Raw genomic sequence first — 72,089 nt, forward strand, 5'->3', positions numbered from 1 at the left:
TAACTTTGTCTCCTATCAAGTTTCTTATGAAATGAAGTCTAACATCAATGTGCTTCGACCTCTCATGAATACCTGATTTTACACAGAAAAATAGCACTCTGACTATCACTTTTAATAGGAACATGCTGCTGGATCAGTCCCATTTCAATCAGCATCCCCCTATCCACTGGCCTCCTTGACTGCTTCTGTAATTGCCATACTCTGCTTCGGTAGTGACAAAGTTACAATAGCCTGCAGATTAGCTTCCAGGAAACCAAGTTATTCCAAATAGAAAAACAAAACCAGTCATGGACTTCCTATTGTCAATGTTTCCAGCATAATCAGCATCTACACATCCCATGATGGGATTTTCCAGAATTTTTCCCCTACTGTAACTATCCATGGACGAGTACCCTTCACATACCTAAGGATCCATTTAACAGCTTCCCAATGAGGTTTTTCCCGGATTACCATAAACCTACTAACTGCACTAACAGCAAAAGCTAAGTCTGGTCTGGTGCACACCATCAAATACATCAGACTTCCTATGGCATTGGCAATGGTATACTAGCCATTTCTTCCTTATCTTCTTCAGTTTCTGGACACTGGTTACACTAAGCTTAAAATGTTGACCTAAAGGTGTTTTAACAGGCTTAGAGTCAATCATATTAAACTTCTTGATCAGTTTTTCAGCATATCTTTCTGTGACAGTATGAGGCTTCCAGTTTTCCTATTTCTCTCAATGTTCATACCCAAAATCTTCCTAGCTTGTCCTAATCTTTCATACAAAATGTTTACTCATTTCTCCCTTAAATTTATCAATTTCTGAGACATCCTTACAAGCTAGCAACATATCATCCACATACAGTGACAGATATATATAGCTTCTCCGTATAACATTTGAAATAAAAACAACCATCAAACTGCTTCGGATAAACCCAGCATTTAACATGAAAATCAATTTCCTATACCACTGCCTAGGGACTGCTTCAAGCCATACAAGATTTTTTTAACAAGCATACCTGATTTTTATTTCCCCTTTCAAAGCATTCAGGTTGTTCCATCAAATTTTCTCCTCTAAATCACCATTCAAGAAGGCGTTTTTGATGTCCAGCTGTTCTAATTCTAAGCCAAACTGAGCTACAAGACACACAGTATCCTAATGGTTGTATGTCTCACCACAGGTGAGAAGATCTCATTGAATCCACCCCTTCAACTTGTGTAAACCCTTTGGCCACTAACCTCGCTTTAAACCTAGGAGCTTCTACACCCTGGTATGCCTTCCTTCCTTTAAAAACCCATTTACATTTTACCACCCTGCGGCCCTTAGGTTTGTTAATTAAAATCCAGTTTGGTTTTTAATTAAGGAATCAAATTCTTCTTGCATAGCTAGCTTCCACTGCCTAGATTCCCTACAACTCATGGCTTCCTTAATAGTTCTAGGTTCCTCATCAGTGTCTTCAGCAATTTGAAGGGCAAAAGCAACTATATCAGCATGTGAGTACCTCCAGGCAACCTGATTTCTCTTCTCTCTCTTCCCTAGCTAGTTGGTAGTTTTGCAAATCAGTTTCAACTCTATCATTTTCATCACTGTCCTCTATGGTAGGTTCATCTTCAACAGGCTGATCATCAGTATTGTGGTCTGGTTCAGTACTGTCCAGGTTTGGGTTTTCTTCACCTAACTCTAGGTTTAGGGATTCTGCCCTTACTGGTTTTTCACTTTCACTCAAACCATTCTGATTTAGGCCAATCACTTCATCCTCCTTGAACCTAACATCTCTACTGATTGCACCTTTGTCCTACAACATCCCAACACCTATAGCCTTTTATACCATCAGGATATCCTAAGAAAACACGTCTGATTGCCCTTGGTTTTAGCTTATCAGTTTTTCATATGCACAAAGTACATCCAAACACCCTAAGGTTTCTATAATCAGCAAGATACCCTGACCATTTTTCCATAGGTTTTCTAAACTAAGGCTGAGGATGGACTCCTATTAATCAGATGAGCTGCTGTGTGAGCACTTCTGCCCAGAACCTAGTAGGTAATCTAGAATCAGATAGCATGCTCCTAACTTTCTCAAGAATGGTCCTATTCATCTTTCTGCTAAACCATTTTGCTGAGGTGTGTTCTACTGTTCTATGTCTTAGAATTCCACTCTCCCTACACAGATTATCAAACTCTGCATTAATGAACTCCAGCCCATTATTTGTTCTTAGTTTCCTGATTTTCTTCCCAGATTGGTTCTCAATCATGATCTTCCAATCCTTAAATTTCCTAAAGGCTTCATCTTTGGTTTTTAGAAAATAGATCCAGACTCTCCTAGAAAATCATCTATAATGCTAATGAAGTATCTATATCCTCCCAAATGGATGTTTGGTTGGCCCCCACATCAGAGTGAATATATCAAGGTACCCTTAGAACAGCGGCTTCCCACACTGAACCTGATTCTACTCATCTTCCCATAACCAATGATCACAAATTCAGTTTCTCAATCCTATCCCCCCTAAAGCATTCTGCTTACTTAACTCAATTAAGCCTCTCTCACTAATGTGTCCTAACCTTTTATGCCAAATAGAGGTTTGATTAGGTTTCTGAGATGTTACTGCTGCTGTTCCAGTAACAGTGGATCCATTCAAAACATATAACCATTCCTTTTCTCTCCTTTCATAACCACCAGGGACCCTTTTGTAACTTTCATGACTCCACCTTGAGCTTTGTAACTAAAACCATTAAGTCCACTACCTAAGGAAATCAGGTTCCTTTTTAACCAGGTATGTACCTAACTTCTGAAAGAATTCTAGAACCCATCATGAAGACTTAATCTCACATCCCCAATGCCTAATACACTACATACTGCATTATTTCCCATTAGAACCTTGCCAGATCCTAACTTTCGAAAGTTCATAAGAGAACTCCTATTTGGAGTCATGTGAAAAGTGCAACCAGAGTCCAAAATCCACTCAGATTCTTTCCCTATCAGAAGCTCACAAGGACATCAGAGCTTTCATAACCATCTGAGGCTAGATCAACACTGCCACTAGCCTCTTTCCTCCATGATCTCTTCTTCCTATCTGGACAATCCCTTTTGAAGTGTCCCTCTTTATGACAGTGGAACACTCCTGACAAACTTGGATTTTGACTGGGACTGTTTCTAAAATGACCTTTCTTAGACCCCTTTTTCTCAGACCTACCCCTGACATTCAACCTTCCCCATCTAACTTACCCTCCTTCCTAAACTCAGTATCCTTAGTAGTAATAGCTACCACAACCTCATTTAGCTTTAGAGTTTGTCTACCATACTTCAGAGTATCAACAAAATTTGAAAAACTTTTGGAAGAGAATTCAGAAGAATTACAGCTTGATCCTCATCTTCAATGGTAACACTGAGGCCTTCTAAGTCTTGAACCAGTTTTCTAAAATCATTTAGTTTGCCACCTAAGACCTTGTTTTCATCCAGTTTAAAGCTAAAAAATTTTTGTTTTAGAACAACCTATTTGGTGAGACTTAGATAGGTATAGGGAGTCTAATTTTTCCCAAATCTGTGCTGGTGTATTCTTTCTTACCCTCTCTTAAACTTTATCTCCTAGCCCTAGAATTAAGAACTGTAAGCCTTATCTAGAAGTTCTTTCTTTCTTTTTCAGTCAAGCTCTCTGGTAAACTCTCCTACCCCTCAGGAGCAGATAACCCATCCTTGACTAAGACAGCTCTCATTTTCATCTTCCACAACCCATAATCGTTCTCCTGTAAACTTCTCCATTCATACTTAGACATTTCTAAGTTTCTAGCCTTCCCACTTAGAAACTAAAAGCCCCAAATTTTAGAGATCAACCGAAAACCCTAAGTAGTAGACAGAACTGTAGAAAACCCTAGATTACTACAGATTAAAAATTGGATCTCACAACCTAGAATTAATGAACCTAGGTACTCCACAACAAAGCTCTGATACCATATGTTGTAAATCAGACCCAATATAAAGTGAATCATGCAATAGTCCAGATTAGGAATTCAAAACATAACAAGCATAAAAGTGAAGATAAAAGCAGTAAAAGAAAATAGACAAGAGAGACACCAATTTATAGTGGTTCGGTAATCTGAAAGATTACCTACATCCACTCTTCAAAGGCAACCAGAAAAGTATTTTACTATGAGTTTGAGAAACCTTACAGAAGAATCGGCTCACCCTTTTTACACCAAGGCATCAACCCGATACAAACCCTCTGATTACACACCCGTATACCCAGATGCTCTCACCACTCATACATTCCACACAAAGCAGAAAATCAGTACAGATTTATACAAAACAGAAGGGCTATAACAGAAAGGACAGCTTACACCTACCATCACCGTTGATTCCATGGACGGGTATTGGATTTCCAGCACAGCACCTCTAACCATTTCTCTCTCTGTTAATCAAGAGAGAAAAGGGAGAAATGAGTTGCGCACACAAAACCTAATTCGATTTAGGTTTCTGGAACAAAGGGAAAAGACAGAACTGCCCCTCTTGTCTTAACAAATTACTTTGACCAGCCAACTCCAGTTTTGACTCCTACGTGTCATTTAAAAATGCCACATCACTACAGGTTGAAAATGGTGGAACCTGCCGGGAATATTTCGAGTGTCTTGGGTGTTGTTCTCCAAGTTGGCAAGTGGGTGGCTGCTCCGCTTTGGCGTCAATTTAAGTACTTGTACAACTACAATACCAACTTTGACAATCTCCAAGAAGAAGTTAATAGGCTGAAGGATGCGAAAGACAGAGTGGAGCGTAAGGTTGATGCTGCTGAAAGAAATGTGGAAGAGATTGAAGGAAATGTGAAGAAATGGCAGAATAATGTGGAGAAGACCGTTGTTCAAGCAGAGAGGTTGATTCAAGATAAATCAAACAACCCCCGATGTTTGAAGGGATTGTGCCCCAACTTGAAAACCTGCTACAAACATAGCAAGAAGGCATTCAAATTAAAGCGGGATGATATTGGTCCACTCCTACAGCAAGAAGAGAGGTTCGAAGGAGTTTCCTATCCAAGTATTCAACAATCCAACTACGAGAAGAACTTTGACAAGCTCCGAGATGATGTTTTGAAGATGAAGAATGCAAGACTCAAAGTGCAGCATAAGGTTGAGGAGGCTAAAATCAACGGGGAAGAGACTGAAGAGGATGTGAAGAAGTGGCTCGAGGATGTTGATTCTATCATCGTTAAAGCAGAGGAGATGATTGAAAACCAAAGTTCAATTGGCACTGACCGCAAGACCCGCTACCAAAATAGCAAGGCAGCATCCGAATTAATGGTGGAAGATATTGGTCCACTCCTGCAGCAAGAAGAAAGATTCCATAAAGTTTCCTATTCAAGTATTCAACAATCCGACTATGAGAAGAACTTTGACAAGCTCGGATATGATGTTTTTAAGCTGATGAATGCGAGACGCAAAGTGCAGCGTAAGGTTGAGGAGGCTAAAAACAACGTGGAAGAGATTGAAGAGGATGTGAAGAAGTGGCTAGAGGATGTTGACTCTATCATCGTTAAAGCAGAGGAGTTGATTGAAAACCAGAGTTCCGTTAGCACTGACTGGGAGAGCCGCTACCGAAATAGCAAGGCAGCATCCAAATTAATGGTGGATAATATTGGTCCGCTCTTGCAGCAAGGGGAAAGATTCGATAAAGTTTCCCATCCTACTATTCACAAGGAGATATGGCTTAGATATAATGAAGATTATTTGGCATTCAAATCAAGAAACTCCACTGTGAAAAATGTATTGGATGCTTTAAATGATGAGGAAATCCTCATGATGGGTGTTTATGGGATGGGTGGTCTTGGCAAGACCACTCTTGTGCAGGAAATTGGTAGGAAAGCCGAGAAGGATAAACTCTTTGATGAAATTGTTTTTGTTGAGGTGATGTTTAAATTAACTTTATTAGGATACTCAATTAGAGTGATAATTATTAGTATTTAATTTATATCATTAAATTTTATTTGAGTGAAATTAATTAGACTTTAGGCGTCTATATATAAAAGATGTATGTTTCCTTCATAATTAAAGAGAAAAAAGCATTCAATAGAATATAATTTCTTCCTTTTAACTCAGTTTATATGTTTAAGGCTTGCTATTACCTTACTTTTTGTATATGAATACCTTAAAACAAATCAGATATCAGTTTAGATTTTTTTTTTCTTTGTTAAGTGTATTTTCTTTATAATGTTGTTCTTGACTTGGTCATAATATTTTTCTTGTCTTGCAGGTAACAGAAACTCTGGATGTAAAAAGGATTCAAACAGAAATTGCAGATAAATTAGGAGTAAAATTCAATAACGAGAGTGAAAGAACAAGTAAGTTATATGAGAGATTGAGGAACGACAAGAAGATCCTTTTAATTTTAGACAATGTTTGGGAAGATCTTGATTTGAGGACTGTCGGAATTCCTTTGGGAGTCAATCATGATGGATGTAAGCTACTGCTAACAACAAGAAACCTAGATGTGTTGGACAAGATGGGTTCGAAAAGTAATTTTGGGATGAATGTATTAAATGAGGAAGAAGCTTGGAACCTATTCCAGAAGATGGCAGGTAATTTAAGTTATAAAATTCTCACTTTTCATCATATATTATATTTTATTGATTAATTATAACATGAAACTATTGAAACTTCAAGTCTAATTTCACTTCCGTACTTGATAGAAAGTAGTGTTGATTCAAGGGAAACACAAACAAAGGCAATTGCCTCGTGCATTAAGATCACATTAATAGCATATTCATTCAGTTTCATTATTTTGTCAAAAATTCTCTTGAAAGAGCTGTTATTTATTTTATAATTATATATTCTTACTCTATTCTTAACATCAAATTTCTATGTTTGATCTCCTTGTGTAAATTGTTCTCCTAGAAAGGAAAAAAGTTAAATGTGCTATGCAAATTTGGATATAAAAGTTTAATTATCATTATTTTTTTATTACGTAAAGGCCTAATTTTTTTGTCTTGGGCCTAAACTATCACCAAGCCAACTCGGAGCACATGTGCAATGTAATATAAATTACTGGACATGAATACACATAGCTTTCTAAATTTCTGTTTTATCTTTCGTTATACATTTTGTTTCCCCTGTGTTGAGCAGTATGCATTCTCAGTTAAAGCTCTGCTTCAGTTAGTTTTATTATACTGTTTATCATTAAAAGGAACAGTTATTGGACTTTCTTGTATAAATTCAACAATCATTTTATATTTTCTTTGTTTTCTGTAACACCCCTGCTATTGTTCTTTTCTATTAAAACCGTACATCTTCAAGCCTTAATCCTCTTGACAAGTCAAATGTATTTATACGTTTTTAGAGATGAAGAGTGGAAAGAAATATAATTATGAGCAATATTGTTTGAAATTAAGTGGAGTTTTTTTTTAAGATATTTAAAAAAAAATTTGATGGTTTTATTTAGAAAAGAACCAGTAAGATAATAGCTAAAGAGAAAACAACTCTTGTTAAAAATTCAAAACTTGTGAATGGAAAATGCAATTAGTTTAATCCTAACCTTATTGTGCAGGTAATGTTATTCAAACACGTGAATTGAATTCCTTACCAAATGATGTTTGCAAGGAATGTGGAGGTTTGCCCATTGTCATTGCTACTGTTGCAAGAGCATTAAGGAACAAGAGAAATCAATTTGAATGGGAAGATGCCTTGCGAGAATTAAGAGCACCTTCACCGACAAAGTTCATAGGATATTTGGAAAAGGAATACCAGAAGATTGCCTTGAGTTACAAATATTTGAGAGATGAACTCAAGAAAACCTTTCCAATTTCCAGTCTAATGAAAAATAGTACTTCTATTTCAGATTTGTTCAAACATATTGTGAGTTTGGATATACTTAAAGGAGATAACCTCACAATGGAACAAGCACGAAAGCGACTAGATAAAGTGGTCAGGGAACTCAAATACTCTTGTTTGTTACTTCATGGTTTTACAGATAGACAATTTTCTATGCATGATGTTATTCGTGCATTTGCTATAACAATTGCATTTACAGACCACCATGTATTTACAGAGAGAAATGACATTGAAAGGGTATGGAAGGATAAAAATAAACTTAGGAAATGCACAGGAATCTCCTTACCTGGTAGTAGTATTAGTCAGTTTTGGCGCAAAGATTGGGATTGTCCAGATCTTGAATTCTTCTATAGTACATGGGGCTATACTTTCGAAATCCCAGAAGAGTTCTTCACAGTGATGCCGAAGCTCAAAGTTTTAAATTTATTTAATATGCAGCAATCGTCATTGCCATCATCACTCGATCTTCTTACAAACCTTCAAACACTCTGTTTAGATGGAAGCCATATTGAAAGTGTTGCTATTATTGGAAAGCTAGAGAATCTAAAAGTCCTTAGCTTGCAACAGTTAGCTATTGAGGAATTGCCTATAGAAATAGGTCAGTTGACTCAACTAAAGTTGTTTAAGTTAAGCCATTGTCAGAGTTTGAAAATTATTGCGCCAAATGTGATATCAAAATTATTGCAATTGGAAGAATTCTATGTAAGGGGATGCCCTAGTCAGTGGAAGGTTGAAGTACTTGAGGAATTGAAGCTCTTGTCTCAACTGGCCTGTTTAGATATAAATATTGTCGATAGCAAGATGTTGCCTAAAGATTTCTTTTCCAAAGAGCTTAAAAGGTACATAATATCAGTAGGATATTGGCCACTCGGCCCACCCCCATATGTTGAAAATAATGAAGATCAGGGTTTGAGGATATTAAGATTGCAACTTAATTCTACCATCTCATTAGAAGAATTACCAAGAATCAAGAATGTTGAAATCTTATGCTTAGTCAAATTTTCAAATGCTGAGAGCAGTTTTAATGAGTTTATCACTCTCACGCCATTTTTTAACGAAAAGGTTCGATGTACTATAACCTCTTGTACTTGTCTATTATATATATTCTTATTTTCTTCTCTTATGTTTTTTCTCATTTGTTAACATATTGTTGTGGTATTGATTTGTTTGTTCTTCTCTTTTTGCCTTTTATTTTGGTGATTTACATTTTCAGTTAAATTTCACTAGTAAATACTTCTCTTAATTTTTGTTGAATTGATTTAATTAATTCATGCTTGATTCCATGATGAAAATTATTAGAGACTAAAAAAACACATTTTAAATATTCAAGGCATGTCATCTATAAATTCATAAGAATCAATTATTTCTTTTTTAAATTTATCTCATATGAGTTCGTAAATATTGAAACAACAATTGACTTTGATTGCAGGTTATTTTCACCAATTTGATGGCCTTGGAATTGAAGAATATTAGTTCTGGAAAGATTTGGGACAACCAATTTCCAAAACTTTATTCTTCCTCCTATCAAAATTTAACACGCTTTATCTTGAGGAGTTGTCAAAAAATAAAATATGTGTTTCCATCTTCCATTGCCTCTTCCATTGCCAAAAGCCTTCGGAATCTACAACACCTTGAGATAGAGTATTGTAAGGTTTTAGAGGAGATTGTTGCGGAAGAAGAAAGACCAAAAGCTGTTGTTAATTTTGCCTTTCTGCAGGTTACCTATTTGAGGCTTCATTGTTTACCAAAACTTACAGCTTTCTATCCTGGGATACATACTTGTGAATTGCCGATGTTAAAAACATTGATGATCAAGGATTGTGAAAAATTCACTTCAAAATATCTAAGATTCCAAGAAAAATCATTTCATATTTCAGAGCCAAAATCCCTCTACTTGGAGCATAAGGTACGAATCTCTTGTTTACTTCTTTATTTAAAAAGAAAAAAACCTTTGTTTTATATATATTACATAAATTAGAACTTAATAATGTGACTTTTAACATCTTTTTGTTTTTAACAATAATTTAGTAAAAAGAAATATAAATTAATGGTTAGTTGGATTTGGACAATTTTGTTACTGGAGTCTTGTCAATTAAACTCATTAAAGTACTATGTTAAAATCATCCAATATAATTCTATAAATTATCAAAAGTTTACTAGAAATTATCAGTATGATTTTATTTTCGGATATTATCAATTGGAGGACAACCTTTTGTTATTAATATTTTAAGTTTGTATTGGAGAAGGTACAGATATTATCAACTGATAGTGACTTCCCCAAAACCAAAGTCATTCAACTCACAATTTGCAGCTGCCAAATCCCTCCTCTCACAACATGGCTGGCCTTGCAAGTGGTGCGCGGCTGGCCAAGGCCCCTGCTTAATTTACTTTTTTTTTTTTTAAATTATTATTATTTTATATAAATTTACTTTTCAACTAAAAATATTTTAAAGTTGTATAGAATTATACCTTATAAAATGTTAAATCTAATAATCTCTAATAACATTTTATCCCTTTTTAAAACTATTTGGAACTTATCTTCTTTTTTTTTATAGTTTCTTAATACATTATCCCTCAATTGATAACGGCCGCTTTATTTTTACTAAAAAAGTGTCTAACAAGTAATCCTTCTTATGATTGGAAACCAGATCACAAATTCAAAAGTATTTAATATCAGTTTAAAAAGGACAAAATTACGTTAGTTAACATTAAATTTAAGAGAGAAAATTATAAGACATAAACACCCATATAATAATAGGGAGAATGACAAAAATGGACTCCTTTTTTCTATACATGTCATGAAAAGACAAGTTTGTTTAGATCATGTTTAGTTTTCATAGGATAGTAGTGTCTTTTATGAAATTAATTTGACCAGTAAATTAAAGAATCATATGCAATTACCCTTTGTCCTTCTCAAAGTTAATTTAAACCAATTTCAATGGTTCTATGTTTAAAATATAAAGAAAAACTTGGAAAGTGTAACTGAAGCAGTAATGAAGGAACCAGAATAGTGGAAGGTGATTGAGTATGGATGGAACAAAATGGGCTCAGGCCCAATTCACAAACCCAAAATCTAAAAGAATCCAACAAACATAAGAGAAGAAGCAAATCTTTAAAATGATATAATGTCAAGGAGATTCACATAAACCATGGGGTGACGTGACTGTGACATTGTCAAATTAATTAACTTTTTAAGATTTTCCTTCAAAAAGAGATTTAACACTTTTTCATATTCTTCTCTCTCACCAATCATCTAATTCGTTACTTTTGAAGATCCATGAATCTTTAGTTATAATGAAATTGGGTACTGTTTACTAGCCATAGATTTTTACATTATTCGAATAATGATTAAAAAGCTAATTAGATTTTTGTTTCAATGGATTTGTAGATCAACTCTAATTTAGAGGATTTGTCTTTAACAAATAAGTCGAGACAGATTAAATGGCAGAGTTGATTTAAAAATCTTCATATTAGAAATGATGAGTCAGCAAATATTCCATTTGGGCTCCTTCAGAGATTAGAAAATCTGAAAGTGCTTCAACTAGATCGGTGTAGATACGAAGAAATGTTCTCATATGGAAAGGATGAGAAATATGCAGATCACTCTAGGACCATCCTTAGCTTTTTTCCGGCATCTTCAAGTTCTGAATGTAATAAAGTGCAGAAAGCTAATGAAGTTAATGAGACCTTCAACAGCTAGAAGCTTGGTGCAATTGAGAGAATTGAGAGTAGAGGGATGTGAAATGGTGATAGAAATAGTAGAAAATGAGGGAGATGCAACAACGAGTACTGAATTTGTTTTTGAAAATTTGAAGAAGTTGTTATTTAGAATGTTAGAAACTCTCGTATGTTTTTGCTTCGGAAATTACTCTTTCAATTTCCCATCTTTGGAAAAGTTAACTATAAGAGAATGCGCCAATATGAAGACTTTCTCTAAGGAAATCTTAAGCACACCAAAGTTACACAAAGTTAATTATGAGAGTTTCAATGAGACTAACAAGAATTGGGGGAAAATAAAGGAAGTAGAGAATGAGGGGAATGATCTTAATAAAACAATACAAGGAGAATACAAGAAACAGGTATGTTTAAAAGTAATTAGTTTAAATATTTACTTATTTTTGCATTTTTTTATATATTTTAATAATATTATATTTTAGCTACAAGACTGCAAGTAATAGTAGGATGAAACGAGTTTTGTTAGTTTATCCATATAAGTGCATAACACTAAGAAGACAATTTTAAGTATTGACCTTAGTTGAATAAACGATTGTAGGTTCAGGGATGACATTATTATATTAGTATTTGTTTACTTTGGGCCTAGGCCTTTCAGAAATTATTAAAATTTACAAAAGGACACATTTTTCTAAAATATCATAAACAATAATTATTATTTTTAATTACTTTATATTGAAACAACTATTAACTTTTACTGTAGGAGATTTCCCTTGAATTGAAGTTATGGACATTCAAAGATATCAATTCTACAGAGATTTCCTACAACCAACATCCAACTTCCTTCTATCAAAGTTTGACACACTTGTTCTTGTGGAATTGTGGAAACATAAAATATGCATTTCCATCTTCCATAGCCAAAAGCCTCCACCAACTCCAACAACTAATGATTAGGGATTGTAAAGTTTTAGAGGAGATTGTTGCAAAAGAGGAGGGAGCAAATGCAGTTGTCAATTTTGTCTTTCCGAATATAACCTTATTGAAGCTTCAAAATCTACCAAAACTTGCAACTTTCTATCTTAGAATACATACTTCTAAATGGCCAATGTTAAAAGAATTGGTGGTGAGAGACTGTGAGAATTTTACTTCAAAACATATGAGCTTCCAAGAAGATGGTGAGGAGGGTGAACTTCATATTTCCGAGCCAAAATCTCTCTTCTTGGACGATAAGGTATGCATCTTTTATTTCATTCTTTATTGAAAAAGAAAATTAACTTACTTCATATATATTACATTTATTTCAAAAACTTTAATTATAGAATTCTTAACATCTCCATTTTTCCTTGGAAAAAAAATTTAGAAAAATTAATGGTTATTTAATTTGAACAATTTTGCTTTAGGACCTTATCATTTAAACTCATTTACGTACTAGATTTAAAATAAATAAATCATCCAATATAATTCTAGAAATCAACAGTGAAATTTTATTTTTACTAGAAATTTGTTTATCAAGTGATTCATTTTATTATTGAAGAAATTATTTACAAAAAGTTTGCAACTTGAAAGCCTCCTAAACAGGATCATAAATTCAAAATTATTTTAAAATGATTTGGTGGTGGCCAAGAGTAATAAATAAATTAAATTTTGAATCAAATTATATTAGGGTAACTATCAATAAATTATGTACCGATTTCTTTTCAATTATCACATCTATTTGATAATGTTATAGGCCTCATTTTTTAATTAATTGCATTAGAAGCTTTAATAAATGAATAAGTAAATGTCCAAAGTCCAACTTATAGTCAAAAAGGATAAAATTGACATTTCATACCAAAAGGAAAGATTAAACAAGAATATCACTAAAATAGAAGATAAAATTAGAAAATATAAAGAAAAAACTATTTACAAAATCTGAAATTATATTTTTAAAGTTGTAACCATTAAATACTAAATTTGAAAATTCAAATAATAGAAATTTGGAAAAAAAAAAAAAAAAATTTTTTAAGAAATTCATATTAATTTAATTTCTATAACTGTTTAAAAAAATAAAATAACATTATAAATTATTCTTAAAATAATTAAGACAATGTAAAAAAAAAAATAATTGAAAATGGTTGTAGTGGTGCCTACAACCATTAGATCGCAGTTTGCAATATGGGGTTGAAGTCATAGCCATCAATCATGTCTACAATCTAAGGTTGCGCCACAGCCATGCGATTTGTGGCTAGGATTTGCATCTGTAGCCGTTTCTATTAGATTGTAGCTTAAATTCAAATAATTTAATAGACAATAGGAGGAGATGTATATTGTAGTTTTCCAAGTTAGTGGTGGATGAGTAGTTTTTTGGTTTCAAGGGGTGTAATTGGTAAAATCACATAAATGAAACATTCCCTCACAAATTTGATTCATGGTAGCCCTTTGAAGAATAATCTAAATTCGTTTAAATAAAAATAAAATTCATTTGAAAAGCATGTTTCTATTTTCTATTTTCCAAAATAATGTAAATAGAAACAAGAAAGTATGTTTAATCTGTAGTTTACAAAAATAGTTTTTGAATGCGATTTTTAATATTGATTTGAAATTTGGAATATTAATAAAATACAATTTACTAGTTTTAAAATAGATTGTAGTTGATTTGTCAAAATTTGATTGGGTTTGGGCTATGACTTTTGAGCCAATAATTAAACTTTTGTTTTAAGTACATAATTATAAAGCTAATTGGATTTTGTTTTTGATGAATCTTATAGATCAATCAGGATTTGAAGGTATTTAATTTAAAGAATGGTGGGAAAGAGATTATATGGCAGAGTCAATCTAAAGCTCTTAAAATCTCACATGATGACTCAACAAATATTCTATTTGGACTCCTTCAAAGATTTGAAAATCTGAAAAAGCTTGAACTATGTTGGTGTGGTCAATACAAAGAGCTATTTTTTCCAAATCTTCCAAATCTTGAAGTTCTATGTGTACGTGGATGTAGAAACTTGATGAAGTTAATAACACCTTCAACAGCTAAAAACTTGATGCAATTGAGAGCAATGAGCGTAGAGAATTGTGAAATGTTGATTGAAATAGTTAAAAATGAGGGAGAAGGAGATGCAACAGCTGGTATTGAAATTATTTTTGATAATTTGAAGGAGTTGTCACTTCTAAATTTAAAAACTCTTACATGCTTTTGCTCCGGGAATTACTCTTTCAATTTCCCATCTTTGGAAGAGTTAACTATAGGAGATAGTCCCAACATGAAGTCTTTCTCTCAAGGAATTTTAAGTATACCAAAGTTATACAAAGTTAATTATAAGGAATATGATATGTATGAATGTGGTTGGGAGACACTAAGGGAAGTAGAGATTGAAGGGAATGAGGTTAATAGAACCATTCAACAAGTACATAAAAAAGAGGTACATGTATTCGGTTAATTAGTTTAAATATTTATTTTATAATAATATTATGTTTTTAGCGTTAATTATAATAAACTGTTTTTTTTTAAAGTTAGTTTGTGTATAAGTATTGTAATGCAAATTTTGCGTTAGAATAAGATTCACATATTTCCTTGCAGCATTGGAAGCTTTAATCTAGTGTTATGCAAAACTAGGCTTATCCTAGCGTAAGGCTCATAAAAAGGTCAATTTGTTCTAGTTGCTGGGCTAATTCCATGTGTCATGTTCTTATTTTTAACTATCATATTTTACAAATCAACATTAATTAGAGGTATCAATTTCAACCCTCAGGTTAACTTTTTTTATTCTGATTCAAGGGTTATAGGTGGCCCGATAAAGTAATTGGACTAATTACATGGTAATTGTAAGGAGAAAAAAAATAAAGGTTAAATGAACATCTTTTTCTTGCTTAATTTTNTTTTAATATTGATTTGAAATTTTAAATATTAATAAAATATAATTTACTAGTTTTAAAATAGATTTTAGTTGATTTGTCAAAATTTGATTGGGTTTGGCCTATGACTTTTGAACCAATAACTAAACTTTTGTTTTATGTATATAATTAAAAAGCTAATTGGATTTTGTTTTATGATGGATTTGTAGATCAACCATGATTTGGAGGTATTTAATATAACAAATGACTGGAAAGAGATTATATGGAATAGTCAATCTAAAGCTCTTGAGATCGAATATGATGACTCAATAGATTTTCCACTTGGACTTCTTCAAAGATTTGAAAATTTGAAAAAGCTTCAACTATATCATTGTGATCAATTCCAAGAGCTATTCTTTCCAAATCTTCCAAATCTTGAAGTTCTAGATTTACTGAGTTGTAGCAAATTGACGAGTCTAGTGCCATCTTCAGCTTCTTTCCAGAATCTTGAAGTTATGACAGTTCACGATTGCAATGGGTTTATGATGAAGTTAATAACACCTTCAACAGCTAAAAATTTGGTGCACTTGAGAGAAATGAGCATAAAGCATTGTTACCTGTTGATTGAAATAGTAGAAAATGAGGGAGAAGGAGATACAACAATGAGTACTGAAATTGTTTTTGATAATTTGAAAAAGTTGTCACTTGTATGTTTAGACAGTCTCACATGCTTTTGCTCTGGGAATTACTCTTTCAATTTCCCATCTTTGGAAGAGTTAAATATAAAGTTTTGCCCCAATATAAAGACTTTCTCTCAAGGAATCTCAAACACACCAAAGTTACACAAAGTCATTTATGTGAGTTCGAGTGACACTATAACGAGGGAGGAAACAGAAGTAGAGAATCGGGGGAATGGCCTTAATACAAATATACAACAAGCACACAAAAAAGAGGTATATGTATTCAATTAATTAGTTTAAATATTTATTTTATAATAATATTATGTTTTTAGCGTTAATTATAATAAACTCTTTTTTTAAAGTTAGTTTGTGTATAAGTACTATAATGCAAATTTTGCATTAGAATAAGATACACATATTTCCTTCCAGCATTGGAAGCTTTAATCTAGTGTTATGCAAAACTAGGCTTATCCTAGCATAAGGCTCATCAAAAAGTCAATTTGTTCCAGTGGCTGGGCTAATTCCGCGTGTCATGTTCTTGTTTTAACTATCATATTTTACAAATCAACATTAATTAGAGGTATCAATTTTAGTCCTCAGGTTAACTTTTTTATTCTGATTCAAGGGTTATAGGTGGCCCGATAAAGTAATTGGACTAATTACATGGTAATTGTAAAGGAAAAAAAAAGGTTAAATGAATATCTTTTTTCTTGCTTAATTTTATATATATAATTATTATATGTTTTTAAGGGAAATATTAATTTTAATTTGATTGATATGATTTTGATTTTTCTTTAGGTTGACTCCAATTTGAAGGAATTGACATTAAGTGGAAGCGACATCATGTCGATTCGGAAAGGAGAATTTCAAGAGAGCTTTGGCAAAGTAAAAACTCTTCGATTGATTAATGATGCATATGCAAACATTCCAATTCAAATCCTTCCCAAATTGAACAGTCTTGAAAATCTCATACTGAAAATGAGTTCATATGAAGAAATATTCTTATTTGAAGAGGATAAGGAACATATTGAAACACTCACAAAATTAAAAAATTTAGAATTGTTTGGACTTTTAGATTTAAAGTGCATTTGGAAACAAGACTCCCGACTGAACTCAATTCTTCAAAATCTTGATAGTCTGGAGGTGAAATATTGTCACAAATTGACTACTATGTTGCCATCTTTAGCATCTTTTGAAAATTTGAGGATTTTGAAGGTAAGCTATTGCAATGAGATGCAAAATTTAATGTCATCCTCAACAGCCAAAAGTCTGGTGCGACTAGAATACTTATCAATAGAAAGCTGTGAAATGATGATAGAAATATTAGCAAATGAAGGAGATATAGAGAAAGGTGAAATTGTTTTTGAGAAATTGAAGCAGGTGCAGTTGAAGAATTTAGAAAGTCTCACATGCTTCTATTGCTCCAGGGATTACACCTTAAAATTCCCAAATTTGGAAATATTATATGTGAGTGAATGCTCCAAGATGAAGACCTTTTCTGGAGGAGGCTTAAGCATGCCAAGGTTAAAGATCTTGAACACTCAAGATTGTTCGTTTTATGACATTGATTCAATCATAGAACAATTACAAAATGGTAAGTATTCATTTACTTAACAATATATTTTTTCCGTAGACTTCTTCGTTTTTCTTCATTGAATTAATACTAGTCAATGTTCAATAATCTTTATTATTGATCTTGTCTTTAATAAAAATCCTCTAAGCGAATAAATTATAGACTATCAAGTATATATAGAGAAGCTACAATATTACAATTTATGTTTCTTTAAAGTTAATTTATACATGTTTTTGAAGTATATATATTGAAGTAATTGTTGAGGAAATTTCTCATTTTCTTGTTCAATTGATAAATTATGATCAATTTAGAGTTTAAAATAGAACTCTGCACAGTTTTTACTTTTAATATTAATTTGCTGTTCTTTATGATTATAGATTGTTCAGATTTCTGTGAAAGATTCGAAGAAGAGGAAGAAGAAGAAAAAGAAGAAGAAGAAGAAGACGACGACGAAGAATATTGAAGGAAACTATGGTAAGTGCATGGTATTAGATGAGTTGGCATCTCTTTTTAAACATAAATCAAAAGAATATATATGATAAGTTGACTATGCAATTATAGCGTTTCTCTTTCACATATACTATTATTATTTTCTTGAAAAATAAAAGATTATTAAAAATATTTTCTTAATATTTATTAATTTATTTAATTCTAAGTTAGTGTAAAACAAATAAACTCAAATATCCGGCTACGAAGGCCTTATTTGGGGGCGGCAAATCTTTCGTTGACCTGCGCGGTTTGGTCGGATTTTTGCCTCAGCCGTGCGGCATGGCCACACATCTTCAAGCCAGATCTTGGCCTCAGATGATGTCACCACCTCCCATAACCTGGTATTGTGCTGAATTTTTTTTCTTTGGGCACATGAAATGATGAAGCTAATCCTTCAATGACCTTTCCTATACTGGTTTATTCTTGGTATTTTAATATGAAGACGATGAATGTTCATGGAGCCTTTTGTAAGATTTTGTTTACCCTGCAGCCCTAGGAATTGTTTACCCAAAGCAATTTATTAGCTCTATGGTTTGAAGAGTATATTTAAAAGGAAAGTAATATACTTCTGATTCATTTTGCCGATATCCTAAGCCGATTGAAGGGATCATCAGGACGTATTAAAAATTAATGGTATTCCCATTCATTAAGAGGGAAGTAGTTTTGTTTTCATATGTAGAATTTTAACCCATACGTGGATAATAATGTTCCATTTTTTCCCTTCATGTTATCAGGCAGGATCGAGCAAAGGCTGCTGAGGTTCTTTTCTAGGACCTCAAGGTTTTTGCATCCTTCAATGAAGAACTTTTCAAGGAGATTACCCGGCTTCTTACTCTTGATAACTTTAGGTGACTACTCCACCATTTTTTTTTCAATTGGTACGGTATGCAATGAAAATTTTTAGTTGATTTTTTCTGTTGGCACTTTGTGATCAGGCAAAATGAGCAGCTTTCCAAGTATGGAGACACAAAATCGGCTTGTAATATTATGCTTGTAGAACTTAAAATGCTAATTGAATCAAACCCCCTGTTTTGTGACAAGCTTACGTTCCCAGCATTCAAAAGTTCACAACTGAGGACATTAATAAACCAGAGGTTATTCTTGAATCTTTTCATATCGGTAAATTTTTTTGTGCCAGTGTGCTGAAGCGAGGTTTTCTGGTAAAAATAAAACCTAGAGAATGCATTTTAAAAATATCTATGTGTATTGGTATATTTTATATTAGTTGATTTCTACTTTGGGTTTGCGCTTTTGCTCTTATATTTGTAAGGTGAGTGATATTATTTACACTTGCAGATGATATTACCTCCTCTTGATGAGATTTATTTTCTAGAACTCACTTCTTTTTAAATTTTTTTCAGTTTAAATTGGCAGCATCAATTTTGTAAGAATCCTCGTCCAAACCCTGATATTAAAACACTCTTCACTGATCATTCTTGCAACCCAAGGCTAGCGGAGCCCGTCCTCCTCCTACAAACAGCCCTCTTGTGGGACCGATTCCTAAGAACGGTGCATTTCCGCCTATTGGTGCTCATGGTGTGAGTATTTTGCATCTATATGCCATATAAAATATTGGTGCATACTCAAATAATAATTGTAATGATTCTCACTGTGCAGCGATTTCAGACCGTTGTTTCCTCATCTCCTGGTGCTGTTGCTGGTTGGATGCCAAACAATAGTCTCTCCTTACCTCACCTTGCTGTGGCAGAAGGCCCCAGTCTTGTGCAGTCTTCTAGTGCTGGTAAGGATGTTTGTAATTGTGTAGCTTGCATTGCTTTTTTCCCTCTTTAGGCTTAATATGTTTGGTTGAATTACTCTAATCTTTTATTTATTTATTTTTATTGGGATGTCTACAGCTGCATTCTTGAAACATCCAAGGACGCCGACAGGTATGACTGGGATGGATTATCAATCAGCTGATTCAGAGCATTTGATGAAGCGTATCTGCACTGGCCAATCTGATGATGTGGGGATGAGAGAGATAATCTGTTGTTTTTTCAAGCTTGATAGCTGCTATTAATTTCTAAATGGCCTTTATATCTAAACGGTCTTTATATCAGCTGGTTGTAACAATTCTCTTGTTCCTTTCTCACCTCTTTGGTCTTTCTAGGTGTCTTTTGCTGGTGTAGCACATACTCCCAATTTATATTCTCAAGATGACCTTGCTAAAGCCTTTGTGCAAACCATAAATCAAGGATCTAATGTCATGAGCATGGACTTCCATCCACAACAGCAAGCTATTCTTCTTGGTAAAAAATTAGAAAAAAACCACTGTTTAATGTCTGGTCACTAAAAAATTTATAAAATTTTTTCCAGAGAGTATTTATTATTGATTGAAATTTTTGTTCTTTGGTCTGCAGTGGGGACAATTGTTGGTGACATTAGCCTTTGAGAGGTGGGATCCCGGGAAAGGCTGGCACATAATCTTTCAAGGTTTGGGATATATTAGCTGCTTCAATGCCATTGCAGGTATTCACCATCTTAACTTCCTAAGAGTACAATGCATAAAGTCTTCATTCTTTATCAGTTTGATTTTGACGATGAATTTAATAATAGTGGGTAGTAACTCATGCTCATGTATTCACCTAATACTTATGAACATTGGTTTTAGTATACTTGCTGGCTTGACTGGAAAACACTTTTATATTAACCATGGACAACAATTTAGGAATATAAACATGGACTGATTCTTGTCTCTTTATTAATTAACTTGTACTACCAGAGGCTTTGTTGAATGATGCTGCAATATCAGTGAATCAGTGGGTTTGGGGGCCGGATGGACTTATGCTTGGTATGTATATGCATTCTATGCTTGTGAATATGAATCATATCCCTAGTTCATTATATTTATCTTTTCTCTTAATTAAATTGTGCTTTGTCTAGGTGTTGCATTTGTGAAACATATAGTTTAGATATATACTTACAATCCAATTGGAGAACTAAGACGACAGTTAGAGTTAACTTATGTATCCTGAATATCAGTTCTTCCTTAAAAATGGCTAGGTACAGTTTATTAATCACTTGTCTCTTTTTTTTAGATCAATGCCCATGTTGGTGGAGTTAATGACATTGCGTTTGCTCATCCCAACAAGCAACTGTTTATAGTTACATGTGGAGATGATAAGACTATTAAGGTATCATCTTAAAAGGGTGTGACCTGCTTCTCTAAGGAAAACATAATTGATATATCCTCGCTATAACTTTCTCCCTATTAATGTGTTTGACTTGTTGGGATACCTAAAGTAAGTTTCTTCCGTGACAGGTATGGGATGCTGTAGTTGGGCACAGGCAGTATATGTTTGAAGGCCAAGAAGCTCCTGTGTATTCGGTCTGCCCTCACCACAAAGATTGCTACCATCACTTTTTCTATATGCTAACTAGCTGATAGGAATAAGATGGCTACCATCACTTTGAATCTCATATAATTTATCTTCCTATCTTGAAATGTGCAGTTTGTTTTCTCTACTGCCATTGATGGAAAGGTAAAAGCTTGGCTATATGATTGCTTGAGATCTAGAGTGGACTATGATGCTCCTGGACACTGGTGCACCATGATGGCATATAGTGCAGATAAAACCAGGTAAAGCTTGGTTAATTTCAAGATGGACACATGCAATATAATTTGGTGACTGATATGACCCCTACTACTCACGTTTACAAAAGGAACAAGAAGGCCAGTCAGCGGGTGCGCGCAATGGGGAGTTAGTTACCCACGTGGCAGGAATCATGCGTAACAAGAAGGCCAGTCAGCAGGTGCGCACAATGGGGGAGTTTGTTATCCACATGGCAGGAAGCATGCTTTGGGCGTGACCTGCAGATATAAATTGGGAATTTCAATTGTAAAAGGGCAGATTGTTTTTGATTATGAATTTAGGGAGGAACTAGCCCCTCGAAGAGCTAGACATCGTGTATTTACCATATTGGTTTTACATACCCATTTCTATATTGTATTTTCTATTTCAGTCCGGCAATCAAAACAACAATAATTCTATAAGCCCTGTTATATTTTTGTTCTGTTTGGAGTTTGAACATTGTGGTTTGAGTTCCGAATTACAATCCATTGAGTGGTGTTGCGTTGAGGGTCCAGGTTCTCAACAGTGACTTTTCATATTGTTTGTGCACATGATACTTTATATAATGACTCATTGAAGTTTCTGATAATATCTTGTTTTACAAAGGATTTTTATCATTTAGTCGCCTAGGATCCTTTGTTGCTGGACTTTTTAGGCACTTCTCTGCCTTTGATGTGGCATTATTTTGTAGCCGTCCTTACATCATCTAAATGGAATAAGACTTCTATATTTTTTGTTGCAGCTTCTTCTCATGCGGAACAAGTAAAGAAGGTGAATCTCATTTAGTTGAGTGGAATGAGAGTGAAGGAACTATCAAAAGGACATATTCTGGTTTCAGAAGGCGCTTTTTAGGTGTTTTTTAGTTTGATACAACACGGAATCAGTTCTTGGCTGCTGCTGATAAATTTCAAATTAAATTCTTGGATATGGACAATACAAATATGTTGATGGCTGTTGATACGGATGTTGGATTGCCAGTTTGTAGTTGCACTGTTTACTTGTACACCAATAGTATTTAACAGTGGATACATAGCAGTTGTTCATTCAATTCTATTCTTTGTAGGCAAGTCCTAGACTGAGATTCAATAAGGAAGGATCTCTGCTCGCAGTTACAACGAGCGTCAATGGTATCAAAATTTTAGCCGACAGTGATGGTTTGCAATTGATAAGAATGTTAGATAGCAGGGCTACTGACAAAAATTGGACCCCTTCTGAGCCCATCAACTCTAAGGTAGTTTTGTGCATGCTTGTTGATGTGTTACTTTTCTTGTATATTCAAACAATATTTGTGATCCATTAAGAAGTTACCTAGAAATCATAATCCTCTTCTCATGTCATTATTTGAACTTGTTTAAAAAAATAATTTATATAGAAAGAACAACGCATGGAAAGATAAATTTATAAACATCAGCTCTTTAAGCGCTGACATTATCAGCCCCAAAACTCGATAATGATAGGTTCGGTTGGTTCATGACTAGGATAAGATGACAGTGTGAGTCTTGAAATTCTTATGACTGCATCCCATAGTAGTCTCTAGAATCTTGTGAAATTAACCTTGTAAGCTTAAAGAATGAAGACCTTAGGATACATTTTCCTATAAGCCTATTATTTGACTTTTTGTTTGCGGTGTCATTAGTGCTACTGTCTTTTTGGCAGCCATTGATTGTGAATGCTCTGGTCCAGTGGGAAATGTTTCTAGCGCCATTGCTCTGACTCTGGAATGGCCAGTTAGAATTCCTCTGGCTGTATCTATCAACAGTCATGTAAGTTAGCATTCTTATACCATGAAGTTGTTGGTGCTTACCTTGGTCCCACAATTTATACCAAATGCCACTGCAGGGTCTATGAACAGCAGTAGACATTGTTGATGTTAAACCACGTATGCGGATGATGGAGCAAGGTAAGAGAAATTCCTGATGTTTCAGATCCATAACAGATAAAAGCTCTGCACTTACCTGATTCTATAGCACCAAGCAAGGTAGGTGGTAAAGAATCAAGATATTGCATGTTATTTCAGTTGGAAGAATCACCTCTGCTCTATGGTGCTGGGAATTCTTTGTAATTATTACTGCCTTTTTTTGATGTGGCTGTATATGAGTATTTACTATTATAAAGCTAGCAAATCATTGGTAAGTAAGTTCATCCCAAAAGCTTAATACCAATTAAGGTATAAATAGCCAAATCAAACATTATGCATAAATGGTGTGAAATACCTTGTATTTTTTCTGCATTTAGGCCTGGGAAAAATATAAATGTTTTTTCTATTTTGTTGCAGATGTTTATTGTTGGATTTAAGTAAATAGAAAAGAAAAATTCAGGTTGTTTGTTGATCTAACACAACTCTGGTCTAGCTCTATTTGCCCTTTTGCCAGCACTAATCACAACTATGGAATGGCAGCTTTGTGAAGGAACCCTCGGGGAAGGTTTATTACTTAACATTTGCAAATTTCTTTTTTTGTTTTATATTTTGACGTTTCTAATGTCTGTTGCAAACTCGTCAGGCTACTGCATACGTAGCGCCCCAATTGTGGCAACTCCCCGTGGAACACTTATGACCAATGACATAAATGATGGTAAACCACCTGAAGAGTCTGCTGCATGCTTTGCTTTATCCAAAAATGATTCTTACGTTATGTGCCTTGGTGGAAAGGTTTCCTTGTTCAACATGATGACATTCAAGGTTAGTTATTGCACTATCCAAATGAACTCTGTATTTCATGCATGTTCAACAGTATTGCTCGAGATAATGCTTTTGCAATATTTTGAGATTCCACATGACTGAATAAGATTGCTTATTGTGTCTCAGGTCATGACATGTTTATGCCCCCACCTTCGGCAGAACCTATTTGGCATTCCATCTCAAGATAATTATATTATTGCCATTGGGATGGAGGATTCTACCATTCAGAATACAATGTCAGAGTTGATGAGGTGAAGTTCTCATTTGATCTGTCATTTTTTACTTAATTTCTGAAGCTGGTTTTAGTATACCTGGTCAAAGGATATTGTTCAATTGACTTTTGCTCCATTTATGCTAGTGTAATTTATGGTTGATTACAATGATATTTTGAGATTGTTAATGTAAATTTTATTCTGGTTTGCGAATCATTACCTATAACATACAGTCTGATTTATGCTTCTTAGCTCAGTTCACTAGTGGGAAAGTTTTTGTTACCATCTTGTTTTAGGAATTGTGGTTAGTATAATTCCATAAGAACTACTGAAATCATTTTTTTCTTAAATGAAACATTATTCTTCCTGAACAAACACAGATGCCAAAAATTAGTCCATACACATGAAAAAACCTGCTAAAAAAATGTCAAAGCTCAAGTATAGCTATCTTAATAATCTAATCAATAGCTCTCTTGATTATGAAAAGCTTTTTGCGTGACAATATAATGAGGAAGCACAACTAATGTTGGATGTTGTTGGTAGGTCAAAATCAAACTTAAGGGTCACCAAAATCGAATCACTGGGCTTGCCTTTTCCCATACTTTAAATGCACTGGTGTCTTCAGGGGCTGATGCTCAGGTTAGTGCCTGACTAATATAAAATTTAATATTTTAATGTTTCTGGCTAGTAGTGTTTTAATATGTTTAATTGGGATGCTATAATTTTTGTCAAGAGTAAGAAACCTAGAACATTTGAACCATTAAGGGTTTGCTCTATGAACTTTTGCTTATCTGGGAAGTAAATTACTTTATATGAAATCAAAGTCGCAATTGAGATTGATCTTAAGCCATTTAGGGTATTAATGCCTGCATACATGAGCCTTTTCTTTGGTAAAATTTCAAAACATAGTTGAATACTATGTAAATATAGTCTTCTTGGTGGACCTTCTCAGCAGTAGGTGTTGAGAAGTGCCCAATATAAGTTGTCGACCTGCGTTTGAATAATGAAGTTGAAGAATCGATTGTTTGAGGGATATCTAATGTGAAGATCTTTCCCTGAAATGCTCTTCTAGAATATTTTGAACATCAATCAGGTTATTTGGTTATTGTTATAGCTTAAAACCATTTGGGCTCTGATCTATAAGTGAAGCTTTTGATATGGCTTTTAGATCACATTGTTATTTAACAGATCATGCCAAGTGAGCCAAGTAATTTGAGTTCAAATCTCTTAGCTTTAATGTTAAATCAAAATAAGTTTACTACGATTTCAAACGTGGCTTCCCCCAGTACTTCTAAATGCTATTGAATTTCAATCAAGGTTCCAAAAATCAAGTGAAGCTTTCTTCTTTGTATCTCTGGGTTTCTGATTTCCCTTTTTTAATAATTATTATATTCAATTAATTTGATGTAGCTATGTACACGGAGTATTGATAAACGGGAAAAGCTAAAATCAAGGTTCATACTAGCACCAGCAGACCCATCAATCCCCTTTGGTCGGAAAAACTCAAAGTCAGTTTCATAATGATCAAACATCTGTGGTGGTTCATGATAGCCAAATTTCATTTATGACGGCAAGCTTGAATGTTGCATCAGTAAGTTTTGCTTCCATGTCATCATGTTGTAGTTTTTTCTCAGTTGTCTCTCTCCAAGTAAACTTACCGGCCATGATCTCATTTCTAATAGAGTGGAAAGATAGCATCACAATAATTAAGGTCAATCAGACCCCAATTCACATGTTGGTTTGCGTAAAAAATTAGTTATGTAGCTTATATCGTCATTGTACTCATTCCACCTTGATCACTAGAGTAAAATTACTACTTCAATGTTGTTTAATGGTAGTATATTAGAAGCCCTGGCCTAGTGCATGGCTTATCTCTCTAAGCTATTGTTGGAAGATTTATTGCTGGTGCTGCATACATGTCTGGCAGATCTTACTGTGTCTTTTACATTTCCAAGTAAATGGAGAATTAATAGGATCTTCTAATGTAAGAGGTTAAGCCAGTCAATGTGAAATTCATGAATACTGGCTCATTTGTACATGTGGTTTTAATATGTTATTTTTCAATTTCTCTATAATGGTCCTTATGCTATGATTTTATAACCTGTAGTGGTCTCCAAAACATACGTTTTGCTGCCATTTCAAGTGCATATATTCATGTGATGGTTTACTGGTGTATGCTGGTTTTGTGACGGTGCGTATGGAGTTTTTGATGCGGATAATTTTAGGCTCAGATGTAGAATGGCAGCTTCTGCATACATACCTTCCTTGTCTTTCAGGTAAGTGGACTTTTATTGGCGAGTTCTGAACATTAGTTATTATTAAAAGCAGTTCAGATGTTTCAAGGCATTTTCGTATATTTCATTGTATCAAATTGTCGAAGCCCATAAAAACATCCACTCATGACAATGTATATTCTGCAGCAGCAACAATACCACATAGCAGCTCATCCATCCGAGCCTAATCAGATCGGTCTTGGCAGAGTGACGGAGCAGTGCTGTAGCGAGCCTTCTGATGCAGAGCTGAAGTGGGGGGCACACTTCCCAAGACAACGGTCCCCCCTTCTAATTTGTCAAATCCTTCCTTGAGTGGTCAACCATCGTCAAAACCTTTAGAAAAATAAAAAAATGGTCAACGGTTCGACAAAAGGAATGTAAGTTCATGTGAAAAAAATACCTTTAGAATTCACAGGACGAGAGTATACATAATACCTTTATCCTTAAAAAAAGATTTATCATCATAACTGAACAGTGTGTTGTTTACACTTCATTTGACTCACTCAGTATTTCTTTTTATCAAGCTGAAAAATCTTCAAATAGAATCTTTGATATCTACCGCCAGAATTGGCAAACGAGTTGCCAAAGTATATATCATACACAGAAATGAGAGAATCAAAAATTAATTTTATATTTCAAATGAATAGATATTTCAAATTTCTAAAGCAGATCCAATCAGTCAAATCAAAATATCAAACTAAAATCATTTTTTTTTTTTTTTTTTTAATGATTTTGAGATGATTAAAAATTAAAGTGAATTTTGAGGAACCCATATCAAAATCTCATTTTGCGTAATTATCTCATATTTCAAACACATTTAAAAGGACTTATAAGATTATATAGAAAAATCAGGAGAATTTTTAAAGTACAAATTAACTTTCACTTCTGTGGATATAATAGGCGAAAGGCCATAAATCGTAGTGTATCAATTCAAGAGCATTCAACAGAAAAGATGTGGATGCCCACAAATCAAGTGTTTTATTAATTTTCTCAAAAATATTACAAGAATAGCTCTCCAAAATACATACAAGTACTAATCTCTGACACTGAGCAGTCAACATTGTTACAAATTATTCAGAAATTAAATGCTCAGGAGCAACAGCCGTACAAGTAGCAATATTATTATGCTTCATAGCATTAAGAGAATACACCAAATTCACCATGGGAATGCTAATATTATGTGGAACTGAAGAGAAATGAGTGGCAGTGGGCTGGTAGCAATCAGTTTGAACAAAGCAATAGAAACCTCCCCTAATAATTCCTTGAAGAAGGAGAATCTTTGTGTTTTTGTCCTTTATCAGACAATGTTGATTAGTAAACTAAATATACACAGGATTATCATGTAACAGCCAAGAAATACTAATTTTTTTTTTTTGTAATTTCAGATACATGAAATACTATTAGGATCCTATATTGGGAGGAAAAAATGATGAATATGTGGTTTATAAGGGTTTAGGCACCCTCCCTTGACAAGTTAATTTTCTAAAGAGAGTTCTATTGAAGCTCACAAAAAGCCCATTGCCTAGCCCAATTATTTGAGTTGATGGAGTGGGTTCTATTGTTTGCCCAGCCCAATACTCTCTTTAAAGTTAAAGTATTGATTAGAAGCACAACTCAAATAAGCAAAGCCAGTATGTAGAATGGATAAAAGTTGACCATTACCTACTCAAAGCTGTTAGCACCCTTGTAATCAGAACGAACTGAAAGATGACTCAATTGCGAGGTAATATGATTAGAAGCTCCACTATCAAGATAACAGGATCCATCATCGACAGCAGCTGGTGAATCAATATAAGCTTGAGATGGTGGTGGTGATGTAATGACTAAACCATTTGAGAGTTGGAAGTGTGAATTTGGACTTGAAATAAGTCTTGAAAACTGATATCAAACCTATGGTAGCACTACATTATCACATGGCCACTCTTACCACAGAGTTGGCAAAGTGGCCTACTGTGACCACCTGATTTTCTTCCTCGAACAAAGTATTGACAATTCTAAAATGATGGCGGAGACTGATACTGAGTAAAAGATACTAAACCAGTAGAATTAACATTTTTTTTTTTTTTTTTGTAGTACCATACAGTACTGAGCTACCAGGAACATCATTAGAATGCGAAGGAATTTGACAAGCAAGTCTATTTTCATAAGCCTGTAGTTCAAACAAAGCTTCTTCAAATGTAAACAGCTTATTTAGTGAAGCTAAGGATGTCAAATTCACAACCACTGCATCAAATTCAGGACCTAAGCCACTTAAAATATAGAGTATGAGTTTTGAATCTGAGATGTCTGTGCCAACTGCTTAGAGCATATCAGCGGCATCTTTCATTTTCTGAACATATTCATGGACACTTAGAGAACCTTTGGCTGTAGTTTGAAGCAAATGTCTGAGATGCATCACTTGAGAACGAGCTTGTATGATAGTCAATTTGTCCAAAACAGTCCAAATTTCACAAGCCGATGTACTCTTAACTACATGTTGCAACAATGACTGAGACATTTTAGACAATTGACAATTAACTAGTCCATTCGACTCCAAGCAGCAAAAGCTGAATTTAATTGAATTCTAGGCTTAGAGTTTTCATCAACAACAGTAACAAATTCAGGTGGTAAATCTCTAGATCAAGTTAGAAACATTCCAAATCAAAAGCACAAACCGCTGAAATTACTCGTGATTTCCAGTAAGCATTATTCTTTTGCGAAAGCCTAATTGTTATACGAGGCAGAGTAGGAGGAGTAATTGAAGAGAAGGAAGGAACCTGAACAAGAGCACAACCTGAAGACTTTGAAGTTCAATGGAAAGTATTGTAAGCTTCATCTTGCTGTTTGACCGGTGTATGAAGAGATTCTGGTGAACATTCTTGTTGGATGTTGAGAATCGTTAAGAAAATTCTCCAAATAACAGAGTGCAGAGTCGTTTATATACTCAAGCGAAGAGACTGAAAACAACAGAACGAATACTAACAATCCACTCAACACACTAACAGAATGATGACATGGACTTAACAGACATTAACAGTAGAATATTATATAAGTCCAGTGTATAGCACAAAATTTAACTCATTTAACAGCTCAAGTACATGAAACCTTTGGATATGTAGATCTAAGAGTATTTTCAATCAAATTAGATTACTGACAAAAATGATGTTTATAGTTTTGGAGTAGTTTTTGCTAAACTCTTAACTTGACAAAAGAATTCTTTGCTCATCCTACATTCACATGTGATAAGAATATGTAGATAATAACCTAATAAAATTAAACAAAATGAACTAAGACCATGATCAGCATCAACTGCTGACAAAATATAAAATGGAAAATAGCAGTGACACTGAAGTTAGAACACCCGGTTAATTGAGTAAGGTTCCAAGCAGCATCTAAGTGGGATCTTATGCAGTATGATAAGATGCTAAGGTTAAATTATGTTAGGCATTCACTCAATGTTCACCATTTGTAACAGTCTCGCCATGCTACCACAAAATTGGTCATTAGAAAAGCAATAACTAAAACAAGAGCTTTTATATTTACTATCAAGGCTAAAAAAAATTTATTATTCCAGCGACTGATGCCAAGTCAATAACTTGGTAAGAAACAACTACAGAATTAACAACTACTGAATTGCAGTAATAGCTGCTTAAGATCCAACACCAGTTCTCAATATTTACATTACAAATAGTCCAATTTGACCTTAGTTCAGCCATAAATTTGAATGAAATCGTGCAGTTTGTAACAATTTTTTGCTACTTCTTGATGAGCATATCTGTGTGTGCCTATAAAAGCATCAACTGATTTAGTTAAAGATGCACTAGAAGGGAAAAAAAAAGGTCAATGGTGATCGCCGAGTAAGACATTACGGCACGTAACTAAAATTTATCTCGAAAATTTCAAAAAGTACCAAAATGAATAGCGCTCAGAACTCGAAGGGGATCATCCAAAAATGTAGCTTTTGGAGGCAACAAAGTCACAATATTCCCAGATTTTAGATCTTCAATTCCTGAAAATGTTTTATAAAGAAGGAAAAGTAATAAAAATGAGAAGTTTAACTCTCTGGACAAGTGCTTGAAAAGATAGAAACAAATGAAAATCTGAGCAACCTCTTCCTGTAAGATCTTTAACAAAGTTGGTGTTGATATTGTAGAACAAGCTTCCGAAGGAAAAGTAAACCCATTCTTACAATAATATGGAATTACCTTCAAATTATGTGTAAAGAGAAGTCCAAGGAAGCTGCATATAACCACAAAAATGATTTACAATAGATAAATTTTAAGCATTTAATGAGTTATACCAACTAACAAGTAAAACAAAATATTGACAAGATATGAATTATTACAAGTGATGACTGCTTCAAAAACAAATATAAATGCTATGGTTTTAATCTTCCATTATAGAGATTCTGTCATCTATTGTACATAGGAAAGAAAGATACCTATTACTGGTCAAATCCCTTTAATAAGAATCTTCTTCTACTGTACAAAATTTCTGCAAATTACTACATCCTCGTCTACGCTTATAAAAGCATTCCAAATTGAGAAAGCAAAACTGATATTACTAAAGGATTACAAGAAGTTTAAGAGAATATAATAAAGCAGAAAGCTTCTTGGCACTAAATACATACATTTAGGCAAAAAAATGTGAACACAAATGAGTAATAAAAGTTACAAAATATTCTCGCTGTAATCTTCACATCTTAAGTTTACAAAATCAATCAATAAAATGAAAAGGTACATCCTTGCCGTCTTTAAGTGTACAAAATCAATCAATCAATAAAAAATTAAGAGTTTCAATACAATAGCAATCATCATTCTAATATTAAATTAAAAACAATTATTGAATTATGATTAAATTTTTTATCATTCTAATATTATAAATTTAGTTAAAAATTAATTATCATAAACGTTTTCTATAATTACACCATCAATTATATCCTTGAGTTGAATAATTCAATACAAAATTAATTATTAGTTTTTAATATTAAATAAAATAAACTTTCAAAATGATAAAATATTAAAATAAAATAAATATATTTTTTTTTTTTAACTATTCAGAGATAAGAGATCCCCATCCCATCCAGTATTGGTCAATTCAAGGATGGAGTTGTTTACAACAACTACCAACTTGACAAAAGTAATATATACATCGCTCCTCCAAACAAAAAATCCCCCTTTCTCAAAATTCAGCATTATACATTAATATTCTAATATTAATCAAAGCATGTTTTAATGGAATTATTTTCCATGTATATATTTGAGTAGGGGTCCTAAGAAACAATTATAATTTAAAAATAAATATCGAACTATATTTATATTATTAATTAATTTTTCCATATAAACATTCTTATTCGATCTTATACATCACTAAACACAATACCATTATAATCCAATCCTATCCTAATTCAGGCCAACCTAATGATTCTAATCTAATCAATCTTATCTTGCCTCCTAAATGCAATCGAAATGTTGAAGGCATTGTTTGATGGAAATTGCAAAAATCACCCCTTGNATATTTTTTTGAAATAAATAAATTTAAATCATAAGCAATCTCACATTCTTTTCCATTTGTGTCAACACTCGATCAATTTTAAAAATTATATAAAATGTATTCTCTTATATTTAAATATCGAAATGTCCCAAAATTTAGCATTATACATTGATATTCTAATATTAATCAAAGCATGTTTTAATGGAATTATTTTCCATATATATATTCGAGTAGGGGTCCTAAGAAACAATTATAATTTGAAAACAAATATCGAACTATATTTATATTATTAATTAATTTTTTCATATAAACATTCTTATTCGATCTTATACATCACTAAACACAATACCATTATAATCCAATCCTATCCTAATTCAGGCCAACCTAATGATTCTAATCTAATCAATCTTATCTTGCCTCCTAAATGCAACCGAAATGTTGAAGGTATTGTTTGATGGAAATTGCAAAAATCACTCCTTGCTTAAATAATATTGAAACCCCAAGGGTGGTTTTTGATAATTTTCCATAGTTTACTCCACAATAATCTTTAGTCATAAGCCATAATTTTTTTTAAATATTTACATAGTAAAATACATCTCAAAATTATGCTTTATACATTCATATTTTGATATTGCAAACAATTTATGTTATTGATATTTCTAATAAATGTTTAAGAAAATTTACATCTTCCACTCTGTCTCCTGATGGAAAGTGGTGAGGACCACTTTCTACTTTAGTCCTAGATCTTAAATAATGAGTTTCCATTTTCGTATAAGGTTTTTGAAAAGTCTTGGATAAAGATTATGCAAATCTTCATTTCATTAATTGGTCCCCTCACTTTTAGTGTAATTACACAAATGCCTTGTAATTGGACAATTATCCACAACCTCTCCATTGAGGGTAGCTTAAGCAAAATCTAAAGGGTAGTAAATGATATTTACCGGGGGCAATGAGTGATACTTCTCAATTAACAATGGTTTTTTTAATTTAAGAGAAACATGTAGGAACATTTCTAATTCAGCTCAAAATGTTGCCTATATGGAAATGTGTTCAATAAATCAACTTTGCAGGAATATTATCTTGAGAAGCCTGAAACAAAACTTGGTAACAAGCGAAAAAACAACTTTGTCCAGGCTCTAGCTGTAATGCAGGACAACAATAAAGTAAATGCTGCTTAGCTGTAAGTCTAAAATGTTTCCATTTCAAGCTTGGTGCCATTTTTTCCTTTGCAGAGTTCAAAATGTTGCCTATATTGGAAAAGGAAATCCTTATGCAGAGGTGCCAAGCCTTCTTAGACCTTTGATCATTCAATTCTCATAATATAGTCCAGAAGTAATATTTGATATTCAGAACAGTTATGGCTTTCTTTTTTCTTAACATTGATATAATAACGAAACATCCATAAAAATAGTAGATAATTGTAAAACTATTTTAAGTATAAGTTTGTTTTCAGATTTAAGGGGTATTTTTTTTTTTTTTATATATATCTTCAAATATAAATAAAATAAGATAATAAATAAGTTTATGATTTTATTAAGAAATATTAGAAAGCTCATAAGGGTCCTACATAATTATATCAATTACATTATTTGTAGCTAAAAAGTTACTATAGGAGACAGTATACCAAGAACTCTTAACCATATATTTAATATCTTCTTCCTTTATCATTACCATGATCATCATCTTCCTCTTCCTATTAATTGCTCTTAGTCTTCACGTTTTTTGGCGCACACATACCATGCTTTTGTTTCTCTATCTTGCACGTCTTATATTTTTGGTCTATCTCCACAGTCCCCTACGTTTCGTTGATAACAGTAGGAAGAACAATAATAATTATTATATATCTATATATAACAGTAAGAAGAACAATATGTTTAGTGGATGAACATATGGGAACTGTAAAGAAACGAAAGCCTTACCATTGTTGTATATACACTAAGTTATGCACCACGATTGGCAATCAAATCCCTTTGGGCGACTCGCTGTACACTATTTTTCACAGTCTGCAAGGCCTCCGATTTCTGCTACTTTGGCCGGCGTGACGTCATTACTCACAACGAGGATGGCAACAATTATGCAAAAAACTAGCACACAGTAAGAATTTTTGTTGTAAGCCATCTTCAATCAATTTTTTTGAATCTTTATTGACTTTGGTTTATGTGTTATGTGATTGATTGTTATTTGTTCTAGACGAAATTCATTTATATATGTTGTTTCCTTCCTCTCTTTTCAAGTTGTTAAAGAAATCTACTATCTTTAGCTTCGGTAATGGGGTTTGCATTCTTTAATTATACAATTTGTTGTGATTGTTATAACCTATCAAAGTGTAATAGCTTCTTTCTACTAGTATATTTAGAAAAAATATACTATGAAAAGATACATACTTATTAAATGAAAAGTAAATGGGCCCAAAATTTTCTTTTTTCTTAACATATAAATCTTTACGTATACAAAATAGTATATACAAAGCTTTGACAATGGTGGATAGTAGTGCTATTCCTCTCCGCTTCTCGACGTCCATTCGACCGCTTCTCACCTATTTCCTGCAAAACATAGAAAAATAACGGGGTGAGCATAAAAATGCTCAGTAAGTAAATCCTTTACTCCTTTATCCCTACAACTCATTCTTTGATTCTTTCCTTACTCTATTCTTTCTCTTCTTCATTCTCTCTTTGTTCTTTCTCTTTTCTTTCACTATTTCTAGTTCTCACCATTCTGTTCTTTCTTTCTAATTCTCTCTGTTCTTTCTCGCTGTCTTTCTTATTCTCACTAACCATGATGAAAATCATGGTACCTGCATAAATGAAATGCAAATGCAGTAATGCATAGAAATGCATTTTCTTTTTTTCTTTTCTATTTCTTATTCTATTCTATTTTCTTTTCTTTTCTTTTCTTTCTTCTCTTTTTTTGCTTGCTCAAGCTTTTCTTTCTCATTCTTCTTCTATTCTTTCTTATTATTATTCTTTCTTATTCTTATTATTATTCTTATTCTTTCTTTTCTTTGCCGATCGAACTTGGTTGATGTATGGATTCGGAATCCTGGCCGTGTGAATGAGTACAGTCCTCATCTACATGCACTCTTGTGGACTGTACAAACTCTTTCTTCTTCTTAGGCCACTCAATTAAGATGGCGTGCATGTAAGAAATTCTTCTTGGTACAACCCTCATCCACATACACTCTTACGGGCCGTACAAATTCTTCTTCTTCTTAGGCCACTCACTTAAGGAGGCGTGTATGTGGGAATTCTTCTTCTTATCATCCATGGGTTTCCCATTGCAACAGCCTATTCTTTTCTCTTCTTTAGCACTTTTCTTTTTTTAATTCTTTAGTGCTTTTCTTTCTTTCTCTTTATTCTTAAAATTCTTTATTCTTTCTTTAAGCTCTTATGCATATGTAAATATATGTATGTGGATGTCTCATGCTTATGTTTTTTCTTAAATGTAATCATGTAATGCAAATATGCACTGTTACACAAAACTAAGTTTCTCTACTCATGCACATGCTTCTCTTAGGCATTTTATCAAACAATAAGTATGCATACTTAAATTCTAATTCAACTATAATTCTACTTCTTTCTTAAACCATCCATAATTGGAATAAAACTCCTTGAATCATCACAAATCCTAGCCAGGAAAAACACTTCAGATATTCTACTCAAATTCTTTCTAAATGCAACCAAACTTCACTTGGTCACCACAACATCAATTCTACTTCTCCTGGCTCAAATATATTCATCAAAAGTCATCTTCTCATCAACAATATCATTCTCCACAATCAGTCTCAAAATCATAATCATGTATATACATAGCAATCATTTGATTACTAAAATCTTAGCTTAAGTTGGATTTACTTACCTTTTGCTTGAGTAGTTCCACAAAAGCTCTCTATCTTTGTTGGACTTACTTTTTTTTTTAATCCCTAACATAAACTCTATAAGAATTCAACATTTAAACAAATTAATCTCACATCTAACACAAGAATTCTTACCTCTTGATGCTTAGGATCAAATCCTTATCAAAATCCAACTAAAAGCCCTCAATTTCCTTTAGTAAATTGGATGAAGAGATGAGAGAATTGGAGAGTAGTAGAAGTGTATGGGGTGTAGAGAATGGGAGGGTTTATAAGACTAAACCCTTAGTAGCTCATATAAATAAACACTCTTTCCCATTTTGCCCTTGCACTTCCTTGGAAATTCCATCTTTACCCTTTAATTCTTTACAAATTAATATACCCCCATCTCCAATACATTCTCCACAAAATTTTCTTACATTTCACTCCCCACTTTTCCTGTTAATTAGGGGTAGAATGGTCACTGCACCCCTATGGAAATTTTTTCTAGAAACTTCAAAGGAAATTCAGCTGACTCTTCGCCCAGGCAAAGATTTTTCTTCACCTCGGTGAAAAATTACAGAGCGTATGTTGCCGCGGCGAAGCTTATTCTTCGCCCCGGCGAAGTCTATAATTCTCAGTGTCGCCAAGACTTCACCAATTTTAGGGCATTCAAGCAACTTTTAACCTTATGCAAGCTTAACGAAAGGCCAATAATCAACAATATGAACAACAAGTTCATCACCAAAGCAAAATAAGGATACAAAATTACGTACCTCGAAGTGAGCATTACAAAAAGTCGAATAAAATTCTCTGTTTGATAACTAAATTATTGATAAAACTATTGTTGAATTCGATGTTGTACGTGTTAGGAGATTGCGCTTGTTTAATAACTCTTACATCCGGGCCAGTTTGTATGCACCTCAACAAATTCCTAGGGTCTATTGAACACCTTACAAACCTAAAGAACCAAATAAATTGCGGAGTAAATGACTTTTTCCCATCAAAGGTTTGGCGAATCTGCAAGTTCCCACCCATGGTTTCATAAATTACAGATTTTCACCCTTAAATTAACAGAAAATTGTTTAATCTAATTGTTAAAAGGGTAAAATGGTCATTTCAAAGATGAAAATTTTAAAATAACCCTTAACTTCTCAAATTCACCCCACTAGTGATTTTAAGCCATTTTTGCCGGTTCTTGGCACAATCGACCCCTTCTAACACCACTATTACAATCCTCTCAATCCTCACATCAAAACCACTAACCTCCTTGCCTTATTGAACCCCACAATTGTTAATCGCCAATCTTAGTTTCAGTTAGCGTTTCATCCAAAGTTTGGCAAATCCCGGCACCGAAAACCACCCCCAACACAACTAATAGTATCACTAACTTCCCCCCATCAAAAACTCAACATCACTGACCACAATTACTCGTAGATCCCCTTTGCCTCTCCCTTAGGTTTTTGAGTTTTTTCGTGCCTTTCCAACCAAATTCTGACACCTCACAGAGGTGCAATCAAATGGAAAAGTTAAGAGTTTTGGTGAGGAGGATAAGGGGATGCTGATGGTGGTGTCGGGGAGGTCCAATGGTGCTTAAATCAGGCCAGATTTTTGGCAAGGACTGGAATAGTGATTATATTAAGTGTGAAGATGGTAGTGTTCTGCAAGTGAAGAAGGCAGGAACAAGAGAAAGCAAATGACTTGTGTTTTGCCTACATTAAGTATCAGAAAGGAAAATTCCAGTAGCTGGCTTTCCAGATTTGGGACAAATTTTCAAATTTATTTCGAAGGACTTGTGTCTTCTAATTTATTATTAAATTTATTTTAAAAAAAAATAAAAAGAAGAAGAAGCACCCTGTGATAATGAATTTGGTTGAGAGAAAAGTGATGTGTATGGTGATGTAGCTCCAGTAAGATGTTGAACTCTTCAAATTGATGCCAAAATTCAAGCAGATTCCGCTCAAAGTATTGAAGCTAACGCAAACTTATATGAAAGTTCTTGTGCAAATATCAGAAGTTATTCTGATCCATTGTGACTAAGAACGAATAAGACTGACCCACATGAATTTCAAAGCTGGTATAATTTTGTTGCACTGAGTAATATCCCTTTGTTTTGACAAGAAGCAGATTATGATTCTGAATTCTGAAGTTCAAACTAGTTGAAGTCCCAACATTATGCACACGCACTTGGTAAGTTTTTCCTGCACAACAATATGCCACTGTCAATTAAATTTCAAAAAGTTCAAAGTATTTTCCATTAGAATTAGTGACAGCATGACCAACAATAAGCACCAGTTTCTCAGTACTTGCATTCAGCGTATGTAAAAGAACATTCAGGGCTAAAGAAACTTAAGTATATTATGCATAATTAAATCACATATAAGGGCAAGGACTGGAATGGTGGTTATACTAAGTGTGAAAATGGTAGATGGTAGTGTTCTGCAAATGAAGAAGGGAGGAACAAGAGAAAGCAAATGACTTGTGTTTTACCTACATTAAGTATCAGAAAGGAAAATTCCAGTAGTTGGCTTTTCAGATTTGGGACAAATTTTCAAAATTATTTTGAAGGACTTGTGTCTTCTAATTTATTATTAAATTTATTTAAAAAAAAAAAAAAAAAAGAAGAAGCACCCTGTGATAATGAATTTGGATGAGAGAAAAGTGATGATGGAATTCAGAACTATTCCCTAATATATGATTCGAAACTACATAACTTTTGAACTTGAGGATATGCTTTTACTATCCAGCACAACATAAATGGACTATAACCAGTAAGATTGTTTTGCACAAATGGCTAAAGCTTTGAACTGTAAAGAAAAATGAGCATCATGAAGGTTATGCAGTGACTAAGGACAATAAAGAATAGAGCAAACTAAATCAAAACTTACAAACGAGCAATAATGAATAAAATTCTTATAAGCACTTGCACTTGGAAAAGAATATTCAAATTTATTCACAAAAGGTCTGTATATTCTGTTGTACAATCAACAATTTCCATGCTTACAATATCATGTAGCATTTATTATGGATACAACACAATAAATGATAACTTAAACATAAAACAACCGATGGCTTGCATTCAGGGTAGAGCCAAAGTGGTGGAGGGCAGAAAATCACAGATAAGAGCTACTCAGTAGGTTATGGTCTGACATCAATTGTGGGAGAGGTTTTTCTAGAAAGAAAAGGATGCTAACCAAGATAGAGATGTTAATCATGCGAGTCTGACTCTACTGGTGTTGATAAAACTGTTTATTCATGGGACGGCTTGAAACCGTTTATCAGACGGCCTTCCTAAAATCCCTAAAATCAAACAAGATGGGACTTTTCCACAAACTCATGGATAAAAAAAAGATATTATAGTAGACCCAACTTGGAAAAGATAAAAGCAACTCAGTAGGAGAATGAGAATCATATCTTTGCATTGCATATAATTTACAAAAGGTTCAAACATTGCGTGTTAGTATAGTTATTATATTCCATACTGTGAGGAATAAATCTCATCAACGATCTTTCAAAGTTAGCTACAATCACAACTGTTGTCAATGTAGTATGCTGTCTTCATGCAATTACATTCCACACCAACGTAATAGTATTTGAGAGAAAGAGACATATATTTACTTATATAAATCTGGAGCAGAGGAGATTCTTATAAAAGTGGAAGTCGGAAATCAGTCTGAGCACAATTTGGATTGAACTGCCTACAAATGTATCCTCGACTATCAATTATGAATAATCAGAAGAAGTTTACTCTTCTCGGTGCTTTGGAGAATTGCGTTTGGCTTTGGCTCTAACCTTTTTAGGGTCTGCCTCAATGGCACTGATTTTTTATAAAGTTTCCGGGACTTGATCCATGGAAGGGCGACTTTTGGGGTCAGATTCTAGATATTTTACTATAAGCTCACCAGCTTGGGACACGCTTTTGTAGGGTATTGCCCCTCTAGCCTCGGGTCCATTATCTTCTTCAGTTTTCTTTTTTCCAAAAGAGATGGCTTTGGGTACTCCACCAAGTTGTGCTCGCCGAAGGGATGATTGGTGTCAAGAGCCCGTAATCGTGTCAACATTTCCAGCAAGACACCGAAGAACCCATACACATCACTTCTAACATATAGATGTCCTGCTAGCCAATTTTGGTTCAAATTGTTATCAATTGTTCAATAATCATACGAAAAAAGATATGTTATTTTTATTTATTTATTGTTGGGAATAAAAAACAATTAGGAAGGTGTATTATACCTGTTGCAGCAATTACTGGAGCTGCATAACCATACACATCACTTTTAACATACAGATGTCCTACACCCACATGATTGTTATTCATTTCACGATTCTTCAACATGATTGGACTTATCTAAAGATAATTATTCTCTGGACCGAAAAAAAAAGGAAGAAAAAAATCCGTATAAAACTCTACATTATGAATAATTATTTAAATCTACATACAAATTTATGAACATTATAAATGATTTACAACAAATCTAGTTAGGAAACAAACTTACCTTGTAATAGGCCTAGGTTGGAAAAGATAAGAGCAACTTAGTAGCAGTATCATGTCTTTCAAATGCGTCTTCATCCGTGAGACAATCTAGTTGGGTTTGATCATGGCGAGTTGGTGCTTTGGTAAAGTCTAGTCTGATGCTATAAGGATTTTATAGAAAACTAAAGAGTAAAGTTTGGTAGAATTTTTTTTACAACACCATATTTTTTCTGGATTCCTTAAAACCCCTTTGTTTCAAATATTTAAAAAATTCCATTTTTTAAATTATATAAAACAATTTTTAATATTAAAATATTAAAATACCTCTCAAAATTTTGCATTATTCAAATCAAAACACGATTTAATAGAGTTATTTCTTGAGTATATACTCAAGTCTGGGTCCTAAGAAACTGACCTTTGTTCGAATCTAAATGCGCTTCAGTTTACTTGGAGGGTTTTTTCCAAGCTCACTCTCAACTTAATAATAATTTAGACTTTACTCAATTAAATTTTGAAAAGTAGCATTTTTGCAATTTCTGGAAAATTCAGACTTAATATTATATCTTAGATGTCTTATCTAGTAATTTTTAGAGGATAAAATTAGAATTAAAAAAAAAATTATAAAGATAAAAAGTGGGAGACTAATTACTCTTAGTAAAATAAAAAAAATCTAGCAATGATGGGTCACTTTCTAATTTAATCTTAGATCTTAACACCAATAGGACATTGACATTGAGAGAGAAAGCTAGGACAGTGAATGGGATTAAATACCCTAATGGTCCTAACCACAATTGATAGATATGTGCGTCAACCCGTGCAATGTTGTAGCTAATGCGTTAAGTAACCTGCCTGAGGAGTACGTTCGTAATGAACTATGGTCAGAGAAGAGAGAGCTCATGGTGTTTGAAACTAATCCCTAAAATATATAATTTGAAACAACTCTAAATAAAGAAATTGCAGAAAGCATACATACTAATAGTCCAATACAATATAATTGAACCATATCCAAGAAGATTCTAAAGCACAAATGGCTAAAGAGTGAAGTAAATCACTAAATCTATACCAACTTTATTATTATTATTATTATTTTAATTCTTTGAAATGAAAGTTCAAACTTACAAACAAAAGATATCCGTATGTTCTTTTATGCAGTCAAACATTCTTTATCTTACAAATCTTGTTAAAGAGTCCTTAAAACAATGGTTTAAACGAGTTCCAGAATAAAGACAAGAGACTAGTCTTGCAATTCTTTAGTAATTGAAGCCTTTAGGATGCCAGCATACAACTGATTGGAGTCTTAAGAGATTCTTTTTTCCTTTCCATTCAAAGCATAGATTAGAACCTATTTGTTCTATCAGTCTGAAAGTCGTTCTCAAATGCTTATATGCGGTATTGTTTCCAATACTCCAAATCCCAACTTGACAACCATGTTGAAGAGTAAATGAAAAAAAAAATGGGAGAAATCGAGCTTTATCACTACATCGTCTTTGCACATCACATAAATTCGATCAAGCTGACCAAATCGCTCTTTCATCAGCAGATTTTCCATTAAAACACGATGTATAACAATGTCTAAATAGAACTGTTATGAGACAGAGCAAGTGCTAATACCATATGTTAAACAAGTAGAGAAGGAACAGAGAGCTTACATTGTGATGAAGCCCGAGTGACAAATGAAAAGATATCAGAATGTCCGAATCTTGGAAAAGCTGAGAAACACTCTGTTATGCAATAATCAAGAAACAAATCACAACCAAACTATCTAGAATCAAGAAAGCACACACACAAACAACAACAACAGTTTTACCGTGGTTCACTTGCTCTATTTTTGAGCAAGCTACATCCACGTTGAACTTCGGAAAAGGGGAGTTCTCTACACTACTATTAATAAGAATCAATCACTTACAGCCCTAGATTCGAATACTCCTAAAATCCTAACTCAAACACTTCTGAAATCGAACTTGCAATCTGACTCTAGGAATACCTACCCCCAAATCCCTGAATAAGAGCTCTCTTACTCTTCCTCAAATGATTACACCAAACCACTTAAGATTTACTCAGATTACACACGAAATCAGAACAGAATAACATGAACCCTACCTGCATACAAAGACAAAGAACAGACTCTTTTTCGATGTGAGAAGCCTATCATTTTTGCAAATGAAGACTTTCTCTTTTATAGTGTTGACTTGTAGTGAATTCTCATCGTTTGTGTCATTGGATCAATGTTTAGGATTCATCTTGAAGCTGTCCAAAACGACACTGTTCCACTAATATCCAGTACGTCGTCATTTCAAGCTTCTTTCAACAATCTCCACCTTGAATGCTTGAACTACTCCAGTGTAGCAAACTCAAACCAATTCCCTTATTGTTCTGGTCTCCATAGATTCCCTCACATGCAGTAAGTTCAGTGCTTGAACTTTGCATGAGAGACAATCTTGGTTCCTGTCAGCTGGATTATCCTCAGTAGATACTTTCCTTAGATCGATTACTCCTTGTGTGACTAAATCTTTGACAAAGTGGAAGCGGACATCTACATGCTTTGTCCTCTCATGATAATGGGTTCTTGCTCAAATGAATTGCGCTTTGGCTACACTACCATTATGTATGTCTAGCCATGACGTTCATTAGCTAAAAGTATGAATTTACGTAGCTAAATGGTTTAGTTACAAATGCAATGTTTTGTTTATTGTAGCTAGAAGTGGCGTAGCTAAGATTTAGCCATGTAACTTTTTGCTTACGTAGCTAACAATTTATATTTTTTGCTATATGGATTAATATATACTAAAAACTTAAATGTTTCTGCCATAACATAATAAGCTTGTAGCAAAACTTTGCCTTTATAGCCACGGAGAATAGTCTGTGTAGCTATGTTTGCATTTTAGCTACAAAAATATAAATTTATAACTAAATCTTGAAAATTTCTGCACAAAATAATATCCATAGCATATATTAACTTTTGGCTACGTGACAGCTAAAATCGTAACTAATAAAAATTCATTTGCCACATAATAATGAATTCAAAGCTAAATTTTAATTTTTTTTGCTACAACACTATGAAAGTCATATCTGTATATAAAGATATTACTATGGACATAGTGTGTTAATAGCTAAATATTTAAATTACTTGCTATGAATACTTTTGATTTGTACTAATATTAAATTATTTGCTATGGATATATTGAAGTATCTATATGTCAAAGTCAGTTGTTGTAGGACAGAGTTTGTTAATAGCTAAATAGTGAAATAACTTGCTATAAATACTTTATTTGTAGCTAAATATTATAATTATTTGCTATGGAACAAATAATTTATATAAAAAATTTATAATTTATTGCTTCAATTAAATAATTGTACAAATATTGCTATAATTAACAAATTTAATAAAAATTACAAATTTATAGCATTTCTTTATATTAAATATAATATGACCTTATGAAAATTTCTAACATAAAAGTTATGCTTAACAAATTCATTTCCAACCAAATAATTGTCTACTCATAAATCCTTCATCCTAGTAATTTAAAATGTTTCAACTAATTTTTTTTTCAAAATATGAATCTTCAATGTCATAGCAATCTTTCCTGTCCATTTAAGAATTCCACCAACCTGCAATATCAAATTTGAAAAAAAACTTAGATTAATCATATAGATTAATGAATCATTGCATATCACTTTATGATTATGTAAAAGAAAAATGGTTTTCATAGTATATATGCAATTTTCAAAATAACTTACAATTTCTCCAAAGGGATTTGGTTATTTATTGAAGATTGTTGACCTTGAGTTGTAAGCGTCATCATGAACTCTCTTCCCATCGTCTATTCATCTCCTCCATTTGCTTTTTCACTTCTTCTAATTTCTCATTTGCTTCCCTCTTTGCCTCCTCCACCCCTTCATTTGCTTCCTTCCTAGTTGTTTGTACTTGTTTCATAAGTTGTGCTTTAGTTGGTCGACTTCCAAAATATTTGGTAATACTTTTTCCTGGACCATAAGCACCCACATAGCCATTCTTCTCCAGACCTAACCTCTTCAAATATTTCTCATCATTCAATAAGTTTGTCCTTCTACTTGTTGCTTTTTTAATCGATCAAACTGTGACTAAAAAACAAATTTATGGATTAGCTTGGATGTGTGTGCGTAATAAAAATCAAAAGTAGTTAAAGAGAATACAAAGCTATTACAATAATGTCTCTATAACGGATTCAACTTGCTTATTTTTTTTTCTTTTGCAGATTATATCCAAACTTCAACACGAGAAGGAGTAATCCATTTTTCTTTTGCTGTCATAAAAAGTTATGACATATTGATTAAAAATAATGAATGTGAATTATTAACTTAATCTCATATTTGAAAGCAAATTCATACCATTTGATGTCTAGTCGAGCATAACTTTTAGCTCTTGTGTAAGGAGGCATAGACCCCTTTGATCTATTTGTCTTTTCTTGTTACTCCTTTCCTGTGTATGATAAAATAAGCAATATATTTATATCTTATAATTACATATAATTATGCTAAAATGTAACTTAAATAGCTATGCTTACTTGAAAGTCCTCACTCCAATAATCAACAATCCTCCAATCATCCATATGACTAAAAACAATGAAAGATGATATAATTGGGATGATTCTGATGCAGCTGGACCTAACCTAATGGATGCTATAATCAAGATGTTTGTGTGCAAGACACTATCGAGCCTCACATCCTATGATGTTGAACCGTGATGCTTTACCATTGGTTCCAAATAAAGAAGCCTTAAATTCTTAAGCTATTAGAAGATGCCCAACAACAACTTTATCCTGGTTGTGATGAGTTCTCAAAGTTGTCATTCTTTATGGAATTATTTCAGATTAAATGTCTTTATGGCATAAGTGATAAAGCAGTTGACTGCATAATGCATTTGCTTAAAAAGGCACTTCCGCGTGGTGAAAATTTACCAAAATCTTTTTGTGATGCAAGAAAGCTTATAGAGATCTGGGTCTTCACTATGAAAATAGATGCTTGTAGAATGATTGTGTTCTTTTCTGGAAGGACAATGCAAATGAATGAAATTGTTTGATTGTGGTGAATCTAGATGGAAATCAGTTGAGAAGAATGCGATTAATCCTAAAAAGAGTGGCAAGAAGATTCCTAGGAAAGTCTTATGCTATTTTCAACTAAAATAAAGATTGCAAAGACTATTTATGTCTCAAAAATAGCTTTAGATATGAGATGGCATCATGAGGAACGTCCCCAAGAGCATTCTAGACATCCAGCTGACTCTGATGCTGGAAATCTTTGATATTTTACATCCAGGATTGTCTAGAGAGCCTCGTAATGTTAGACTTGGGCTAGCATCTGATGGAATCAACCCTTTTGGTAATATGAGTGTTTCGTATAGCACTGGGCCTGTAATTGTTAATGTATATAAATAACCTCCTTGGATTGTATGAAGCAACCCTATTGTTTGCTATCATTGTAATACCTGGGCCTAAAGCTCCTGGGAATGACATTGATGTGTACTTGCAACCTTTAATACAGGAGTTACATGAATTATGGCATTATGATTGAGACTTTTGATGCTTCAAAAAAGGAAATTTTTTGCATGTGCTGCACTTTTATGGACAATTAATGATTTTCCTACATATGCTAATTTGTCAGGTGGAGTACTAAAGGAGCAATGGCTTGTCCTTCATGCAATGAGGAGACCCTATCTACTCGACTTAAATATGGTGTAAGTTTTCTTACATGGGGGCTCGTTGATTTTAACAATGAATCATAAATGGCGAGAGAACAAGTCTTCCTTTGATGGAAAATTAGAGAAAAGGTCTGCTCCCAAGAAGATGTCGGGAGATGATGTGTTGAACCAATTACAAATGCTTCAACCTATTACATTTGGTAAGGCTAAAAAGGCGCAGATAAATGATAAAAATCAAAACAGCTGATAAGCGTATTTTACACTATGATTTTGCATTGAATTTTGATAGGATTAGAGCTTTTCATACAATTTGGGCCATAATTGCTACCTAATTCTATTAATTTGTCTTTGTAGGCCTAAACGATGATTTTTAGCATTAATGACAGTTTTGAGCGTAAATTGTAACTTGAGCTTGAAACACTCAGAATAACCTGAATTTAGAAGCTTTGGAAAGCTAAGAAGAAAGCTACAACGTTCATGTTTTGGGTTTTCCCTAATTCTGACTGGCAAGGTGAAAACTTGGCTTGAAGTCGTGAAAAGGACGCTGGGAACTGAAGAAAAATGTCTTTGGATGTGCTTCAGTATTTCTGCCATAACTTGACTGTAGACCTCGGCTTGTGCTGTTTCTTGAACGACCAGAAAGATAATTTAAAGGGCTAAAATTCATATGTTTTACACTTTTTCAGATTCTAAATATATCATGCTCAAATTGGGCCTGTAAGTCTTCGCCGCGGCGAGGAAAAAGCTTCGCCGCGGCGAAATCCGCTCAGATGCAAAAATAAAACGACCGTTTTGGCTTGCTAGGGCTTCGTCCTTAAGTGAGAGAGGTATAAATTAGAGCGAAAAGGAAGAGAAAAGGGGCTTGGTTCGTGATTTGGGAGGCGACTCATGGAAGGAGAAGATTATTGAAGATTTGGGCTTCAAATTAGAGAAGTTCTCCCATCTTTGCTTGCTTGTCAATGATGAATCTTGATTCAGTTTGTTTTGTTGTTTTATTTCATTTTTGAGTATGAACTGAGTGTTTAGCTAGGTTTGATGTAATCTTAATACAATGATTCAAATTTATATGGATTGAATTACTTTGAGTTTTTATTCCATGATTGGTGTTTATCTCTTTGCTTAATGTCTTTGGATGCTTGATCACCATCACAATGTGTGTTTTTCACAATGAGACTGAGAAGTGTTTGTGATTGTGCCTCTTAGTAAATACCATAGATTAGCAAACGCTAGAGATAGGTTTAGCGATCTATGAAATCTAGATAGAATTCCACAAAGCTTAAAATCCTTTGACTATTAATCTTCATTTTGTTGGGTGCGGAAGCTTAATAGGATAAGTAGGGAAATGTAGCATGAGAATGTTGTTTTACAACTTAGGGAATCGATTTTCAATCAAGGAATTAGAACTTGGGTAATGATTCTATGATTTGGGTTAGCGTATTTAGGTGAATTCAACACCCTAGCATTTGCTTTATAATTGTTTAATTAGTTAAGTTGTTGGGTTTTGCATTTGTATTTAGTTTGTTAATCTTCCATCAATCCAATTTATTGTTGCTTCAATTAGGACTTAAATTAGAAAATCGGTAATTAGTAACACTATCCTCGTGGAACGATACTCACTCATCACTTTATTACTTTTTGCGACTATTATACTTGCTATTTTTGCATGTTGTAGTAAACAAGCATCATTTTTTGGCGCCGTTGCCGGGATAGTTATTATTATATTGATAGTATCTATTGTAGTGCTAAATTGAGGCTTTTATTTCATTTTTGTAGTTAATTGTAAATATTGTATAGTCTTAAGTATGAGAATTGACATTACCTCTTTCGTGCAAGGCAACGATGAATCACTATGGGAGCTTGGGAGAGGTACACAGTTGTTAAGAATTGTCCACATAACGGTCTACCGTTTTGGAGACAAGTCCAAACATTTTACAATGGGTTGCTACCAATATTCAAATGATGGTAGATGTGGCAGTAGGCGGAGCCTTAAATAACAAGACCCCAGAAGATGCTTATGAATTGCTTGGTTTGGCCAACAATAACTACCAAAGACCTAATGAAGAGAAATGCCGAAGAGAACAATGGTCACATGAAGTTGACACGTTTGACACATTATCTGCACAATTGCACCTGTCAAAGCCAATTGGGAGGTTGAATGTAAATTCTTTTCACTCACCATTTATAACTTGTGAATTTTTTGCAGGAAACCATGAGAGTTGGAATGCCAAGATGGGAACCAGTTATTCTTCTCAACAACCGACAAGTGAATTCCGTGGTTAGTTCACAAAGGCTGCAAAGTGACTCCTTCTCAGATGCTTACAATCTTGGTTGGGGGAATCACCCAAATTTGTCCTGGAGCGATCAAAGCAGTCAATCAAATCAAGGACAATGCCAAACCATCAACCAGTGGTGAATCATCACCCATGTGAGCAAAGAATGTCGAAATGGGAAGATATATTCGAAGAGTTCATGCAGAAACCACAAGTTTATGAATGAGACACACTCAAACTTCATAAATCAAGGAGTGTCCATTCAAAATTTGGAGGTTCAAATGGGGCAATTGGTTACCAACTGACAAGAGATGTCAAGGTTCTTTGCCAAGCACAAAGGTCATAAATCCTGAAGAACAATTAAATGTCATACCATTGAGGAGAGGTATAGTGTGGAGCAACCTCACAATGAAGAAAAGTTGAAGAAAATGAAGACAAGACCAATGAAGAGGAAAATCTCAAAGCGGAAAGTGTCAAATACTTAGGGGAATTTCAACCAAGCAACTTACCCACAAGGAACAATTGAGAATTTGGTATAAATGCGCACAAGTCAAAATTGTTGTTGGAAGAGGCTCCAAACATTGGCCTCAACCATCACCATCTCATCTCAAGTACGCATATACGAATTTGAAGTTCCGAAAAGATGCTTATGAGAATGTCCGAAATCCTAAGAAAGATCAAGAGGTGGCAATGGGAGTGAAGCACCCCACAAGGATCCGGATGACGAAGCCCATGGAAAGTCAAGCTTTCGACTATAACAAGCGCTTCTTGGAGGCAACCCAGTCTTTTCAATTGTTTTTCATTTCATTGCTGTTTGAATTTGTTTTAGTTTTCTTATGATTTGATTATTTTTAATTTGTGTGTTTTGGGTGTTTCAGGTGAAGTTTAAGCTAAGGAAAAGGAAGAAAAACTTCAGACTTCGCCAGGGCGAAGATTGTTCTTCGCCGGGGCGAAGTCCCCTGAAGAATGTTGTAGCTCCTGTAATTTTTCGCCGAGGCGAAGAATTTGTTGTCGCCGCGGCGACGACTGGGTTTGAATTTAGGTTTTATCATGAAGAACTTCGCCGCGGCGAATTCTATTCTTCGCCGCGGCGAAGTCTGTTTCCTTTTATTTTGTGTGAAAATTTTCCTGAAGCACTTTTCTTTTTAGTTTTTGTTTTTATTTCTTTATGTTTTGTAAGTAGGAATTGATGTTGATTTCCTCGTTTTTGGCTCTTTATTTGTTTTTGTTTAGATTTTAGGTTTAGTTCAATAAGGTTGAGATTAGGATGTAATTCTTTCATATTAACGGTGAGGTATCTAACACATTTGGCACCATAGACTTTCTTTTGTTGATAGATGATGATGAGGAAGCCAAGGAATGGATGCCAGATGTTGCACAAAAACAGCCTTTACGGATTAGTCAGGGGAGTATCTCGTAACCTTTACTTTTGTTTTTCTATTCCTTGGATGTACATGATGTGACATTGGGGACAATGTCATTTAATTTTGGGGTAGGAAATAGACATAAGCTTGGTTTAGGGTATACCGGCTGGAAACCAGAACCCGCCTTAAAACTGCCTAGCAGTACTTGGCAACCTCTGGATAACAACGCCACGTACACCTTAAACGGAAAAAAAAAAAAAAAAAAAAAACGTTAGTTATTTTATTTAGTTTGATTGTTTTTGGCCGATGATAATTGCATAAGTCTATGATGAAACTTGAATTGTTGGGATATTATCTTGGAAAATGTTAAGCATTGCTTCAAGTTTAGGTTATTGACTGAATTTTGATTGAGGTTTGTTGAGTGGTTCAACCACCATTTTCATTTTTTCGGCATGCTTAGAAACATTTATGTGGTTAGTGAAGTTTGATAATGTTGGTGGACTCTAGAACCTAGTAGAGAAGTGCTTGAGGCAAAATTCTAAGATTAGACATTGTTGAGGAATGATTTAGGCATTTTTCGGAACGTTTGAGCCTTTCCAGCCGACCCATGAATGAATCTTTCCCTAGTCACCCATTTGAGCCTTATGAGTATCATTGCCTTATTTTCCTTGCAAACCAAAAATTGTCCAATCCCTATACCCTAAACACTTTATCATACCCTTTAGGAGAATTATGGACCAAATGTATGGCACAAAAGAGCTTTGAGAGGTGTGTGAATAAGTGATGGACCAAAATCTTAAGTTTGGGGTTGCAAAAGGGCACGAAGAAGGGCATAGACCTCAATGGTTTTGCAATAATGTTATTGTAAATATTTATATTTGAAAAAAAAAAAAAAAAAAAAAGAAAGAGAAGAAGAAGAAGAAGAAGAGAAAAAAAAAAAATTGCTTTAGTTCAATTCAAAATCAACATAAGAAATGCAAAGTTTGAGGGTTGTAAAATGGTTGACACTTTGATTGGTGGTTGAGAAAGAAAGTGGAGATTGATGTGCTCTTAGTGTTTGCATGAGGAAAACTGATTTCTCTTACTTATTTTATCCTATCCTTTTCCTTGGAGCCCACCACCAGCCACGTTACAAGCTTCAAAGACCTTTTGATCCTTAGCGATGTCTAGTCCACATTAGTGGAGAGTGGTTCGATACTTAGCTTATGGAGTCTGCACACATTTGATAAACTTTACATTTCTGCATAAAATATCCGGAATTCGGAATGTGGACTGAAGTGGGGATCACCTACTCGAGTCAATAGAGAAAGATATCGATACAACTTATAACTTTTGGAGTGTTGAACATTTTCTACTAATATTTTTCAACCCTTAGAGACTTGTATAAATTCTAGGCAATTCTTGTGTTGAGTTGAGCATTTTTGTTTGTTCAATTTTAGTTTTGTTGTTTTGTTGTTTTGTGTTTTTGTTTTTTGTGCTTTTCTTCCTTTGAGTTTTTATTCCTTTTTGCTCGAGGAAGAGCAAATCTTAAGTTTGGGGGTAGTTGATAAGCGTATTTTACACTATGATTTTGCATTGATTTTGATAGGATTTAGGATACTTTTCATACAATTTGGGCCATAATTGCTACCTAATTCTATTAATTTTGTCTTTGAGGCCTAAACGATGATTTTTAGCATTAATGACAGTTTGAGTGTAAATTGTGTACTTGACTTGAAAACTCGGAATAACCTGAATTTAGAAGCTTTGGAAAGCTAAGAAGAAGAGCTACACCGTTCATGTTTTGGGTTTTTCCTAATTCTGACTGGACAAAGGTGAAAACTTGGCTTGAAGTCGTGAAAAGGCGGGGAACTGAAGAAAAACGTCTTTGACATGCTTCAGTATTTCTGCCAACTTGAGCTGTATGAGATGTGCTGTTCTTCTGACCAGAATAAATATAATAGGGCTACAATCTATGTTTTCCTTTTTCAGATTCAAATATATCATGCTCAAATTGGCCTGTAAGTCTTCGCCGCGGCGAGAAAAAGCTCGCGCGCGAAATCCGCGTGCAGCAAAAAAAACGACGCGTTTGGGGTGTGGCTTCAGGCAGCCGAAGGAGAGAGGAAAATTGGAGCGAAAGGAAGAGAAAAGGGGCTTGTGTGTGATGTATGGGCTCTGGGAAGGAGTATTGAGAGATTGGGCTTCAAGAGAAGATCTCTTTCTGCTTGTCTGTCAATGATGAATCTTGATTCAGTTTGTTTTTGTTGTTTATTTCTATTTTTGAGTATGAACTGAGTTGTTTAGCTAGGGTTTGATGTAATCTTAATACATGATTCAAATTTATATGATTGAATTACTTGAGTTTTTATTCCATGTTGAGTGTTTATCTCTTTGCTTAAGGTCTTTGGATGCTTGATCACCATTCAATGTGTGTTGTTCACAATGAGACTGAGAAGATGATTGTGCCCTCTAAAAAATACCATAGATTAGCAAACTAGAGATAGGTTTGCGACTATGAAACTAGATAGAATTCCACAAAGCTTAAATCCTTTGAACATTAATCTTCATTGTTGGGTGCGGAAGCTTAATAGGGATAAGTAGGGAAATGTAGCATGAGAATGTATGTTTTACAACTTAGGGAATTCGATTTTCAATCAGGAATTGACTTGGGTAATAGATTCTAGATTTGGGTTAGCGTATTTAGGTGTTCAACACCCTAGCATTTGCTTTATAATTGTTTAATTAGTTGTTGTTGGGTTTTGCATTTGTATTTAGTTTGTTATCTTCCATCAATCCAATTTTTTGTTGCTTCAATAGGACTTAAATTGAAATCGGTAATTTCACTATCCTCGTGGGAACGATACTCACTCATCACTTTATTACTTTTTGCGACTAGTATACTTGCTATTTTTGCATGTTGTAGTAAACAAGCATCACAGGCTAAATTGGAGGAAGAAAAGCATTTTTTTTAAATTGCCTATTGGAAAAAGAACTATTACATCACAATTTGGATGTCACGCATTGAAAAAATATAGTGACAATATAATAGGTACATTGTTAGATAGTGAGGGGAAAACCAAAGAAAACTTGAATGCTCGTCGTGATTTGAAGGAAATGGGTATAAGGAAGAATTTGCATCCAACTCTCAAGGATGGGAAGTGGTTTTATTCAGCAGCATGTTACACTTTATCTTCAGAGGAAAAGACTAAAATAGCAAGTTTTTAAAGTGTAAAGGTTCCTGATGGATATTCATCTAACATCTCACGATGTGTAGGTTAAGGAGTGCAAGATAAATGGTCTCAAGAGCCATGATTCCCATATTCTTTTAGAACAGCTTCTTCCTATGGCAATGCGTGGAACTGTACCTAATATGTTTATGATGCTATAACTAAGTTGAGCATTTTTTTAGAGAGTTATGCTCAAAAGTGTTGAAAAAAGAAGCATTGAGAGCGCCTTGAATCTCAAATTGTATAACCTTGTGCAAATTAGAAAGAATCTTTCCACCAGCATTTTTTGATGTTATGGTGCACTTCCTGTTCACCTTGCAACTGAAGCAAAAATTGCAGGACCTGTCAATATCGATGGATGTATCTATTGAGATAATATTTTGTTTTCTTATATTTCATATATCTATTTTATGTTTATATGTGTGTGGTTATAATAAGTTATTAATTAGCTAAGAAACATTTGTAGGTTCTTAGGAAAATTGAAGCGCTATGTTCGTAATAAAGTCGACCAGAAGTTCTATTGCAGAAGGGTACATTATGGAAGAAAGCTAATTTTACTCGAGATATTAAATTGTAATGAAACTAAGCTTAAAGTTGGGAAGAAATTTTGAAGGTAGTAATGTTGATTCAAGCAAAGGGTTATCTTATTTCATCAGTGTGGATATCCTTTAACAAGGGATAAGTGTAGGTCGATGAAATATGAATGGAAACAAGCCCATCTTTATGTTGTGAAAATTTGTGAAGAATGCAACCTTTTTTACGGTATGATAGTTTCCTTGTTCATTTTTTTTATTTGGTGCTTAGTTTTCTTTTTTTTCTTTTTTTAATGTACTGTTTTTTCATTGTAGTTCTACTTTATTTTTTCAAATGTTTGCAGTGAACATGAGCAAGGCATGTATCAGAGGATTTTCAATATCGTTTCATCATCGAGTAAAGTTTCCTTTTGTGAAATTTTATTTCTACGCATTTTGACATTTAATTCTTACTATTTCTCTTGTCTTCTTTTTAATGGGTTGTACAATTGTATAAAGAAGAGAGTACATGTGTAAATGAAGATCTATTATCTTTGTCTCGTGGTCTTTTTATGGTATACAAAGGTTTTCAGGCTATATCATAAATGGTTTTAGGTTTCACACTAAGCAACTTAAAGGAAAAGGTAAAGCAAAATAGTGGTGTTTTTAAAAGGATGGTGGAGGATAAAAATATAGATTATTATGGAGTTCTTAATGAAATAATTGAACTTCAATATTTGAATGAAAAACGGATTGTTATTTAAATGTGATTGTGGGATTTTCATGTATTGGAAAAGGTGTGAAGAACGATAAGTATGGTTTTGTTAGTGTTAATACAGCCGAAAATTATATACGGATGAACCATTTGTGCTTGCATCTCAAGCACAACAAATATCTATGTTAATGATGGTTCTAATCCTAATTGGCTTGTTGTTTTAAAAGGTCGTCCGATAGCTTTTATGACCTACCATGTGGGAAAAATATCTATTGATGAAGAAGTTTTCCAACAAGACAGCTCTGAATAGATCATCAATTACAAATATGTTTGAAGATGATGGCTACTTAATCAATTGGAAGAGACATGAGATATCTGCTTCTAGTATGCGATTGTTGATGATGACATAGTGTTGATGAAGAGAGAGATGCGAAGACATTGATGATAGTGACACTAATGAGAAGCTTTGCTCGTATAGATTATTAGTTGTTTGTTACATTTTTTTTATATCTTTCATATTATAATTGTTTGACAGCTTCGAGATTTTTGGTATAGTTTTTATTGTTTAAATGATGTACAACTTGAGTTCAATCCCTTATTTTACAAATTATGCTTTCATTTTATAAAGTTTTATGGTTATGAAATTCATTAATTTGCTTTTCATATTAATACTTTGTGAAGTGAGACAGTTTGATAAATATATTAATGATGGTTTGGTTATTTTGTATATGCACCAAGTTTTATATAAAACTTATCTCCAACAACCAATATTCTTTTTATTAAACGTATAAGTAATTTAATAGTTTTATTAACGCTATCATCATCGTCATCTAAACATACATACAAGTTCTATATAAAAATATGTAACATTATCAATTTTTATGATATCTCAATCTCATACCTAAAATCCTTACATTTTATAAAGTGTTAGTTTTAAATCATCAAGAAAAGACAAAAACCTTAGACTCCTTTAAAATACAATTTTTATTTTACAAAAGCTCACACTCTTAGCTCGCTGAAGAGTTCTTTTAAGTTAGCTATGGTTTAGGTTCCATTTACTATTGACCTTAGTGGGTGATTAACACTATATTTGACTATAACTATTTAATTCATAAGTAATAAAAATATAATTACTTACAAGATAATTAAATATCTTAATAGCTGCATACTATAAGGATTGTAGCAAATTAATTTTCACATTCTTTATTTGCTACAAATTCAAATAATTTATAGCTAATACACACATATTAGCTATATATTGAAACTAGTAGCTAACAATGATACTAATATTTTGTTACTACCATGAAAATAAAATTTGTATAGCTAGATACCTTAATGAGCTACAAATTTTAATATTTTATAGCTAATGAACAAATAGTAGCTATATAATTAAACTCGTAGCTAATGATGATACTATATGCCATGTACATAAAATTTTTATAGCTAAATACTTTAATTAGCTACAAATCTCAATATTTTATAGCTAATGCAAAAATAATAGCTATATAGTTAAAATTCATAGCAAATAATGATACGATATGCCATGTAAATGAAATATTTATAGCTAAATACATTAATTAGCTACAATGTTTTACCATGGCTAATATATTGTAGCTAAATGAATAGCTATTGCCACAATTTTAATAATTAAAGCAATAGATGAATATTAGCTTCGAGGGAGAAATTCTTATCACTAAAAGTATTTCAATTAGCTATAACTATTGACTTTTATAGCTGTAAATATGTATTTGCTACAGTTTTTCTTTTCGTAGCTAATGTTCGTAGCTATATGTGTATATTGTTGTAGTGCTATCTGAACATATGATTACCTTTCCCTCTGTCAGATTTGCTTTAGCTAACAATCCTTGCAGCCATAAGGCTTCCTTGAACACATCAGCAATGGCAATATATTTTGCTTCAGTTGATGAGAGGGCTACAATAAGCTGAAGCTGAGACTTCCAGCTTATGCAATTTCCTCCAAGAGTGAAGTAATATGAAGTGGTGGATTTTCTTGTATCTTTGTCACCTACAAACTCAGAGTCTACAAAACCAACCAAGTGAAGTGAAGCATGCCTATTATAGAAATCTGATCCAACATTCAAAGAACCATTAATATACCTCAATACCCACTTTAAAGCAGCCCAGTGCTCACTACTTGGATTAGCTATAAATCAGCTCAATAAGGAGATGGCAAATGACAGGTCTGGTCTGGTGCTGATCATCGCATACATCACAAATCCAACAACATTTGGATGGGGGACCGATTCCAATTTTATTAATTCAGCTTCAGTTTTAGGGCATTGACTTTTGTTTAACACAAAATGGTTTGCAAGAGGCGTAGGCACCAATTTAGAGTCTGCCATACCAAACTTAGACACCAGTTTTTCCAAATATGATTGTTGCCTAATTTTTACTTATGTTTGCTCCTGTTTCTAGTAATGCCCATTCCTAGGATTCTTTTTGCATTTCCTAGATCCTTCATGTCAAATTCTTACTTAAGTTTTCCCTTTAGCTCAAGTATTTTTGATTTGGACTTACTTACAAGCAACATATCATCACATACAGTAAGAGATAAATAGGTAGATCCTTATTCAAATTAAAATGAAAACAACTGTCGTATCTACTCCTAGTAAACCCTATGCTTAGAATGAAAGTGTCAAACCTCTTGTACCACTACCTAGGGGATTGTTTCAGTCCATATAGAGATTTGTGCAGGATGCAAACATGATCAGGGACTTTGTAGTCCACAAAACCTATAGGTTGGCACATGTAAATTTTCTCTTCTAGGTTATCATGCAAGAAGGCAGTGGTTATGTCCATTTGTTCTAACTCAAGGTTGTAATGGGCAATTGTGGAGAGCATTAATCTAATGGTCTTGTATTTGACTACGGGGGAAAAGACTTCATTGAAGTCTATTCCCTCCCGTTGGATGTACCCCTTAGCAACTAACCTAGCTTTGTACATAGGTGGGTTAGTAGCTGAAATGCCCTTTTTTATTTTAAACAGCCATTTACACTGGATCAGTTTCTAGTTCTTTGGTTTAGGAACTAAGGACCAGGTTTTGTTTACCTCAAGTGATCTCATTTCCTCTTCCATTGTTGCCCTCCACTTTTCCTTATCCTTGGACTTCATTGTTTCATCATAAGAGTTTGGTTCCATTCTTTGAACCTCTGTTCCTGCAAGCAAGGCAATGTATATTAGTTCATCATAAGAGAATCTAGCAGTGGGTCTTACCTCTCTTCTTATTATGTCTCTCACAAGTTGGTAGTGCTCCAGTTGGGCAGGTTGTGGCTCAAATGCATCTGCTACAGCTTCTTCCTCTTTAGGTTTTGGACTATTTGATCCTTGTTGGATTTTTGGTACCTGTTCATCATCAGGTTGAGGTGGACTGGCCTGCTTACCTACAGGCTCCACCTCAATTGAAGTGGTCTCTATTGAGTGGTTTATTTGATCAAGTGAAGTGTGGTTTCCTATGTCTTGGTTTGTGGCTTTGCAAGGGAAAATCCCTTCATTAAACACTACATCCCTCGAAATGATGTTTTTTACCCCTAGTGACTCTTTGTCCCAGAGTCTATATCCCTTGGTCCCTTCTTGGTATCCTAGGAATACACACTTAGTGGACCTAGGATCTAGTTTTCCCCCTATTGTGTGTGCACAGGCTACACACCCAAATACTCTCAAGTGATTTAAACTAGGCTTTCTACCAGACCACACCTCTTCAGGGCATTTAAAATTTGTGGCTGTAAAGGGACTTCTGTTTATTAAGTAGGCTGCTGTGGACAAAGCCTCTTCTTAAAAGGTGTTAGGTAATCCAAAGTTGAATAGCAAACATCTAACTTTTTTTAGGAGAGTTTTGTTCATTCTCTCAACTACCCCATTCTGCTGAGGAGTTTTTCTCACTATTCTATGTCTCAGAATGCCTTGCTCACTGCAGAATTTATCAAATTCAGTGTTGCAGTACTCTAGTCCATTGTTAGTCCTTAGGGCTTTTACTTTCCGATCTCGTTGATTTTCTACTAGGGCTTTCCACTCTCTAAATTTGGACAGGGCTTGATCCTTGGTTCTTAAGGCGTAAATCCACACTTTTCTACTGAAGTCATCCACAATTGACATTAAGTAACTGCTGCCCCCATTTGACCTCACTCTCTCAGGCCCACATAGATCAAAATGGATATACTTTAGGCATCCTATGGCCAGGTGTATACCCTTTTGGAAACTAACTTTGTGTTGTTTGCCTAGAACACAATTCTCAAAGAACTCTACGGTTGATAAAGTCTCTTTTCCTAGCATACCCTGGTTGCTTAGGATATCTAACCCTTTTTGGCCCATATGACCCACCCTAAGATGCCATTTTTCAATAACTGATAGGTTTGAGGTGACTAAGGCAGTATTGAAGCAATCAGAACAGTACTCCCCACAAAGTATATATAATCCATTCTTTTTTTCTCCTTTCAGGATTAGGTTCTGGTTCCTATACACATTCAGCCACCCATTTTTGGCTCTATAACAACACCCTGCCTTATCTAGGGTTCCTAATGAGATAATGTTCCTCTTTAGTTCAGGAATAAACCTAACATGTGTGAGTTTTATCAATTTTCCACTACAAAGTCTAAAGGTTATGTTTCCTATTCCTTTCACCCTACAAGCATTATTATTCCCCATGAACACAGTATCCCTATCATAGTCTTTGAAATCTTGAAACCATTCCCTATTGGGGCTCATGTGGAATGAGCACCCTGAATCTACCCACTCTTTTGTACTATCAGAAACAGAAACAGTAAGTACTTCTGTTTCTTCTCCTAAGTGTGTGGTAGAGGCTAGGTTGCTCTCTGTGTTTCCTTATTTTTGTTTCTTAAGCCACTCAAAACAGTTCTTTTTCAGATGGCTAGTTTTGTTATAGAAAAAACATTTTCTAGACTTAGTCTTTTGTCTATTATTCCATTTACCCTTGTTCTTGTTTTTGGACCCCTGGCTATAATGGTTTCCTTTAGCAAGTTGAAAATTATTAGGTTTTCCCCTCACAAACAGGTTGCTCCCATTTCGCTTTTGAACTTTTAATTCTAGTTCCCTAGCCTTAAGACCTGCCACTATCAAGTCAACAGTAGGTACAGTACTGGAGTACTGAACTGCATTTTTGACTACTTGGTAGTCATCATTTAAGGAATTCAACAGTATCATAGCCAAACTGATTTCCCCTAATTCTTGTTTTGTTCCTTTTAAAATTAGTGTCATTTTTAGGAATTCATCCAAATTTTCCTCTATGGTCTTATTGCTATCCATCTTATATGAAAACAGGGCACCTTTAAGGAATGCTAAATTTGGTGCAGATTGAAGAGCATACAAGGATTGGAGCTTACCCCATAACCTCAGAGGGGTTTCGATTCCATCAACCTTTCTCAGTATGTTGTTTGATAGGTTCATCACGATCAGGTTGTAAGCTTCTTCATCAATCTCCTTCTTCTTCTTCAGTTTTTCTTCGGGCCACTTCTTGGGATCTTTCTCCAGTGCAAGGCCAACTTTGTTGTGCGAAAGTAGGGTTTTCATTTTCTTCTTCCAACTCCCGAAGTCGATCTTCCCATCATATTAGGAGATCTCCATTCGGGTGGTGGTGTTGGTTATGGTTCTGTATTTGATTTTGTGTTTGGGAACTAAGAATTCAAGAACTCGATACAGATCTGACTCTTTACAACATGACCCACAAAAACCCTAATTTGTTTTCCCCTTAGTGTAATTGAGACTGATAATCTCGGATCTTGGCTCTAAGAGCCCTCAATTTGATTAAGAAACCCTAGATTTGAGGAAACACCAAAATTGAGAAACCCTAATTTTTAGATCTAAGGAAACCCTAATCCAAACACCCAAAGGTTATTGCCTAAGTAAAGGATCTGATACCACTGTTATGCAATAATCAAGAAACAAATCATGACCAAACTATCCAGAATCAAGAAAGCACACACGCAGACAACAACAACAGTTTTACCGTGGCTCACTTGCTCTATTTTTTAGCAAGTACATCCACATTGAACTCCGGAAAAAGGGAGTTCGCTGCACTACTATTAATAAGAATCAATCACTTACAACCCTAGATTCGAATACGCCTAAAATCCCAACTCAAACACTTCTGAAATCAAACCTGCAATCTGACCCTAGGAATACTCTAACCCCCAAATCCCTAGAATAAGAGCTCTCTTACTCTTCCTGAAATTATTACACCAAACTGCTCAAGATTTACTCAGATTACACACGAAATCAGAATCAGAATAACATGAACCCTAAATGTGTACAAAGAACACAGAGATCATACTCTTTTTCGATGTGAGAAGCCTCTTTGTTTTTGCAAATGAAGACTTTCTCTTTTATAGTGTTGACTTTCAACGAATTCTCATCCGTTGGATTGTCATTGGATCAATGGTCAGGATTCATCTTGAAGCTGTCCAAAACGACACCGTTCCACTAATATCCAATACGCCGTCGTTTCAAGCATTCCTAGTAGAATAATCAATCAACTTCATCTTAATTCTATGAGCTAAATAAACACAAAATCCCACCTACCAAAGATGTTGATTGTGTGGAAGTGTTTTCTAATCTCATTTTATTAATTTTATCCTATGCAAAAAGAAAGTCAACTTCTTCTACTATATGAATTTATGACTGGGCGAGGTTGACCAAGACTAGTAAAGCAGAGTTTTTGGTTATTAAGAAACTTCAAGTTTGTGAACTGATTACTGAGTGTAGGGGGGTGAAGATGTTGAAGGTGAGCAACGGCATGAGTATAAATTTTGGATTATAAGGTTAAATATGATATTAATTATAGATTTAAGGGACTACTTAGTATTCCGTCAGGAGAAAATTGAAATGATATCCAATCATGCAAATTTATATGAAGAAAATGCAGGATGGTGATAGCAGGGGCTACAGACTTAGGCCGCGTCTCCTTCCTTGGTGGCTAACAGCGATATGACTCTTGTCAAGTCTGCTCTAGTATCTGGCTGTGTGGCTTCAGTTTAGAGTTAATTCAAACGAGCCGTATCAATCACGCATGTCCTCTCCCTTCCGTTCTCCGTCAACGGTCCCGCCTGCTCAACCACCGGCAGTCTAGGTCATTTTTGTCATCTCAAATACTTAATCATTAAAATTAATAGAACATTTGTGCTAAATATTTGCTAATTTTTTTTTTTTTTTTTAATTTCACAGATGAGATGGCCAGGTTGTTACCGAATCTGTTCGGCAACTATAGGCGAAATTGGTGTCAAATGATGTCGATATGCTTCAAGCGGATCAGAAGTTGAAAATCGTCGTTTTTGACTGGGCTCTAGGCGACAGGTGGATACAATGTGATCTCAGGAATTTGGGGTGAGGATCTATATGGAGCTGTAGTTTTAAAACGTGGTTTGCTTGAAAAGCTGTTTGAAAATGCGATTTTTGTGTTTCATTGTTAATGCTTTGTATGGATTTAGGAGAGGTACAGCAAGGATTATGAAGCGCAAATACATTGAATTGCTCCTGAATATTTTTATCCCTACAGAGAGGAGGTATGTTTGTTTCTTTTGAGTGAAATTTATGGCTTTCAAAGTATTCAAATTTATAGGCATTGATTAATGATTGTTAGATTAATTATATTTAATGAGATTAATTAAGTTGTTAAAAGTGTATTATCCAATAAGTTTAAATTGTATTTCAATTTGTGCTAGTATAATTTGAAAGTGTTTTGATATGGAAATAAAATGTTTATATACACTGTTAAAGCTGTTGTTTTTGTTGGATTTTCAGCAAGTTATGAGCCAAAAAGAGGAGAGGTGTTCGGCAGGGACTCAATGTATGTTCAAAGCCCGTCTTTCTCATGTAGTCTTTTTCCTTTTTAAAGCCTTCTTTTTTTGGTTGTTTTTCATTTTGGTCACTGCCACTTTGTAGTGCATAAAGCTAGAAATTTGTGTTTTACCATTGTGATCGAAATGGCATCCCAAATTTTATTAAAGATGAGTTTGTGGTTACATTTTGAGCTCTTCGGACACCTGATTTAAGAGCTTGTTAGTTCATTTTATGCAGTTGTTGGCTATAAAACTTAGTTTCCAAACTCTTTATGTACAGTTTCCAAACTCTTTAAGTACCTGTTCATAAAAGCTTTTGTTGTTTGTAGAATTTAATGCTTGATCGTGTTGGTTTGTGAAACGATGCCGTCTTAAGTATAAAAGGCTGCACAAGAAATGTTGCCGTTTCAACTAAAGAATAAGCTATGAAGAACTATCGTCTCAGCTCCAGACTTTACTAAAATGAGTGTTGGCTTCTCTGTTGCTAAATAGAAATCAGTTCTTTCTCTATAACCTCACTGTAACCAATTCTGTTTCTTCAGTTCAGCAGCTCACTATATAAAGTTTGCTTGTAACAAGATTCTGTTATCAATCAAAACTGAAACAAAGTAAATTTTCGTTGCTCTGTTTTCTCTCATCTCCNATTTTATTTATTTTAATTATTTTATATGACTGTGTCAAATAAATAATAATAAAAACTTTATATTTATTTAATTAAATTCTTATACAGTCACCTCTAAACCAGTTATAATCTCAATTAAACAATAATGCTACGGATACAGGTATTTTTACACCGAAATTTTGTATCGGCCTACGTGTCCAATGATTTACACCAGCAAACCAGACACGTTTCACGTTATTAAATTTTTTTCTAGTGAACGGTTGTTCATCAAATATGGATAGTCGTTCACTTATATGGACTCCTGTCTATATTATATGGACGTGGTTTCATTTACTACAGACAAGTGTCCCCATTTTAAGGACGAGCGTCCATCAGTAAAATGGAATATTTTTTTTTTATAAAAATTAGGGACGGCCATTTATAGGTTATGGACGGTTGTCTTTTAATATTGGACGAGTATTCATATTTTAATGGACGCCCATCCATTAATAATTCTTTTTAAAAAATTACTATGTTATAATTTATTTAGAATTTATTATAAAAAAATTTTATTCCATTTTATTGATGAACGCCTGTCCTTTAAATGGGGGCATTCGTCCGTAGTAAATAAAACCACGTCCATATAATATGGACATGAGTCCATATAAGTGAACGACTATCCATATTTGATAAATGACCGTTCACTAGAAAAAAATTTAATAACGTGAAACGTGTCTGGTTTGCTGGTGTGAATCATGGGACATGTAGGCCAGTATAAGATTTCGGTATAAAAATACCAGTGTCTTTAGCATTGTTGCTCAATTAAACCACTATATATATAATATTAAATCACTATATTTGATATATATATAATGCTCAATTAAATCACTATATTTGATATATATATACGGACACTGATATTTTTATACCGAAATCTTATACTGGCCTACGTGTCCCGTAATTTACACCAACAAATCAAACACGTTTCACGTTATTAAATTTTTTTCTAGTGAATGACCGTTTATCAAATATGGACGACTGTTCACTTACATGGACTCCCGTTCATATTATATGGACCAGATTCCATTTATTAAGTGAACGATCATCCATATTTGATGAACGACCGTTCACTAGAAAAAAATTTAATAACGTGAAATGTGTTTGATTTGTTGGTGTGAATCATGGGACACGTAGGCTGGTATAAAATTTTGGTATAAAAATACTTGTGTCCGTAACATTATTGTTTAATTGAGATTATAACCGGTTTAGAGGTGGTTATTTAAGAATTTAATTAAATAAATACAAAGCTTTTATTATTATTTATTTGACACAGTTATCTAAAATAATTAAAATAAATCAAATATATTTACAATTAAATAGGATAAAGAGTAAATATTTTCCCAAATTGTAAAAGTAAAACTGGCGCACTTTTATCCTTCTATATCTTTTCAATGGCGCTTTTTTTTTTTTTTAGGGTTTTATTTGAAGTTTTTTATTTTACCATAAACCTGGGGCAATCAAGAACAAGGGGGCGGCAAACAATTACAACTATCAAGAACAAGGGGGCGCCAAACAATTACAACTATCAGAAGAGTTCCCAGACAATATTCAGACTTCAAAGGTTAGTTTTTTTTTTTTTTTGGAACCAATACAACATCATTGAGGTTTTTATTTTTTAGTGTTTCTTATCTGAATAGTTGATTTCAAGAAAAATGGTTAGTTAATAACAATCATCTTTTTGCATTATCTTTATATTGGTGAATTTTGTTTTGTTTTCTGATTTTTGAATTTTGTATTTAATAACAAGCTCATCATCTGTTTGTAGAAAGTGTCCAAAAAAATATATAAAAATTAGTAGAGTCTGATGACTTTAGAACAAATTCAGTGATTATTTATTTATTATCACATTATTCATTATTCTAATTGAATTAATTCACATTTATAATCTTTTTGTCTATTTAGAAATTTTTAGAACAAATTCATACAAAGGAGCTTAATGTTTTGATGGTTTGCCCAGCCTACAAACATGAAACAAAAATAAAACGATATGCTGTCCATAATTAAGGGACGCCCATCCCTAAGGAATGGGACGACTGTCCAAATATATTTTTTTTTAAATTTTTAAACAAAATTATGGACGGGCATCCATTCTATACGGATGCTCGTCCACACATTAGGGACGCCCGTCCACAATTTGTGGATGAGCGTCCCAGATTTTTTTTAATTTTTTATATTTTAAAAACCGTCCAAAATTAAAGGACGAGCATCCATTAACATATGAACGCCCGTCCAATGTTTATGGACGGCCGTTCATGACCTGTGAACGACCGTCCCTAATTTTTTTTAATATTTTTTATTTTTATTTAGCAATGGACGGGCGTCCTCTAAATCAGGACGCCCGTCCGTAGTAAATGGACCCCGTCCATATAATATGGACGGGGGTTCATATGAGTGAATGGCCGTCCATATGTTATGGACGGCCATTCATTAGATCAAATTTAATAACGCCAAAACACGTTGGATGGTTAAGTCAGCACACACGTCAGCCGGTACAAAATTTCGGTGTAAAAACACCGGTGTCTGTAGCATTGCTGTTTACAAATTATGTTTTCAATTTTATAAAGTTTTATGGTTATACAATTCAATTAATTTGCTTTTCATATTAATACTTTGTGAAGTGAGACAGGTTTTGATAAATATATTAATGGTGGTTTTGGTTATTTTGATATATACACCAAGTTTTATATAAAACTTATCTTCCATACAACCAAATATTCTTTTTATTAAATGTATAAATAATTTAAATAGTTTCATTAACGCTGTCATTATCGTCATCTAAAATATACATACAAGTTCATATATAAAAATATGTAACATTATCAATTTTTATAATATCTCATATCTCATACCTAAAATCACTTACATTTTATAAAGTGTTAGTTTTAAATCATCATAGAAAAGACAAAAAACTTAGAGATCCTTTAAAATACAATTTTTTTTTTACAAAAGCTCACACTCTTAGCTTGCTGAAGAGTTCTTTTAAGTTAACTATTGGTTTAAGGTTCCATTTTCTATTGATCTTAGTTGTGTTATTATCACTATATTTGACTATAGTTATTTAATTCATAAGTAATAAAAATATAATTACTTACAAGATAAATTAGAATATCTATAGCTGCATACTATAAGGATTGTAGCAAATTAATTTTCACATTCTTTATTTGCTACAAATTCAAATAATTTATAGTTAATACACACATATTATCTATATATTGAAACTAGTAGCTAACAATGATACTAAAATGTTGTCACTACCATGAAAATAAAATTTGTATAGCTAAATACCTTAATGAGCTACAAATTTTAATATTTTATAGCTAATGTATAAATAATAGCTATATAAGTAAAATTATAGCTAATAATGATACTATATGCCACGTACATAAAATGTTTATAGCTAAATATATTAATTAGCTACAAATCTCAATATTTTATAGCTAATGCACAAATAATAGCTATATAGTTAAAACTCATGGCAAATAATGATACTATATGCCATGTAAATGAAATATTTATAGCTAAATACATTAATTAGCTACAATGTTTTACCATAGCTAATACATTGTAGCTAAATGAATAGCTATTGTCACAATTTTAATAAGTTAAAGCAATAGATGAATATTAGCTTCGAGGGAGAAATTCTTATCACTAAAATTATTTCAATTAGCTACAAATATTGACTTTCCTAGCTGTAAATATGTATTTGCTATAGTTTTTCTTTTCGTAGCTAATGTTCATAGCTATATATGTATTTTGTTGTAGTGTCTTGTGTATAAATTGTGAATTAATTCATTGTATTTGGATGTATGAGAGGTGAGGTACATGGGGTCGATTTAGGTGATTTGCAGAGGGGTTTTCCTTGGGTTCTTCATGTAAACAAGGAGCTATAAACTCTATAAGCATCTTTCTATTACAATGAATATTTCCTACTGCCTTGAAGAGTGGATGTAGGTAATCAATTGATTATCGAACCAATATAATTTTTGTGTGTTCTCTACTTCCTTTTATCCTCTTGTTATTCTTATAACTTGATTATTGTGAATATTGCTTGATTAGAAACCTAGGGTTTCTTGTTCTACTGTAATTCAAAGAATCTTTAAGTTCAACAAGTTGTATCAGAGCCAGATTCGGTCTGGATATTAGAGATTGTTCGATTTTTGGACTGTCTAGGGTTAAATCTAAGCTGTTGATTACAGGATTCTCGACTTAGGGTTTTCTAGGTCTTAAAATTTTGGGGCTTTTCATCTCCTAGTAACGATGAGAGTTGTAAACTTAGATATGTCTAAGTTTGAAGTAGAGAAGTTCATGGGTGACAATGATTATGGGTTATGGAAGATGAAGATGAGGGGGCTGTTCTAGTTAAGGATGGGTTGCCAGCTACCTTAGAGGGTGAGGATAGTTTACCTGAGTCTTTGACTGAAAAGGAGAAGAAAGATCTTCTAGATACCCGTAGTACCTTAATTCTAGGATTGGCGGACAAGTTTTGAGAGAGGTAAAGAAGATGACCACACTATTAGGGGTTTGGGAAAAACTAGACTAATTGTATCTGTCCAAGTCTTCTCCTAATAGTTTAGTTTTAAAATAGAAGTTTTTCAGTTTTAAAATGGATGAGAGTCATTAGGAGAAAACATGAATGATTTCATGAAATTGGTGAAGATTTAGAAGGTCTAAGTGTTAAGGTTGAGGATGATGATCAAGCAGTCATTCTCATAAACTCTTTGCCAAAAATGTATTCTAATTTTGTTAATACCCTGAATATGGTAGACAGACCCTTAAACTAAATGAGGTTATGGTTGCAATTATTACAAAAGATGCTGAGTCTAGGAAAGAAGGTAAATTAGATGGTGAAGGGTTGCATGTGAGAGGAAGATCTAAAAAGAAAAGTCATAAGAAAAGGGAACTTCAAGAGTAGATAAAAGTCAAAGTCAAAGTTTGTTAGAAAATGCTTTTACTGTCATAAAGAAGGTCATTTCAAGAGGAACTGTCTTGATAGGAAGAAAAAATCAAGGAAAAATGATGCTAGTCAGAGTGTAGATGTAGCTTTTGATGGGTATGAGAGTTTTGATGTGTTGGTGGCTTTTGAAAAGGAAATAGATACTGAGTGCATCCTTGATTCTGGGTATGACTCCAAAAGGAGTTTTTTTTGCTGAATTTTAAAAAATTGGAATCGGGAAAAGTTTTCATGGGTAACAATGTTGTATATAGAGTTTTAGGAATTGGAAATGTAAGCTAAGCTTGCATGATGACAGTTCAAAGTTGCTCATAGAAGTTAGATACATACCAGAGTTAAAAAGAAATTTAATTTCCTTAGGAAGTCTTGATTCAAATGGGTATAGTTATAAGGCTCAATATGGAGTCCTTAAAGTCAATAAAAGGTCATTAGTTATGATGAAGGGTGAGAAGAAGAATCTGTTGTATGTTCTAAATGGATCAACCAGCACTGGAATAGCAGCTGTATCTCTTATCTCAGAAGACATGTTAGTAAGAAGGGTTTAGTTGAGCTGAGCAAGCAAAGGGTCTTAGAAGGGGACAAAGTAAAGAAGTTAGATTTATGTGATCATTGTATTTATGGGAAGATGACCAAAATTAGATTTAGTGTGGGAAAACACCATTCTAAGTCCATCCTAGGCTATATCCATTCTAATGTATGGGGGCTTACCAAATATCCATCTTTAGGGGGTCGTAAATACTTCATTAGCATCATAGATGATTACTCTATGAGGGTGTGGATTTATTTCTTGAAATGTAAAGAAGAAGCCTTTAGCAAATTTAGGGAGTGGAAAGTTATGATTGAGAATGTTGGGGAGAGAGTTGGAGATTTAACTCACGTTAGAGTGTATGGTTACCCATTTTAAGAGCACTGAAATATTTACCAAGTAGATTAAACATTTTTGATTTGAACACTTCAAACACAAGTGAAGAAAATAAAAAACACAACCACATACATGGTTCGACTAAATCCACTTTTAGCCTACATTCATGGGACCCTGTCTAGATCGAAGCAATCCACTAAGTTAAAAACACATTACAAGATATAGTTTAAAGTTTATCTAAGTTACAGTAAAAAGAAATCCCTGATCAACTTTACACTTAGCACCACACTTTGAATCTTTAACGTGTAGCAACGGTCCTAAAAAGTGAGAGACAAAGATAAACAATATCTTTTTCACTTTATCAGACATGCAACTCGTGCTTGGTTGTAAATATTTGAATCGAGATTGAAAGCACAAACTGTTGTGCACACACACTCTAAACGAAATAAGCCAAGACTCAAGTCTAGCAATTAATGTGCACGTAGAACATATGTGCACACATACAATTTATAAGTTTGACAAATATGATTTTCCATAGAGAATTAGATAGGGAAAAAAAATTAGGAAATTAAGGACTGATAATGGGTTGGAATTCATCAATGAGGAGTTTGATAAACTGTGTAAGGATAGTGGAATCCTAAGGCATAGGACACTCCTCAACAAAATGGGTTGGCTAAAAGGATAAATATAACTATTTTGGAAAAGGTTAGGAGTCTGTAGTCTTGTGCCAAACTCCCAGCCAAATTCTAGGTAGAATCTGCTCATACAACAATGTTTTTAATCAATATAATTAATTTATCAGCTATTGAATTCAAAACACCTATTGAGAGATGGACTGGATATCCAATTGATTATAGAAGTTTGAGGGTATTTGGCTGTCCTATCTTTGTGCATGAAAAGCCTGATAAGTTACATCTTAGAGCCATTAGGTGTATTTTCATAGGATATCCTGATGGGATAAAAAGGTATAAGTGTTGGGATGTTGCTAGGAAATGATGTATAGTTAGTAGAGATGTCAAGTTCAATGAAGAAGAATTGGGTGGTCTGAGTGAAAAGACTGATAAGATGAATACTAAAGTCATTAGGTTTGAAATGGATGATGAAGCTATTTTTGATAATGTTGGTGATCTGCAGTCAGATTATCAGCAAGAAGATTTGCAATCTCAAGATGAGGAATTTGTTTTAGGAGAGAATGAAGATGATCTAGCTCATGATGAAGGAACTAAACTACAGAATTACCAGTTAGCTAGAGATAGGCAAAAAAGAGAAATTAGGTTGCCTAGGAGGTTTTCACAGGCTGACATGGTTGCTTTTGCCCTTCAAGTTGTTGAAGAAATAGAAGATGAACCTAAGACTATTAGAGAAACCGTGGAAAATAGAGACTCTAAGCAGTGGAGGTTAGCTATGCAAGAGAAGTATGAATCCTTGATGAAAAACAAGACTTGGGTTCTTATTAATAAACATAAGGGTAGTAGAGTTGTCAAGTGTAAAGGGCTATTCAAAAGAAAAGAGGGAATTCCAGGGATAGAGGCACCTAGGTTTAAAGCTAGGTTAGTTGCAAAAGCCTTTACACAGGTTGAGCGGATAGATTACACTGAATTTTTTTCATCTGTGGTAAGACATACTACCATCAGGGTTTAGTTATCTTTGGTAGCCCAATTTGAACTTGAATTAGAGCAACTTGATGTCAAAACAGCCTACTTGAATGGTGGTTTAGAAGAAAGATTTTTAATGGAACAATCTGAAATTTTTGGAAAAGGTTCAAGAAACTAAGTATGTTATTAAAGAAATCTTTGAATGGATTGAAACAGTCACCTAGGCAATGGTATAGAAAGTTTGATAGTTTTATGATCAGTTCTGGTTTCAAGAGAAGTAATTTTGATAACTGCCTTTATTTCAAATGTTTATATGATAATTGTTACCTTTATTTAGCACTTTATGTTGATGATATGTTGTTGGCTTGTAAAGATGCTCCTAAAATTGCTAGATTTAAGGTTGAAATGAATAAATAGTTTGAAATGAAAGATGTGGGGTAGGCTAAGAAAATTCTAAGAATGAAATTGAGAGAGATAGGGAAAAAAGGAGAATAGTGCTATCTCAAAAGGAGTATGCTAAAAATGTTATTAGAAGATTTAATATGCTTGATTGTAAACCTGTCAAAACACTAACGAGACAACATATTAAACTCAGTTTGAATTAGTGTCCTAGTTCAAAAGATGAGAAATGGGAAATGGTTAATATCCCTTATGCAAATGCAATAGGAAGCCTAATGTATTTAATGGTCTGTACAAGACTTGATCTAGCTTTTATAGTCAGCTATGTGAACAGGTTCATGAGTAATCCTTGAAAAACTCATTAGGAAGCAGGGAAATGGATTCTAAGGTATGTTAGGGGAACAATGTCAACTAGAATTGTGTAAGTAAGGGGAAAAACTTACGGGATTTTATTATGGGGTATGTTGATGCTGATTATGTTGGAAATCCTAATAATAGGAAGTCAATGACTGGTTTTGTGTTTTCTTTATGGAATAATCTGGTTTGTTGGAAAGCAAATTTGCAAGCTATTATGACTTTATCGACTATAGAAGCTTAGTATGTGTCAATCACATTAGTTGCAAATGAAGCAATTTGGCTTAGGGGAATGCTCAATGAACTGGGATTCAATCAAACACAAGTTCCAATCAAAAGCGATAGCCAAAGTGCTATTTTCTTGTGCAAAAATCAAGTTTTTCATGAGAGATCGAAGCACATTGATGTGAGGCTACACTTTATCAGAGACATGATTGAAGAAAAAGTTATCAAGGTGAAGAAAATTCTTGGGAAGGAAAATCCAGTAGACATGTTTACCAAAGTAGTCACTTTGGATAATCTAAGGCTCTTGAGGGGCTTGCTCTATATTGAATAAAATGAAGAAATGTTCCAAGGCAGTAGGGAATAAGGAAATCAGATGCCAAGGTAGAGATTTGTGTTGATGTGGTACCTGATTTGTGCCTATGTGGAGTCAACTCTTAATATGTGTGGTCAGAGACAATTTAAAGAATGAGAGGGACATTATTGGGATTTCCCAATTGGCATTTTTTGTTAGGCGACCTAACTTGGCTTCAGGTTGACACTCTTCTATTTTGTTCTTGATAATTCTCTCTTTGTTACAGAGAGAGAAATGTTGTTGCAAAATGGTTGAGGTGGAGCCTTGAAGATCGCAAGATGAAATCAAATGGGGATGGTGAGCCTGGTTGTTACATTTTTATTCTTTTCTCTTGTGTATAAATTGTCAATTAATTCATTGTATTTGGATGTATGAGAGGTAAGGCACATGGGGTCCATTTGCGTGATTTGTAAAGGGGTTTTCCTTGGGTTCTTCATGTAAACAAGGAGCTATAAACTCTGTAAACATCTTTCTATTATAGTGAATATACCCTATTGCTTTGAAGAGTAGATGTAGGTAATCAATTGATTATCGAACCACTATAATTTTGTTGTGTTCTTTACTTCCTTTTATGCTCTTATTATTCTTATAACTTGATTGTTGTGAATAT

The 72,089-nt window shown here is 33.8% G+C and overlaps 2 protein-coding genes, 1 long non-coding RNA gene and 1 pseudogene across 4 annotated transcripts; all 4 read left to right on the plus strand.

Annotated features, from left to right (window-relative positions):
• The first annotated feature begins 4,546 nt into the window (after positions 1–4,546).
• Positions 4,547–9,006, plus strand: LOC116139467 (probable disease resistance protein At4g27220). Its single transcript, XM_031425134.1, has 4 exons — positions 4,547–5,869; positions 6,216–6,540; positions 7,506–8,628; positions 9,003–9,006. Exons 1-4 carry the CDS (start codon positions 4,547–4,549, stop codon positions 9,004–9,006), a joined length of 2,775 nt encoding a protein of 924 aa, XP_031280994.1.
• A 2,251-nt stretch (positions 9,007–11,257) lies between these two features.
• Positions 11,258–18,001, plus strand: LOC116139447 (putative disease resistance protein At4g19050). Of its 2 annotated transcripts, XR_004129462.1 has the most exons (6): positions 11,258–11,868; positions 12,225–12,692; positions 15,505–16,227; positions 16,753–16,839; positions 17,382–17,548; positions 17,905–18,001. XR_004129462.1 is itself a non-coding variant. In XM_031425114.1 (5 exons), exons 1-5 carry the CDS (start codon positions 11,365–11,367, stop codon positions 17,393–17,395), a joined length of 2,262 nt encoding a protein of 753 aa, XP_031280974.1. In that variant the 5' UTR covers positions 11,258–11,364; the 3' UTR covers positions 17,396–17,534. The 2 variants fall into 2 exon arrangements, 1 of the variants encoding a protein (XP_031280974.1); XM_031425114.1 differs by lacking the exon at positions 17,905–18,001 and having other exon boundaries at positions 16,753–17,305; positions 17,382–17,534.
• Positions 18,002–18,295: 294 nt separating this feature from the next.
• On the plus strand, positions 18,296–26,236 carry LOC116139468 (annotated as a pseudogene).
• A 35,017-nt stretch (positions 26,237–61,253) lies between these two features.
• LOC116139444 lies at positions 61,254–62,092 on the plus strand. Its single transcript, XR_004129461.1, has 4 exons — positions 61,254–61,371; positions 61,467–61,625; positions 61,730–61,804; positions 62,043–62,092. It is a non-coding gene; the product is annotated as an uncharacterized LOC116139444 (long non-coding RNA).
• Positions 62,093–72,089: the final 9,997 nt, after the last annotated feature.

This window comes from Pistacia vera, unplaced genomic scaffold (genome assembly GCF_008641045.1).
Source record: "Pistacia vera cultivar Batoury unplaced genomic scaffold, PisVer_v2 Contig351, whole genome shotgun sequence".
Taxonomy (NCBI): Eukaryota; Viridiplantae; Streptophyta; class Magnoliopsida; order Sapindales; family Anacardiaceae; genus Pistacia; species Pistacia vera.

Bases quoted from the DNA above. Each gene is read 5' to 3' on its own strand.
- LOC116139467 (XM_031425134.1), top strand. From the start codon at position 4,547: ATGCCACATCACTACAGGTTGAAAATGGTGGAACCTGCCGGGAATATT. The intron at 5,870-6,215 runs GTGATGTTTAAA...CTTGTCTTGCAG, and splicing joins ATGAAATTGTTTTTGTTGAG to GTAACAGAAACTCTGGATGT. The intron at 6,541-7,505 runs GTAATTTAAGTT...CTTATTGTGCAG, and splicing joins CCTATTCCAGAAGATGGCAG to GTAATGTTATTCAAACACGT.
- LOC116139447 (XM_031425114.1), top strand. From the start codon at position 11,365: ATGGAAAGGATGAGAAATATGCAGATCACTCTAGGACCATCCTTAGCT. The intron at 12,693-15,504 runs GTATGCATCTTT...ATGGATTTGTAG, and splicing joins CTCTCTTCTTGGACGATAAG to ATCAACCATGATTTGGAGGT. The intron at 16,228-16,752 runs GTATATGTATTC...ATTTTTCTTTAG, and splicing joins AACAAGCACACAAAAAAGAG to GTTGACTCCAATTTGAAGGA.